Genomic DNA, 72,089 nt, shown 5'->3' with positions numbered 1-72,089 from the left:
CTGGGGGCCAACACACAAACACCTCAAGGGCTACAGCCTTTTATTTCATTTGCTAACAATAAATGGCTTCCATCTACTGCCTGAGAAGAACACTTAGCCAGTGTAAAGAGATAATGTCACCTATTTTGTGTTGCTAGGTAACTAGTTTTTGGCCTCCTGTATTTACTGTAAAAATTCAGATTGCAAGCTTTAATCAGCTTGCTTAGGAGAGTAATCAATTAAGAGCACAATGCCTATTTATTCAGAAGTTAATTTTCACCATGCACAATGGATTGCAATCCTCAGCATGTTTACTTGGGAGTAAGTCTCATCAAGCTAAATACAACTTATTTCTGAGTAAACTTGCACTAGAGCATAGCTATAGCCGGCCCATCTGTATGGGGCCAGCTGTATGGGTTATGATCACACTTGTTAATTTTTAAGCCATTTGGTTTGTCTTGTTTCTCTGAAACAGAAAATATAGAAGATAATGTGGGTTATTGCTTTGTTTGTTACTAGGTTATATGTTTTCATTTTTTTATATTGTAAACCACCCTGTGATCCTCAGATGAAGGGCAGTATAGAAATTAAATTAGATAAATACATAAATAATAGAAATAATAGAAATAGAAATAATAGAAATAAAAGAATAGCCTTGACATGAAACAATGAAACAGTTAAAAGGTGTTACAGTTAACATGTCTACTCAGAACTCAATCCCATTTTCAGTGAAGTTTTCTATATGTCAGTATAGAAATGCACCCTAAAATCAGTCAACTTCTTATTGTTATTCTGTTGGCAGTTTTTGCTTAACATCAGTTCAGCTTATCTCACTTTTTATACATTTGCCATATGATCCTTTTAAATAATTTTTGACAGTCCTATTCAAATTTATGTATATTTATAAATAAATAAATGCAGGTGCCTTGTAAAAACACCAATTATTCTTCCCCTACATTGACACCCTACTCATAATGAGCCTGTGCCAGCCATGGATAAGCACTTTTAAATTACATGGATTTCAGTGGAAGAGATGAAATCATCCATGAATATCTCCCCCACTGTACTCAGAACTGAACTCAAAAGTACTTAGCATTAGCTGGATCATGCCCAACATGCTTTATTATCATTTTGTGTGGGCCAAGCCAGCTGTTCTTATTAATCTTCATCCTCTTTCATATATGCTACCTGCTAGCACAATTACAGCTGCTGTTGCCTGCCCTGGAGAAAGAGGAAACCACCTTACGCATTTCATAAGGCACAGAAGGCACAGGAGGGCAATGCCTTGGTCACTCGGTCAAGGGCAAAAGGGAATTGCAATTATACTCCGCAGAGAGTAATAGCAAGAGACTGCTGAAGGGCAATGTGTAATCAGCAGAACGGCCAAAGGGATAAACTTATATAAACTCTCAGCAATTTGATTTTGCCCAGCGCTACATGCCACAATGAATCCTCCATAGTTCTTTTGCTTATCAAAAGGCACGCTGTGCATTTTGAAGCATCAAACAATATTTTGTCAGTTCCTACTGAATGACAGACAGATGGTGGGAATGAAGTCAGGGGAGCTTGAAGGGCGAGGTCCAGTTTAAATAGCTTCAGTCAATTTGGACCCTGGCCTTTTGTGCGTGGACTCAATTTACCTCATATTAAGGGTTCACGCTCCCCACCCTCACCTCTGTCAGCCTGCTAGCTAGTGCTGCCTCCTTTCCTTCCTGTAAACTTACCAGAGAGCAACAAGGTCACTGAATGCCTGCCTCCCTCACGACGCTCAAAACCACAAGAAGCTCTGGTAAATGCAGTTCTCTGACATCCCTGAGCTCATACTATGGAGCTGGCAGCCCTCGAGATCTCAGTTTTCAAATGCTGCTTACTCCCGGGGTTCTGCTTGAGCAAAGTTTTAAGTGCTTGGAAGAGGGAGGCAGAGGCTGTCACCCCATCAAAATGGCAGGTTATTTACAAAAAAGAAAAGAAAAAGGGAGTGGTGATGTGGGCAAGGGCAGTCATCATGGTAGGACAGTGCCACAGAGCCATTCTCTTGACAGTGGTGTGGCTACTTACCTGTAAGGTGTGTGGCTGGGGATGCACAGGCACAATAGCAGAGCCAATTGGGCACTCCTGCCAATGTGACCTCACAGTCCAATCTTGTTGCTGACTCAATCCACACCATCTAAGGAAGCTACAACAATGCAGCTCTTAGGAGAGTGGCTCCATGGCTCTACCCTACTACAGGCGCTACTCCTGACAGCAGGGTCTGGATTTTTATCTGGATAGGCAAAAACTGAGGCCAGTCACTTCATCCATTCTTTTCTTTTTTGCAAGCACACAAGGTTTTATTTTAAAGAATCACAACAATCACAAAAATGAGTGAAAACTGAGGGCAAGCTGGGTTCACATGCCATTAATATTTGGGGGCCAGGTTTCTGAAAGGAACCCATCTCTAAGTAAATCTGGCAACTCTGGGCCTCATGCATTTTAACTTGATGGATGTACAATATCTAAATGCAGGGTTTTATTTTCTTCTGGTTGGGATCTCTAAGAAAACATTCAACATAGTACTGCTTTGTTTGACAGGGACATGGTGTCTCATTCATCAATGAGATTCTTGTGTCGACCTTGTGTCCCAAAGTCAAATTCCACACAAACTTTGAAGGGAGGGGGATAAAGATATTTTAAGCTTTGATATATATTTCCCAGGGTTAAACCTGCCATTTCTGATGTCACAGGGCTGCTGCCCAATGTATGAACATGTCTAGTTTGCTGCCTCTTCTCCATAATGTCTACTGAAACATGTGACATGATGTCATTACACTCATGAGTTTCTTCATCATTGTCAATGACAGCCAATGATGTAGATTGGGGTGTTCACAGCATAACATCACAGCACTCATGGAGTTTCATTAGACATGATGGGGGAACTGAACAGAATTATACACGAGGACTTCATTTTTCAGATCATCTGTTATATCTTATTCCACTCTTGTGTCATAATTCTGTACATGTCTATGCATGAGTCCAATGGAACTTACTCCCAAGCATATGGTTACAGCCGTAGCATCTTCTGGAGGCAAGCATGATGCCAAATTCAGTACCTCATCTTGAAAACAATCTGGATATAAGCCAGGATACAGAGTGGCAATAAGGAATGCTAGCGCTTAGAGGCACCAGCTTCTCAGGATGATTGAGGGGGTCCGATACAACGTACTGACGTTGCACAACATCCTGACATTGCAAGTAGCCAGTAGGCAGAGCAGAATATCTTCTGAACATTGAGGGGGCCCAGGCCCCTAGAAAAAATAATCAAGGGTCAAAAGTGCTTTGGCCCTAAAGAGCCAGCACCTATGCTATTGCTGAAATTTAATCTCCTGTTATCAATGCATGGAGAATGAACATTCATGGAGATACCTTGCATTTCTCCTTAAATTCTCATTGTTGATTAGGATAAATGGACAAAATTAAAGGGAAATAATTTTAACCAGCAATAATCATTTGAGGGTCTTCTTCATGTGCCACTTCCATGGGATGTCTGGCAGCATGAAATGGGCCCTTTCAGTGATTGTGCACCACTTATGGAATGTTCTCTCCAGGGAGGCACACATGAAGGTGACGCATGGGCCTAATGAAAGTACAGTATATTGCCCAGCTGTGCATTTTAAAGGATCTCAGGGTTAATGTTTTCTCTCCCACACACTGTAATAAAAAAATAATAATCCCAGGTTTTTGTTTGACCTTCCTTTGCGATGTATAACATCAGTTCCTCTTTCACAACACACAGTGAAAGAACGTTCATATTGATCTAGACTCTTTCCCAGTTCAGTTAGACAGATCCTAGTGCCCTTCTTGGCTGGCATGCAAGGAATTCTCCTTAGGATAGTTGTTGGATATCTATGCTGATGTTGTCTAATGGGGCCAAATGCAAAGTATCACATTTACCCAGCTGAGGCAAAAAACAGCTGGTCCTCGTGCCAAAATGCAAACTGTTTTTCAAATAGCTTTCAGCTTTGAAACAACACTATATGTGCACTCAGGCTGCTTAACAAAAACAAGTGTAAAACAAGTCCCCCTAGAAGCTCGTTTCTAGATTCTGCCAAACTGAGAAAGATTTAACCCTCTGCAGCACATCAGCTGATAAGATGGGGTGTTAAATCCTGCTCCTTTGGCATCACCTAATGGGTATGGATATGGCTTGTGGAAAATGGCCTCAGAGGCCAACTTGGATCCCCTGGCCAGTGGATCCCCTGCCCAGGGGTTCTCCACACCCGAAACAGATAAATGAATGAAATGTCCACACAGTTTAAGACAGCCTACCCAATATTCTGTTGATAGGGACAAAAACATTGAATCTATTCTTAACAATCAAATACTATTGTACAGTGACATGGGTGTCTTGGATGCAATCTAAATGGAAGCTTCAGTTTTCAGAACAGGGGGAAGCCCAGGGCTCGTGGTTTTGAAAGAACAAAGCTATCAGAAGGGCTACAAGCACCGTACACTTCAGGAAGTGATTTGACACAACCGCAGCAAATTGAAGTACTGTTTGAAGGATATTACTCATACCACTCATGAGCTAGTTAAATCTGCAGTAACTCTACTGGCAATGAATTGTCTGATAGAAATCAATCTATACAAATCTCTAAGCTCTCGGGCATCAGATTCTTGCTTGACAGCAAAGAAGCCATTTTCTTGATTACACTAACCATTGTTCTGAAAGAAACCTGCTCTCATATGAGCCGTTTCTGTAGAGTTCAGGAGAAATAAATGCAAATGCTAATTGAGTGGCAATAAAATAACTTGGAACCACAGATTGCTGTAAGAGAATTAGCATAGTCAAAGATAATTTCTTTCAAGCATCTCTCATGGAGATGGACATCTCTGCGTCAGGCAAAGGCTCACACTTGTGGGGAGGAAAAGTTAAGGGATAGAAATCTGCAAAGCAAAGATAAGAATAACCCTGGAAACACTTAAATTAGGAGTATTTAGGAGCTAATTTTGAAGAGGGGATAAAACCCCTGACTTTATATTCCTCCCCATCTCTCTTATCACATAGATTGGAAATTTCAGTCTGTTATTTCCTTTAAAAATACTAGCCGAGCTGTGCAAAAGCTTCCTGACACCAGCCTTTCTGAATACTGCATGATTTAAATAAACCACAGCCGTACTAAAACAAATCAAGAAATGTTAAGAAGCACATTTGCAACTAAGATATCAGAATTGCAAATAGTTTAAGCATTACAGAAAATGCACTAATAGTGTGGAATTTCATAGAATCATTTCATAGAATCATAGAATTGAAGACTTGGACACCAATGGTCATCTAGTACAACTCTCTGCAATTCAGGAATCTCAACTAAAGCATCCATGACAAATGGCCGTCAAACCTCTGCTTAAAAACTTCCAAGGAAGGAGAATATACAACCTCCTAAGGGAGTCCATTCCACTGTTGAATAGCTCTTACCATCAGAAAATTATTCCTGATATTTAGTTGGAATCATCTTTCTTTCAACTTGAAACCATTGGTTCAGGTCCTACCCTCTGGAGCAGGAGAAAACAAGCTTCCTTCATCTTCCATGTGATAGCCCATTAGATATTTGAGGATGGCTATCATATCTCCTCTCAGCCTCCTCTTTTCCAGGCTAAACATACCCAACTCCTTCAACCATTCCTCATAAGGCTTGGTTTCTAGACCCTTGAATATCTTGGTTGTTCTCCTCTGCAAATGTACCAACTTGTCAATATCATCTAATGGTCCTGCAGGTCATTTTTCACTAGAGCCATGATTATAAGAATGAGACACGGCTACATGTAAGATCACTAGGACTGATTTCACGTAAATAAACGAAACTTACATTGGAATAAATAACTGATTTATTCCAGTTTCCTAATGGAATAACAAGGTTTCTTCAAATGCAATGTTTAATTGAGACAATCAATAGAGGGGAAACGCAGTTCAAAGCTATAAGAGAAAATTCTCATCTGAAATGGATGTAGACCTTTAAAAGACCATTCAGCAAACTGCAGAGCATCAGTAGAAAATAACACCATACTGACATAATCGGGTTTTACAATGTTGCAGTAAAATATTTTCACATGTCATAAACTTGAGTAATTAATTTATTTGGGGGTAGGATCCTTCCCCCCTACCATTAAAAAAATCATTCAGTAAGCACCTGGGTACAGTATGAAACATCTATAAATAGAAATGTGGGCTAGCATTGCTGAGGGGAAACGCAATGTGGGCTAGCATTGCTGAGGGGAAACGCAATGTCCTATTAAACCAAATGTAGCATTATGTAATTGAAATTGGATCAGGTATGAAAGGTTGTAATGTAATAAAAACTGGCCATCACCATATCACTTCCATGAAATTTAAAGATGCAGCAACCATGGGACCTTTAAGGAATAAGGCATCACAGTATATCAGCAGTTGTGATGGGGCAAAATATGAACAGACCCTTAGAGGCAGGTGCTAAGCAATGAGGACAGCAAAGTCCATACCGAAATATGTCTTAATAGCAGGTGAACTGCTGAGAAAGCAGGGAGTTCTATGGATTCTGTGCCAGTTACCAGATTCGGGAGAAGGTTCTACTGTAGATTCCTGCATTGAGCAGGTTGAGGTAACCTCAAAATTTTCTTCCAGCTAGCTCTAAAATTCTAAGATTCCAGATCCATTTCAGAGGACCCCAGGCATGTCACTCTAATGAATGTCCATTCTAAATGCTTGGTACAGATTTCCATCTCATGACCAAGTGGAATTCCAAGAAAAATATGAAGGGCTCGGCAGCTCTCCTGCGCAACACACAGCCAGCTAGTGCAGTTCTGGGTTCTGTTGCATATGAACCTCGTCATCTGTTCATCAGGGTGCATCCTGGGACCACACAATTGGGTTATATAGGCAAGACACACCCACAAATTTGATTACTGTGATTTAAACGAAAGTACATGAAATAAAGTTGGAATAAATCAAAACACAGAGCCTAGGGCTTGTTGATCAGAAGGTCGTCGGTTTGAATCCCTGTGACGGGATGAGCTTCCATTGCTCGGTTCCTGCTCCTGCCCACCTAGCAGTTCGAAAGCACATCAAAGTGCAAGTAAATAAATAGGTACCACTCCAGCGGGAAGGTAAACGGCGTTTCCATGCCCTGCTCTGGTTCACCAGAAGCAGCTTAGTCATGCTGGCCACATGACCCGGAAGCTGTCTGCGGACAAACGCCGGCTCCCTCGGCCAAGTTGGAATAAATCAAATCACTGACATCAATTTCCTGAAAATGCAGAATTTATCCCTGAACATTTTAAATCTCAAGTTTAATCTTAAAAAAGCACCAAATAAACTTGGAACCCAACATTCTATTACCCTCCAGGATCACACCAAGAATAGGATGCAGGAAAGGAAGGGAAGGACAATGCAGCTCAGAGTGACTTAGTTCACAATGAATCCTATTTAGTTCTATGGCACTAAATCAATAAATTTAGCCCAGAAAGACTAAAACTTGAGCTTTTCTTCAGTCACTAGAGTAAGAAGCAGAAGTAGTCCCACCCAGATATTCCACCCCCAGGTGCATCTCTTTGTCCATAGATGTGAATGGCTGCTGATGAAACACTGCTTTATTGAAGACAACATTACAGTGCTGTTCTGGCCACTGCAGCAAATGACACAGCAAATGGAAAAGCTGATCCAGAACTCGGGTCCCTACCTCCCCCATCAACTCTGCTGGCATATCTGCCAATCATCCGGCATTGAGTGAGACATCCCAGATTGACAAAAGCCACCCTGGCTTCTGATGTCAATCCTGGATGTCCCACTTCATCTGCTGCTGCTCCCACTGCCACTGTGAGGCCTCCACTGAGGCAAGCTGAGGCCCACTGTGGGCCCTGATGTACTTCAGGAAGCTGGGCTGCACTTCTGGAAATGCACTTCCGGAAGCATGGCACTGGCTTATGGAAGTATGGCAGAAGCCATGGTGGGCCTGGCAGAGGAGATGTTGGCTTCATGGTGACAGCAGCAATAAGCCAGCGAAGGTTAGGCAGAGGACAAGGGGAGGCACAGCAGGCTGAAGCGGCCTGGGTAGACAGGGCATGGTGGGGGTGTCTCCAATTTGGTATGTGATGGGTATGGCAAATCTTTAATGGATTTAAACCAACACATCTTTATAAGTAATATAAGCAATCAGCATTATTTCATGCAGCGCAGAATTTATTTTTTAATTACATCTGACTTGCAAGGTTAATGTAACAGCAGAATTTACCCAGTAATTAAATATGTTTCCATGGTCCCAGTTTTAAACTAAATCAAAGGTGTGCAATTGATGGTGCCTTTAAATAGGGGTTGGGAAACACCCACAACTTTTCTTCCTGGAAGATAAGTCACTTGTATCTAATTAACTGTATTTTAATACCACACAAAATGTCAAAGAGGTATTAGAGACAGCTGGAAAAAAGAGGCTAAAAATGCACACTGTCTAGCTATTCACCAAGTACATTTGAGCATTGGAAGCAAATGGTGTTTGCCCATGCGGGTCATGATTTGGTGCCAGATACTGCCCTGATCACAGACAACAATAATAAAGCACCCCTGGCGCTCCTCATGTGCATCAAAGCTATTGGCTCATGACCAGTGATGATAATACTGTTCTTGCCAGTATATGGTCTCTTGTCTCAATTATGACCGGCTTTCAGTCTTGCATGAAGACCCTCTTTATCCAGTACTCAAACCCTCGGGGAGTTAATCACAGCAAGCAAATTGCTATACAAAACCAGGATCTCATCTTCAGTATTTGGCCAGATCACTGCAGCATCCCCATCCTCCATTACTCAAATACTCACCATCACATGTGAGCTTGACAAACCAACAGGTTGCATAGGGAAAGGGTTTTGAAGGCTAAAAGGTGGCAATAGGCTGGAGAAAGGCAATATGTTGCATAGAGAAAAAATCTGAAGGCTCACAGTCTGGGGGCAATGCCCAGTGAATTTTAGTAGCTAAAGGGGTAGCTGAATAAGGGCTAGGCTAGACCTGATGTTGCTCACATGTTTAATGCTTATTAAATAAAAAATAAATAGCCAGTGTGGAATGGCAAGCTGGAATGGGATCATAGCTGGGAAGGAGAACTTTAATCCCTTAACCCTTCCATGGTCCTGATATGAATTGGGGCACTCCACATCTGCTATTTACAGTAGAAGAAATGCTTCCATTGGCATATTGCCAATGCTGTTATGCAGAACTACTTTCATAACTGTCTTTTTATTTATCATCGTAGGCCACTTTGGGAGCCTTTTGGGCTGGAGAGTGGAGTGAAAAATAAATAAATACCCATTTGGTTCCACTGATTTTTACCCCCAGCTGCCCAGCTGGAAAAGCAGCACAAAAGGAAACAGAGATTGCTTAAATAAATGATGCTGTAATGTGCTTTAGGTAAGCAGCCTTGAGCTTTGGAAAGGTGGGATTCAAGGGTTTTAAATAAATCCCTTTTCTAAATAAATCAGTCTGCATACATCAGTCAATAATTCCCCTCCATGGCTTCATATATATTTTTATTGAAAAAGTAAAGAAACGTTCAGTATTTACTGCTGCCAATAAACATTTACTTTTGAGCCATTTTTCAAAGAAGCCATTCATATTTTGTCTGAAAATATGTAAACTGCTACTACTGAACCTTAACAATACAGTCTGTTGCCTTGTATTCTAGAATAAAAATGATTTCCTTTCTCCTTGACCTTACCCAGCTATTGGGTTGGAGCCAGACCTGTACTCTGAAGCCTATATATGTTTTCTCTGTCCAGCTGTGTTCAATGGAGCCTATTCCCAGGAAACTGTGCACAGGATTAGCACCGAATTTAGCTGTGCTTAACAGTGCAGTCCTATACTTCTAACTCTTCTGAGTTTAAAAAGATGAAGTGTGTATTGGTTTGCAGCTTTAATCTCACTGAAATCAGCAGGAGAAGTTGGTCACAACTCACTTTAAGCGCATTGCTTCCAATTGGAACTTAAAGGATTACTAACCCAACCTGGATTCAACTCACAGACTTTGAATGAATATAAAGGATGCAATCCATGATGAACTCTCCTGCCCACCTCTCATGATAACATAGGTGCTTCTGAGCATCTCCCATAAATGTGAATGGGATTCCTGCTGGAATGTACCCAATGGCTCTGGAATGAATGAATCAGTGTTCCCTTAGTCAGAATGTCACAGTGCAAAGATCCCTTCAGAGCTGTAAGCTTTGATTTAAAATTGTAATGCTCAACCTTTTCTCACACTAACACATTCTGACTTGTAGGATCTCACATATATCACTTCCACACTGAAACTACCATAGGAAAAATAACCATTTACTTTTATAACACTGTTATTGCACAATGTAGGGAAATCCTCCACAGGGACAGGAATGATATGCACACACTGGAAAAAATATCTATCCCCATGCAATAACTGGTATGCCATTTGGGATTTTATAGAATATCAGGAAAATGCAATGCACATTCAATGGACATTCTGTTCCTGGTAGAATATAAGAAATTGTGGACAATAGCCTACTTGTGATAGAATAGATTTTCGAATTTAAGTCACTTATGTCCATGGATTTCAGTGGGTGTGCTATGAAACGTTGGATATCACCCTATGCTTCAGAATTAATTATAATAAGGGCTGTAACTCAGCTAAAGAAATGTTAACAGCACAATCCTTATCAGGTCTACTCAGAAGTGACCCCCATTGAATAAAATGGGACTCACCCCCTTATAAATGGGATTAGTATTGCAGCCATGGGCTGCATTCACACAGCAAATTATTGCACTTTCGTATTAATTTCTGCATCATATTTGAGCCTTCACAGAATGTAAAAGCCACTTCCAGAAATACAGTGGAATACAGTGCAAGTATTGTGCTCATTTCTATTTAATACAAGTTTAAGGCTGATTATTTGCAAGCGGGTTTTTTTCTGGAAGCAAATAACAAAGAAATGCATGCTAAACTTCTGCTGTATTCCCATACAGTTCCACAAGTGGCTTTTATGTCCTGTGAAAGCTCAAATTATAATGTGGAAATTATAACAGTCAGGGAAACATCGGGGGAAATAAAATAACCTGCCATGCGAATGCAGCCATAGTTTGTTAGTCATGATTAAGTCGATTAATTCATCAATCAAATCTGCATTACTTTGCCTAGAGAGAAAAAATCTAAAGAGGGGGAGACATATTTTCTTTCTCGTTTATATGATTGCAGGGGGCCAGAAGTGACACACTGCAAGATGGCAGGTGGGCGTGAGATAGAGTGATAGCAGCAGCAAAAATGCGCAGAGAGGAAGACAGGGAGGAAAGAGTGGCTGGCAAGCACACAGCAGCAAATGAGAGATAAGGAGCAGAGAGGGAGAGTAACCTTTGTCCCAGCAAAGACACGGAGCCGAATACTAATTGAAAGTGGGAGAAAAGGAAAACTGTGGAGAGAGAGGAGCAGAGTGAGACAGCTGTGAGGGGAACAGCTGTGAAAGAGTTACAAAAGTGATAGCCTGAAGTTGCAAGCTTAGTAGTGAGGCCAAACGTAGTCGTGAACCACTACAGGTCTATGCCACACAAGGAATCATAGAAATGTAGCATTGTAGAGTTGAAAGGGACCACAGGGGTCATCTAGTCCAATCCCCTGCGATGCAGGAATCTTTTGGCCCAATGTGGAATGCACAGGAGGTGGTTTGCGTGCTCACATTTGAGAAGCAAGGATGAAAAGCCTCATTTTATTGAAGTGAACAATCCCGTTCAAGAAAACTGTGTAGCTATTGGCTTATGCCATGCATCAGTGTGCAAATTCTCCCATCAATCCTTGCCCATTTCATCAGTGGTAAGCTAAACCCTGACTTTTTAATAATGAAAAGTTTCTGCTCACATGTATATCTTTTTAAAGTATAGTTTAATGCTTTGGGCAACTCTTAATTGTTTAGGCAGGGACGCGGGTGGCACTGTGGGTTAAACCACAGAGCCTAGGGCTTGCCGATCAGAAGGTCGGCGGTTCAAATCCCCGCAACTGAGTGAGTTCCCATTGCTTGGTCCCTGCTCCTGCCAACCTAACAGTTCGAAAGCACATCAAATAAATAGGTACCCCTCTGGTGGAAAGGTAAATGGCGTTTCCGTGTGTTGCTCTGGTTCGCCAGAAGTGGCTTACTCATGCTGGCCATATGACCCGGAAGCTGTCTGAGGACAAATGCTGGCCTATAGAGCGAGATGAGTGCTGCAACCCCCGAGTCATCCACGACTGGATTTAACAGTCAGGGGTCCCTTTACCTTTACCTAATTGTTTAGGCAGTCATAAAAGACCAACTCAATATAGTCAGTACTGCATAAATACCTCAATCACTTTGCATCAGGGGTGCCAACTTGAATAAAATATTATGGGAGCCCAGGTAAGCCCTGCCCTGCATAATTGATCATATGACGCAGTGCACATACACCACTTCAGTGGGAATGGCCATCAACTTTGTGGCGGCCTGGCTCCCTCAAATATTTTATTGTGGGGGCCAAAGCCCCCATGGCCCCTAGGAGTTTGCTCCTATGCTTTGCATGTTAACTACCAAACATAGTTAGGTAGCTGAGCTAACCAGAAATGGTATGTGCACATTTCATGAACCAGTTCTCCCCACTGCAAAACTTAGCTCTTCTGCGTGATTTCCCCCCATCGCTTTGTGAACAGATGCAAAATGTTCATAAAGGGCAGATATCAGGGCAAAGAGAACATGGAGAGCACAAGGTCTATGGCTTATTATTTACTGACCCCTACATACGTTGATTCTGATTATTGTTCTTACATTTTTCATGTCGTTTTAGGCCGATTCCTTAATCCCACTTTAAAGCACATTGCAAATACATAATCTCTCGACACATGCCTGAGCGTGTGTATTCCACGCATACCATGTACAGTAAGCAAACATTTTTGCCTACAGGTTTGTACTGTCACGTCCTAGCTCTCACTTGCTGATAGAGAAAAGACTGAGTAACTAAATTAGAGCTACCTTCCTATCACTAGGAGCACTCTGCCATCTGCTGGACGCCTCATTTGCCTGCAGTCTTGTGAATGTGCTCTTCCGATTGAAGCAGGTCCGAAGTCCATCTGAGCTAGATGGGTATTGTAGTCTGTATTGTTGTATGTATAGAACTGATGTCTCTAAAGTACACAGGTCCCTTGTAAAAAGGTAGCACTGTCTTAATATGAAGCCTTTGTCAAGTACATTATTTCTGTCCCTAAATAGGGTAATAACATTACCACTTTCATCTTAGATAATTTTAGAAAGTACGTTTCCAAGCACAATTCAAAGTGTTGGTGCTGACCTTTAAAGCCCTAAACGGCCTCGGCCTAGTATACCTGAAGGAGCATCTCCACCCCCTTTGTTCAGCCCTGAGGTCCAGTGCTGAGGCCCTTCTGACCGTAAAAAGTGAGGTTGCCTTCTCAGTAGTGGCGCCCAGGAAATAAACAACTATCTGACTTTTAGAAGACATCTGAAGGCAGCCCTGTTTAGGGAGGTTTTTAATGTCTGATGTTTTATTATATTTCTAATATTTTGTTGGAAGCCGCCCATAGTGGCTGAGGAAACCCAGCCAGATGGGCGGGGTATAAATAATAAATTACTATTATTATATTATTATTATCTTTGGGGGGCAAGTTTTAGTAATGGCACTTGTAATCATGGATGTTTCCATAGGACAGGGAGATAATTGGGAAGACATAAACATTAAATATGAACTCAAGCCAGCTTGTAGGTGTCACATACAGTGAAATGCCTAAGAATCACTGCATGTCGGTTACCAAACATTGTCAGGTACTAACTCTAAGCAGCCTCTCTAAGGCTTTCCAGCCACCCAAGTCCCATAATATCTTCATGGTGCCAAATCTACTTTCCTCAGAGTCTATCTTTTCATGAGATCTTTGACTTCTCCTTTTTAAACTTAGTTCTTAATCATAACCAAAATTCGGAAGCATTTTAAGTAGTTTTAACTACTTTTATATATTCTGTTTTGTTGACGGGCAACACACACACAGAATTTCCTGTAGGCTCTTTTATAAAAGCTAGCTGAGGCAACCACCTGCTAATAAAGCTCTGTCTTCAAACATGAGGAAAAGATTTCAAAGGATGAGAAAATGACCCGGAAAAGGCCCAAGATGCTATTGCAAGCCTTGTAGTCCAACCCTAAATGTGCTTATTGAAAAGTAAGTCCCACTTAGTTCAGTGGAACCTGCTTCCTAGTAAGCATGCTTAGAAGTGCAGTCTTAACTGAAGTCTGGCTTTGAAGAAATATCATTAGCACAACCTATTCATTCAAAGCTATCTTAGAATCCTTTTCACCAGAGACTCAAGGGTGGTTTCCATGTACATGTTTATGAGGACTGGGCCATCTAGTAATGACTTGCATGCGTACATGCCACCAGGTGTCATCGCAGATGCCTTGCTTTTCACTAGCATCAGTTCATATGATTAGAAGGGTGCATAATCAAGTCTAGAGTCATCAAGCGGCATACATTTGCGAACTAGACCTAAGAGAATGCCTTTTTAGGAGGGAGTCAGTTTTAGAAAAGCTTTGACTGCAATCTTAGACTGGTTCCTATTTACATATTTGTTTGTTTGTTACTGATAGTACTAACCAAGAAATAATCTGAAACCATTTTAAGTAAGGGCACTTAATTATCTACTATAGGCATGAGGAACACTTGACCCTCCAGATATTGCTGAACTGCAACTCCCATCATCCCTTGCCATTGGCCACACTTCCAGGGGCTGATGGGAATTGTAATTCAGTAACATTTGGAGAGTTCCCTGCACCTGATCTGCTGCAGCACATGGTTGGAATTCTATCCTCTGATCTGCTTTTACTCCAGTCAAAAAGTAACACTAGTCCTAAAGCGTCTGTTAGTCGTTGTTACCTGGAGGCCCCTCCTAGTCCTAGGGTGCTACTGTAAAAGCTCTGGTTAAGATATTGAGACAAATATCTGAGCCAATGATTTCACCTGTTTCTGGGAACCATACACCAGCATTTTATTGCTGATAGCATCTCTTTAACTATGTAATTCTACTTGAATTCTAGTTGAATTCAACGGGACTTGCTCCAAATCCCAAGTTAGCCAACTGGCTTTTAGAAAGACTGAAGGAAATCACTAACTCATGGACAAATACTTGATTACTCATTCCAACAAAATTTATAATGTGTGTGTTTGTAGCAGGGATAGCTAGTATCTGAGGGTTAACATGACAGGAAATAAAAGTTCCATAAATGGTGAACGGGTCTTCAGTCAGGTGTCACCACTAGACATACTAAATATGATATTAACATCAGGTTATTAATATTAAAATGTAATAAATTTCAACCCAAGTTTTCCTACTCTAAATATGACATGGCACTGGCAATTATATTATATTATATTATTGTATTGTATTGTATTGTATTATTTGATTTAGAATATTCAGATTAGTTATCAGTCAATTGCCACCAAAATGTTCCAGGAGCAGGTGAGGAAACCACTTGTAGGCCAAGGAGCAAATCAGGAACCTGCTGCTCTAGAACCAACCCAGGCTAGTGTACTTAGTTTGCAGATTGCAGGCCAAGCAGCATTAGGTTGGTGAACATATAAATACAAAAACAGTATTCTGAAAATGCAGAATCTAAACCAAGAATGCCAAGATGAAATATAACAGAGGAAGCTTTCCCATTAATAAATGATCTCACAATCTAATTAACAGTGCTGAGGGATTTTTTGAAATTCAATTTCTTGAAAAATATAGTGTACCGCATTGCAAGTCAGTGTACCTCTTTCCTTTTGTGTGTGAGGGTGGTTCCTCCATTGAAGTAAAGAAGGAATGTCTTGAAGGCTCTGTATTTGCATCATGACTGCTGCACCACATCTCAGATTCCGACACTGACTTCCAATCCCTTCCCAATGCCATCACAAATGCCTAACCTTTAAAGGGCTCCATAACCTTTTCCCAAACTGTCTCCCCATCCATCTTTCCCAATATATCTCTGCCTATGACCTCAAACATTACCACTGTTGGCCACTTATTCCCTTGCTGTCTCGTATCCCAGAATACCTAAATGGCTGCCAAACCTTTTTACTTCCTTCCTCGAAACCATCTTTCGTTTGAGGTTCTTTCCTAAACTGAACATCCAGTGGCAACTGCAATGAAGTCTTAAGTATTTGTAACTCCATTGACCACACTGATTTAATTATCAGTCTAACATTTCCCCACCTCCCTTTCCTCTTTGCCCTCTCTTTTCCTCGTTGTCAAACTTCAGATTGGGAGCCTATTGGGGAAGGGACCTGGCTAAAGCATCATGTACATTGATGGTGCTGCAAAAAAATAAATAAATAACAGATTACTGGATTAGGCCAATGGTTCGTTTTATAAAACATGCTTGACTATATTTACAAGTGCCTTTTCTCTAAACTGTCCACCAAATTCAGATTTTAAAACAAAGGTGGGGCTTCCAGGTGTTGTTGCTGGCAGCTGGGATAGCTCAGCTGGTAGAGCATGAGACTCTTAATCTCAAGGTCATGAGTTTGAGCCCCACGTTGGGCAAAAGATTCCTGCATTGCAGGAGGTTGGACTAGATAACCCTCATGGTACTTCCAACACTACAGTTCTATGATTCTACCCATGATCATTGTTGATGCTGGGTGGACCTGATGGGAGCTGGAGACCAACAACTTCTGGAGAATCACTGGCTCCCCACCCCTTTAAAAACACACACCATCATATGAAGTGACAGCTGTGCTTCCTCCCCATAACATATCCTTTCTCTGTTTTCGTAAATATTTCTTTTTTAAAAAAAGTGGTTTGCACTAGTTTTCTGTTTCCTAATATTGCAGACCAATGTCCCCTTATTATCTGAGTGACATGGATTATTCAGATCTCAATAGCAGCACTCTATTTCTAGGAAAAAAGACAGGAGTGGTAATTCCTTCCTAGAAATCCCTTCGTCTGCCTTGAAAGGCCTCATCCTTAACAAGAGAAGTATGGGGAGTGAGGAAAATGCACTCTACATGCATTCCAAAGTCTTCTCTCCTTTGAATCATGTCCACATACTCAAGCGTTATGCTTCAGAACACAGGTTCTGAAACCAGCCTTGGATGCTACAGTTAACAGCAGTTAGCAGAATCAATAGGATTCTCCCCAGATCAATTCGACATTTTAAACAGCCTTCCATGTAACCGTTGTTGTTCAGGCAAAATGAAGCAAAATGTCAGTTGCCAAACCTGTTCCCTGTTCCATCTGTGCAGCTGTCCTCTTGAAGTCTCTCTCTACACGATCAACCAAGAGCCCTTAAAAACTACCCATTTGACTCTTCTATAAGCTTTCCAAGGCAGCAGCCTGCTTCATCAGGTGAAAGTTAATGAATAGGGTAAAAAGGGATGTTGCTTGCAAAAGCTTATGCCACAACAGAATAGTTCATTTCTACAATGCCACAGGAGCAATGGTTGCCCCTGCTATAACACAGATCTCCTTTAGGAATGTTCATTTTCATTGCAGGAAGCTGCATTTGGCAATCAACTCCCTAAGCTTTTGAATGTGTGGGGTGTGCTTTGGGGTCATGTGGCCACATCCCTGTTCTTGTTCTCCCCCTTCTTCAAGTTCTTGGCTTTAAAACCCTTGGCATCGCCCTCTTAGAAAATGCCTGTATCAACTGGGGACAGAACGGAACACATTCTTTTAAAGACAGTATGGCAAATTGCAATTCTAATCATCTTAGCTGGCAGCGATTTTTCTGCTCAGGCTATCACTTAATTCAGTCTCCTCCTCCCCTGCTCAGCTTTCAATTTTTAAGATATTGTACCTTTATTCTTACAGTCGTGTGTTGCGAGGTATCTGTTTGTTCTTAATTCAATACGAGCGCAAACTGACAGAATTACATTTCTCTTGCAGTTACATTGCATTGCATGGGAGCAACGATTCAGACCTTAATGTTAACTAAGCCCCATTCAGTTACTGTTTTTACCTCCAGTATAGCAAAGGGGTAGCATCATAGAAGACTCTACTGAACTGAACAAAAATCTAATCAAGGAACCCTCCCATTACCTGGATGATTTAAACAAAAAATGAAATAATTTCATAGCTGTCATTTTGGTAGTGCCAGGGACAACTGTTCTTTGTTCCATCAAATATATCCCCTAAGGAGATGTACATTCCAGCTGAGGAACTTCATGAAAAACAGAGCATTTTCAGATTTGATTTTATCGTGGTATTATTTTTGCTACTTGACCCTTGCAATAGCTACATTGTGCCTATTACTGAAGCCTTCTAGAAAACCCTCTGAGCCTTACAAAAGAGAAATATCAAGATGATGCCAAGTGAGAGACGGAAGGATGGTCACATGTGCATACTGTATATACTAAAAATTCATCTGAATCTATGTCATAGGAGGCTGCTGTTCCAGAAAAGCAATGTTCCCTGTAGCAGGCTTATCACACAGGCAAGAGCCATTTCTACCCCCAAATACAGGACTCATTCTGTGCTCACTTTTCAGTTGCTTTCCTCCCCCCAAATCAAGGAAATGTTCCTGAGAGTGCTGTGATTTATTGAGAAAGGGATGGGGCAGAGTAATTCTAATATGGAGAATTGCAAAAAGGAAAATGGCTGATCGGTAGCTCTTGCAGCTATTGCTGTTCAGAATCAACAATCCACTTGCAGCTTTTTTGCTGCTTCCCCAATCATCCTCTTGCTATGCACCCTTTCCTAAACCAAGAGAGGCCTTGGGGGTTGAAACATCCCTCAAGAATCTATCTCTTTTTTTTTAAGCATAAGGCATATGCCAGAATGTGGACTTCTGAATTACTGAGGCAGCCTTTACAAGGCAGTGAACAGGCTTGGGATATATGGTCCCGTGCCATGTGCAACCATGCACAAGGATGCTATCTTGCCACCCCTCCCAATTTGCCCACTCCTTCTCCTCCTGCATATGTGTAGCAACTCTGCCCAGTGAGATAACAGGCTGCTTCTGGACACTGCTTTTAGAAGAGTAGGCAGGGGAACCTGGTGACAAATGTCTTTCCCCCTATTATGGAAAGATGGTGTGCTGAATATTCATCTTCCCAGTATACTCTGCTGTGGGAAGGTGAAAATATACACTATGTCTAGCAGTGGACAGGATTAAACAGCCGGTGCCCCTGAACCTGCAGGAAAAGGCAGGAAGAAAGCCCCAAATGCCGCTGTCCTGCAAGCTCTTGTCCCCACATTCTCTCCCTGCATCTCTAAAGCATTTCTTCAGGGAAGAAAGACCCGCCTTCACAAAGCAAATACCCATGCAGAAAGGGTTGACATGATATTCCGTCACAATGCATGCAGAGGTAAATAAGAGCACACCCCACATAGGCAGGGCCCATGGGGGCTTCCATTATGGAGCAGGGTGGGGTCCTGCCTACACCACAATCAGTCATGACTGCAGCCAACCTTATGTAATACATTGAAAGCACAAGAGAGAGATCCTTGGAAGTCTCTAGCCAAAATGCAAAGCAGATGGTACGATCTGGTCCGAAGGGGGTCAAGTGGCAGGACAGGAGTAGAGCAGGACTACCCTGAGCAGGCAATGGTGCACCATGTTCCAGAGGGAAATTTAGCTGGATGGATGGGTGCATTCTCCATAGTTTAATCGCCTCACGCCCTGCCCCACGAGCCCTCCCAGGCTCTCTGGGGCGGCTGAATGCCAAAGTCATGATTCCCACCCCACTCACACACACACTTGCTTAATGCACAAGAGCACCTGCTGCCCTAACTCCACCAACACAGGAGCAAAGGGTTTCTGGGGAGGGGAGGGGAGGATTTGAATGAACTGAACATTCATGACTCACAAGCGTTGGTGACAGCGAAGCTGTTGGCCACCTCCAGATTGTCGATGTGGGGCGACAGTCGGAACTCTGAAGTGGAAAATTGAACCATCCCTACCCGAAATGCACTGTATTCCTGATCAGCTCCCCTGGGGAAGAGCCCCCCTGTAGGATGACAAACACACATAAAGACAGAACAAGAGAGACACACAGAGAGGACATCAGTGCTGCAGGCTTGGCAGTAGCGCTGCCAGACTCACAAAGAGAAAGAGACCTTCGTTTATTTGCCATGGGACTTGCCTCAGATTGCCAGTTTCACTGACCTTAGGGATGATCTATATCCTAAAATCTCAGCCATCTCTCTCCCCTTCAGGGTCCGGATACCCAAACTGAGCTGGCAGGGGAAGGGGGGCAATATCTGGAAAGCACATGGTGTGCTGCCTTCCTCACATGAAGGGTGCAATCCAGATCCATTCAGAGCAATGAAAGGTAGGAGGTTTTGGCTTCCCCATCCTGATTTCAGTGGGATGTGGATTGCACCTTCCCAAATGTCACCAGTGAAGTGTTTAGTTTTAAGCCATGAACTGGCTTGGGGAAAGGAGTTGCTTCTAGTGGGATGGGATTCGAGAAGATGGGTAACCTTTGGATTTAAGAAGGGGGGGGGCACAGGAGTTGATCTAAAATGAAGGCACTTTCCCTTTTTTTGGCAAGCATCCACTCCAGCAAGAAAAGGCTGGATTTAAGGGTGCATGCCATGAATACGGCAATTGGACCTGAGTGGTGACCGTGTGCCAGAATCTCATCTAACTATATATATATGGGATCCTCTCTGACGGGGCCACTCACCTATTTGTATGCCGTTGGAGTAGACCCCCCAGATGAGTCCCCAAACCAAAGGAGCCAGGAAGAGAGCAATCTGCCGGATCTTTTGCATTGCCATGAAAAGTAGAGCATCCACAAAGCCACAGAATATTCCTTTGCTGCAGCCGCCGCTGCCTTCTCCTCCCTTGCCCGTTTGTCGCTCAGCAAATTAGATCCTCTGCATCTTGGGCGAGCAGATGAAGGACCCGAGCTGGAAATGAGCCCTCAGCGGGAGAAGAAGAAGAGGAGGAGGAAGAGGAAGAGGAAGAGGAGGAAGGGGGTGGATAGAGAAGCAGCCTTGGCCCGCTGCTGCAGTGCTCCCGAGGCCAGCCCGGGGAAGGAAAGAGGCGCTTGGGATGCCGTTTTCAACGCTGCTCTTGCGCTGCCGTCGCCTCGGTACATCCAGCTCCTTCGCCGGCGAGCACACGCATTCGCCCAGCTCTGCCTCTCTCGCCCTCACACACACGCACTCACACACTCACACGCGCGCACACACCGCACACTCGCGCACAGCCAGGCAAAGCGAGCGAAGGGAAGAGGCGGCGTGCGCGTGCGCCGCCGGAGAGAGAGCCTCCTTATACCCCCCCCTCTCCGTACGCCCCCTCCCCGCGTAGGCCTGGACGCGCGCGCGAGCTCGGCGCGCCTTGGCCAAGGCACCGCTGCTGCTGCTGTTGGGGGCGGCTGGGCTCGCCAAGAGGCTGGTTCTTTTCAGCACCACGGACAGCGCCGCGGAAGACAGCCGGGGACAGCCAGGCTTCGGTCCAAAGCAGCCCCTTCCGCGCCCCCTACGGCTGCAGCGAAGAGCTCTCTCTCTCGCCCCACCCCCCCGTCTCTCTCGTTCTCTCTCGTTTCACCGGACAATCGCGGTTTCTGTCACCCCCGCCCTCCCCACCTATTGCGAGCGATCAGGCTTCCGATCCAGAGAAGCAGAATGGTGTGGGTTGTGCCAAAGCGTAACTTAGAAACGGCCTGCTTTCCAGAGCTGCTTGCTTTCCCCTCCCCCGCTTCCCCAAATCGGACGGTTCAAGGAGCATCTTGGTCGGAGGAGGAGCTGCTCGCTCGCTTTCTGCATGCTAATCGCTTTAAAAAAAAAATCAGACGCGTTGGCGGGCAGGAGAATGCCGTCTTAAAAAGAAGCGAAAGGAGATCAGCGCCCACCAGCTAGAGCTGGTCTGCCTGAATTTTTCACTCTTCCACTGAGGCCAAGTTCTTGCTCTGAAAGGTGGGGAAACCGAGTCAAAAAGTAGGAACGGGGTTCAGCTACATTCCCTTTCCCAGAAACAGCTGTCTGGAGTTCCATGAGCTTCAAAGGAAAGCCAGTGCAAATATTGATCTCTTCAGCACACATTCTTATACATTTGATTACATGTGTCCATTGCATACACGCCCACGTTTAGCTGTGACATTTTGTACATTCAGGAAAGGTGCCACAATGGTCATATGAATACAGACCCACAGGTGGATGCCACTATTTGTTCATCTTGCTGTGGGGCACCAGACTAGTAGTAGATTAATATACATTAGGTTTAACCTGCAGGCAATTGGAAAGAGGCCCCCATCTGTCTATAATGGAAGTATTTTTGTCTGTTTTATTATTTGGTTACTGTAGTTTAATATCATATAGTGTACTGGGAAATCGTAATAGTGATATATCACCTTTAAGTATAAATGAATAAATATTGTGAGCTTGTAGCTTCAGATTGAGGTGAGAGACATCCATAGCCAAACACATAACTTAAAATTAGTATCAGAACATAATTACTGAGCTTCTGCCTACTTGTGAAAAACTTTACTGAAGAGAAAGAAGGTGCAAAATTGGAAACTGGGTTCCAGAGTATATTACAACCCACTATCAGTCTCCTAAAGTGTTGTCATGTTGTTCAGGGCTGCAGTGAAATTGCATACACTGGATGCCTCATTCCATTCATTTTAAAGCACAAATTCTCTCTTGCCTTGCTAAAGCTTACCAGAGGCTTTGCCTTCTTCTCAGATGAAAAAAATATTGGCCAGGTGTGGGGTTGTCTACTGAATCAGGCACCTGGCAAAGGCCAGTGAAGGGATCCTCCCTCCTACTGGTGAGAGATACCCACTAGGGAAAAATAAAGCAGCAAGTGTCACTGTATTTTCTTCCCAGAAAATCAGGTAGGGAACTGTGGCCAGAGAAGTGTAAGGGGAACCACAGTTATAATATTGTCCACTGGCTTGCCCCTAAGTCTGTGTCCTTCCCAATGGAAGGATGCATCTCATAAAGCAAAAACAACAAAACCCACTTCTACTTTAGTGTGATGGAGGAACGGTACAGCTCTTATCTTGCTGGAGCACACAACCCACCACCTGTGTTGTTGTTGTTGTTTAGTCGTTTAGTCGTGTCTGACTCTTCGTGACCCCATGGACTAGAGCATGCCAGGCACTCCTGTCTTTCACTGCCTCCCGCAGTTTGGTCAGACTCATGTTTGTAGCTTTGAGAACAGTGTCCAACCATCTCGTCCTCTGTTGTCCCCTTCTCCTTGTGCCCTCAATCTTTCCCAACATCAGGGTCTTTTCCAGGGAGTCTTCTCTTCTCATGAGGGGGCCAAAGTATTGGAGCCTCAGCTTCACGATCTGTCCATCCAGTGAGCACTCGGGGCTGATTTCCTTAAGAATGGATACGTTTGATCTTCTTGCAGTCCATGGGACTCTCAAGAGTCTCCTCCAGCACCATAATTCAAAAGCATCAATTCTTCTGCAATCAACCTTCTTTATGGTCCAGCTCTCACTTCCATACATCACTACTGGGAAAACCATGGCTTTAACTATACGGACCTTTGTTGGCAAGGTGATGTCTCTGCTTTTTAAGATGTTGTATAGGTTTGCCATCGCCTTTCTCCCAAGGAGCAGGCGTCTTTTAATTTTGTGACTGCTGTCACCATCTGCAGTGATCATGGAGCCCAAGAAAGTAAAATCTCTCACTGCCTCCATTTCTTCCCCTTCTATTTGCCAGGAGGTGATGGGCCCAGTGGCCATGATCTTCGTTTTTTTGATGTTGAGCTTCAGACCATATTTTGTGCTCTCCTCTTTCACCCTCATTAAAAGGTTCTTTAATTCCTCCTCACTTTCTGCCATCAAGGTTGTGTCATCTGCATATCTGAGGTTGTTGATATTTCTTCCAGCGATCTTAATTCCGGCTTGGGATTCATCCAGTCCAGCCTTTCGCATGATGAATTCTGCATATAAGTTAAATAAGCAGGGAGACAATATACAGCCTTGCCATACTCCTTTCCCAATTTTGAACCAATCAGTTGTTCCATATCCAGTTCTAACTGTAGCTTCTTGTCCCACATAGAGATTTCTCAGGAGACCTGTGTTACAGATGGGCAAATTGTGGCCTAAGCTGGTGAAGCCCTTGCCCTAATTTCATGTGCCAAGGAGGGGGAAATGGGCAGAGGAGAGAGAAGTGGCAGCAGTAGAGGAGGGGAAAAAGGGAATGTCAGAAAGAGAAAGCAATAAGTGGTGATATAAAGAGGGTGGCCTCATCCATCTTTGGCTTCAGCCCCACCCACATTTGGCCCTACCCAGGGCTTTTTTCAGCTGGAACTCAGTTTTTTTTAATTAAAGATTTTCTTGTTTTACAAAAGTGTTTGCAATGTCTCTCTTGTATTTTCCCCCCCATGTAACATTTTTACAAATCAGTTTCATTTGTTGAGACATTGGGAAGAAAAGGAGGAAAGAGGTGTGGGGGGGAAGATGGGTGGGGTCGGGCGACGATGTTATTATTTTACTTACTATATGTAGGGTTTGGTGTCAGCGTTGTTTGTGTAGGTTCTTTGTTGTTCACTTGTGTCCCTTTGGTGGTGAGAGAGGTCTAGGGTGTGGTTGTTCATTTGTGGTTGGCAGTGGTGATCTTGGTTTTCATGTGTGAGTGGGGTGGGTGGCTGTTTTGGATCAGGTTAGCCATATTGATTTGTATGTTGTTGGTGGGTTTTTGTCGTTGTCTTGTTGGGCTGTGTATGTGATAAAGGGGAGCCATACCGGGGTGAAGGTGTCTTCTTCTATTTGTCTCTGTGTCAGTTTCAGTTTATTGGTTAATTTTTCTAGTAAGGCTGTTTCCCATACTATTTGGTACCATTGGTCCATGCTTACTCCTGACAGGTTTCTCCAGTGTCTGGCTATGATGCTTCTGGCTGCTGAAAGTAGGTGGGTTCTGAGTTCTTTGTGGTGTAAGTGGGCATTATTGTCTTGGAAGATGTTTAGTAAGGTCAATTCTGGGGTGATTTCTAATACTTGGTTGGTTATTTTGTTTATTTCTTGCATGGTTGTTGCCCAGAATAGTTGGATTTTGGCACTGGAACTCAGTTCTGGCACCTCTCAGGTCAGCACCATTGCCAAAAAAGAGAGGTGTTTAAAGCAACAGCTCATTCTGAGTTCCAGCACCTCTTTCCCTAGAAAAATAAAACTGGGCCTACCAACATTGCCAGTATGTGGCCCCTGACAGATTATCTCTGAGAAAATGTAGTCTTTAGGAGAATGTAGACTTGGAGAGAAATAAGATTTGCCCATTCCTAAGCTAAAATATGCCCATAGATTTGCAGAGCAAACATTGGTGGAGCTGAGTTTACTTCCAGGGTAAGCATGCAAGGAAAAAGGTTGATCCTACAGGAGAAGCTCCTCCATTATTGGCTGAACCACTGAGCCCCCCCCCCCCCCATGACAACAATAACATGCAATTGAAGAGATTTATTTTAACAAACAAAGGTATTTTTCCCACCATTGCTGGACCATCTCTCTTTGAAAGAGGTAGGAGATTTAAAGTGTACCATCATCCCACTAACCAATCATGCTATCCTTCTCATAGCTGTCCTCTTAGGGACAAGGGAAGCTTAGAGATCCCCGAGAAAATCACATAACAAGATGTCTTGCTTCCTTATATTCTCATATTCTGTCTTTGGAATCAGGGCTGGGTTGAGAGACAAGAGTCTGTGGTGGTGGAATCAGGGCAACAATGCAGAGGAAGGGAAGATCCATCACCACCCCTCAACTGCTCATCCTTTTGTTCTGGAAACCCATCCTCAACCCCCCACTTTATACAGAAATGGAGACGGCACATGAACTGCAACCATTGCTGCTCCTGCCATTTCTAGTGGGGCCCTGAATTAAGAGAATAGATGGAATAGTTGTACCACTTCATGACAGCCCTTGACTAATTAGTGCAGACAAGCTTTGCAAGAGCAGATATATTATGGAAATTTGATAAATTTTCAGGAGAGCATGCCAGCTGACAGCAACAACTTGCCTTTTATAAAACCCTGATGTGCCATATTTCAGCCAGCATGATTCCTAAGCCTTCTGTTATGGGAAAAAAGAACAATACATTCCAAAGATAAAACTTGTGATTTCCACTTTCTGTTAAGCTTAGGCTGCATAAACACCATTCATATAAAACCCATTATTCCCCACCCCACAAAGAATCCTGGGAACTCTAGTTCGTTAAAGTTGCTGGGAATTGTGAAGAGTAGACTACAGTTCCCAGGCTTCTTTCGGGTGTGTGTGTGCTTTAAATGGATGAGCCTGGAGTCAATGTTCTCTGACTGCCAGTGCAAAGGCTGTTGTGAAGCGTAAGGGCAAAAATAAAGGCTATGCAATATGAAAAGCAGCACAGCAGTTCTGCTGGTGGAAGCTTGTTGCACAACCATTTGTGCAACAAGAAGTATCAGCAATCTGAAGGGCAACTAGCCATGAGAACAATGCTGGCTTCCTGTGCTTTCTCATGAACAAGGCATTCCGCCAGGACAATGAATACACTACTACATGAGTGTGAAATTAAATTCCTCCTATGTTGTTTTAAATGTGCTACAAATGTATGGTGTGTGCACAGATATATCAGGTCCTTTGAGAGATTTCAAGCACATGTTTAGCTTCTTACACTTCTCGTTTCCCCTGGAGATGTTATTAAGAAATGTGGTCCAGGATCAACCCATCACTTGTGCTACACCATTTTATTCCTGGGTTGTCTTCTCAGTAAGCATTTTTGAATTGCAGCTTTACTATTCAGGATTTTTTCAGTCTTCTCTAATATAGTATAATTTGCTTTCTTATGCTGTCTGTTCATTGTCAATTCAAATCAAAGATAGGGTAAATATTTTATGAGATACAGAGAAAGGCCCACCTCCAATGGATGAGTTTGGCATGAAATTAAATGATTTTCACATTCTTTCTACTCTTACCATTTTCTGTGGTTTTCTTAATATAGTTTTGAATATTGACAAGAGTGTTGTTGTGATTGTTTCTTTTAAAAGTATATAGCCTTTTCCTCCATCCAAAATAGTTTAGCCCAATTTGTCAATTCTCATCAGATTCTCAGCGGGAAGCTTCCTTGCATAAATTGATTCTATTCCGGCTATTTTTAGTTTATTGTGTAGAGAAGCGATCGTATTTTTCTACCATCTATTTTGCATCTTGAAAAATCCCCCCCCCCGACAACCTTGTTGTGAAAAATCTTTTAATTAAACTGTATTGTTCATCATCTGCCCCCTTTTTGTATTACTCTTTAAAATAAACTGGAGAGTGTAGATCAGTGTTTTACATAGATTTAATGCTGGAGAAGGTATGATGTGGTATGATATGATTCAATGAACAAAGCAATACAATGGGACCACAAGAAAAATGATGTAATATATAGCTTCTGGCTGAGATGAGCACTTTGTGTTCCACTTGATAATCTCATTGGATTGCATTATAGTATTGCACAGAACAGTATAGGATTAGATTGCTTATTAGGATTATACTACAGTAATGGTGCAGAAAGCGACGTCGATCCCATTGTAAACGGCAGTGTTTGAGAGTGCCAATACAGATTGCCATCATTTGTTTATAATAAAGTCTCTCCCAAGGCTTTTTCGGGGGCACAACCATGACATTGCAAAGGCAATGGGCCAATTCCAACAAAGACATGTTGGTTTCTTGATTGCCTGCATCCAAACTAATGGACAAAAAATGTACATGGGTATAAAATAGGAATGGCATACTGAAGGGAATGGGGCAATGGTGGGTGTCACAACCAGAGCCACAAAGGAGCTAACAGCAATAGAAGGAGCTTGCAAATGGCAGCATGTTAGCAGATGGGTTACAAATAAAGCTGTAGAAGTGCAGCAATAGGGATTCCAGTGAGGTCTTTATGGCTGCTTTAGCAGATTCCCATCCAGGCCTAGATTATTTTTTGTGTGAGGGAGGGGTCTGAACTGGGCTGACACAGCTGAAGATAATCTATGCCCCCCTTACTCCTTGTATCTCATTTCTTCAGTGCAAGGAAACATACTATTGGGAGATACCTTGTAGATGTCTTGAATGGTCACTGAAGCTATGAATGAATGTCGGAATGAAAGCACTTTAAAATATTATGGGTATATATAATGCAATGTTTAAACCTCATGTGTTATTCATGTGTAATTGTCGTAGCAAATATCCACAGGGTTGATATGCATGGAAAGGATGGCAGCATTTATGCCTAGAATCAGTCAGAACAGGGCTTTAGGCAGCTGATCATGCAGGGACTGAAAGACCTAGGATGACAACCAGTATTAGATGGGGTACTGGGCCAGTATGGTAAATCTGCAGGAAGTCAGGGGCAACCCAGAGCCTACCTAGAAGGATGCTAGAACAAGGATAGGCTGGCTACTTACATATCACCATAAAAAAGAAAATGCATCATCCTGCTTCAGGCACTGAAACTACTCTGGTTGGTGACATTTGTCAAGAGAGAGATAAGTTCAACCTTTCTCAAAGTCCTTGATCTCTTAGTGACTTTTGCTACTATTTGGCATGCTATCGTTCTGGACCAGCTCCAGGAGGTGATGATTGGGCCACTATATTACAGTGGCTCTGTTCCTGCTTTCAAGGTTGTTTTCAGAAAGCAGTTATGGGGGGGCTATTGCATCTTGTCTCTCATGCTATTGAACATCTATTTGAAGCCGCTGGAAGCTATTGCCAAGAGATGTGGAGTGAGGTGTTATCCATCTGCAGGTGTCCCGTTTTCTCTCTCCATTCTACCTCAATCAGGAGAGGCAGCTCAGATGCTAGAATGGTTCTTGGAAGCAGTGATTGACTGGATCCTGAGAAGACAGAAATGTTATGTGTTCTCCAGTCCCGGAGGTGGGAAGATGGCCTGTTCTGAACAGACTTGCACTCCCCTGGAAGATCTGTAGCCTGTGGTACTCCTGGATTCAACATTGCCACTGGAAGATCAGGTGGCCTCAGTGGCTAGGAGTGCCCATTCCCAGCTATACAGTTGCTTTACCAACTACATATAGCCCCTTATGGACAGATGTGATTTTGCCTCCATGCTCTGATACCTTTCAGATCGGATTGTTGTAACATGTTCTGTGTGAAGCTGCCCTGGAAGATGTCTCAGAAACTTCTTCAACTGGTCTAAAATGCATTTCTCGAATAGGACAGAGTGGGGTGTTTGGAAAGGAGTTTTGCGCTGCTTTTGCCTGTCTTCTGTTTTATGGCTGAATTGGAGGCCTGTGGGCAGAAAAGCAGGCAGAAATGGAATACTTTTATAAATAAATCACACGAGCCAATTGTATTTGGTCTCATTCTGTTGACCTAGGGATGGAAGGACATGAAACAGGCAAGGTTTTAGCCAACTGCTGAAAAAAGTGTGTGCTAGGTTATCTGAAATTCTGAAGACACCTGTGTGTCAAAACATCTATTTTGAGCAATCTAAACCCATCACTTAACCACGGGAATCAGGAGATATGAAATGTCTTGGTGCCACTCTTGGTGGCTTGCAGTTGAAGAAGTGTAAGAATAAGAAGCAGTCTGACAAATCATGGTACTGATTTAAAAGATCCTTTTGAATTTCTTCTTCTCTCCTCACTGAAGTGAGAGGGAAATGGTTGCAGTGGGATACAGTTCATGACCTTGCAAAACAAAACATGATTGTCCTCCTCATGTACTCTGCTTCCCAGCCCTTGCCAGTAATGCCACTTCAGACCTGTATTACCAAGCATATCACAGCACACAGTTCTCATGTATCCTCTTGTGTGAGTTTAGTAGAAAAAATAATTATTACATTATTGATTAAATGCTTTGTGATAAACACAACGGCCATCAAGAAGGCACAAGAGCAAAGAGTAACAGAAATTAATTTGGAAAGTAAATCCATATGGAAAGACGGTAAAGTTAAAATGTAGGCAATAATTACAGAAAAGTCATTTTGCTAATAAGGAGAATATACTTCAAAGGGGTTTGCAGCACAAGGTAATTATTTTCCCTCTAGAATCTGGAGAAGCAGTGAGTTGAAGGGAGATGAATCTATGTGTGTGTATCCTGTCATGTGTGTGGCATGCACTAACTGCTCAAATCTGGCCATGCAATCCGACATGATTCAGTTCGTAAGAAAGTGTTCTGCGTGAACAGTGAAAGGGAATGCACATCCAAAGAGAACCATCCCATGTAATTCCAATTCAACTGCAGGATGGAGACGTAAAAGCCCTATCTCACTCATACCCTGAAGTGTAAATGGGGATTGCATATAATGCCTCACTGATTAAGCTGGATGTGCATAATTCTTCCATGTATGAACTCAGTTCTTAAAATCCAGCAAGAACACCATACACTGTTTCAACCTGTGAATGTCCCCTGATAGATCAGGACCAAGAATTACTTCTCCAGTTCTTTCCACTTTAAACAGTAATGGCTTCCCCCAAAGACTCCTCGTATCAGCAGCTTGCTACGTGAACTCATTTCCATGTGGCAACATTATAAGCTGCTGTTGCTGTCTGCATGTATGAAATGAGCTAAACACTGTATCTCTGTAATAAAAAAACAACTTTGAAATGTCCCATATGTAAAATAATTCATGTTTAATTATTAGAGTACTTCTATCTCATCCTCTTAGTGCAAACCACTTAGAGGTCTAACTATAATCAAGCGGTATATAACTTTTGTTAAACAAACAAACTCCTCAAGCACATTTTCCCTCCCCCCACATGGCGTCGTCCCCCCCATGGCATTTGGGGCCTGATGAATCTTCAATAATTGCAAACAAACAAAGTCAAATTCTCATTCTGTTTGCCCAAGTATACTGCCAATAGGAAATACATGGTTCTGTTTGTGAAATAAACAACTCAAATGCAATTCCATGCTAAGCAAGACTGAATCAGTGTCAGCTGACAAAGCTTTGTAACTTGATTCTCCTCCAGGGGCCTCAAACATCTGTAATCTTAATTAAGACACTGTACCCTGAATGTTCAGATACACAAACCCCATTTCTTTGCTCTTCACTATGGCAGTCTCGGCTGGATAAATTTCATCTCCATTGTGTGATAGCTATTTCTTTATTTGGTTGGCTGAAATTACAGACCTCAAGAAGACAGTGCAAGTCAAAGCTTTCTTCCAAGCAGTGTCTCACTTGCTCTTGTTACCAAACTTAGGTGTGGAGATTTGATGTGAGGTAAACAATGTGGACTGTTTGCTTTATGGTGATTTTAATTGCTAGGATCTTACCGCAGAAAGATATTTTTGTGGATTTGGGGGAAAGATAGGGCTCTTGCATTCCAGATTATATGGTTGGAAGCAACACTAAATAGGGACATTAAAACTGTATGCTAAACTTTGAGATTATAGGTTGTAATCCATGACAGATGGCTAGGGCCGAGCACTGGATTTGGCTGAACCCCAAAGCCTAAACTGAACTGGGTGATGAGAAGGGATCTGGGCTTTTCCTGAGTCGTGGACAGCCCTGGATTGCTCTAGGGTGCGCTGGGTGTCCCAATCGATCCAGGACTGTCAGTGGGAAGCAAAGGAAGAAAGTCCAACCCGTTGCAGACCAGGGACACAGGGTTTTTCCTGTGATCAACTTCAAGGAAGGGGAGCAAATTAGAAAATGCCCACCCACCCACATCACCACAACAGAACACTGGGTGTGGCCCATATAACCCTCCTGTGGGTCTCGAGCCTTTGTCCCAGGAAGACTGCAAGTGCTATCTGCAGGTATCCTTCTCAGGTGTGGCTGCTGTGTTGTGCATCTTCTACTTGCAAGTGTTGTGCTTAGGCTGCAAGGAGCCTAAGGGGATTCAAGCCCTTACCTGAAAGATGCCTGTCAGCTGCAGGGCAGCATGTTTCCATCTTCCTTATTGTGTGTATGGTGACAGAGGGTTTTGTGCTGGGGGGGGGGGCGTATCTCTATCACTGTGAGTTCCCTGGCTACCTCTGGGTGTAAATAACCTGTAGGTGTCATCTCTGACACAGTATGTGATTGGTGGGTGCTGGCAGCATTTCCACAGATGCTGTATCTGAATTTTTTATACTATTTTTGTACGTTCTGGTTCCGTACTTGATCCTTCCCTTCCCAGGCTGAGCATCTAATAGAAACAGCAGCATTCTACTAGTGTAGTAGCTGCAAGTCTCCATCCCCGGTGTAATGAGTATGTAGGACTGTACATGAACTTTAAATTTACAGTAGAACTGTAAATGAACTTATAGATAGGACAGAACTCTTTAGCCCTGGGCTTCTTCAAAGTCCGTTGCACTGGGCCAGTCTCCATCCACAATGTTTGGCAGCACACTTGGCTCATGCTGAAACACATGGTGCAATTTTAAATAAATGATCTGATTTTGCAAAACTAGTAATTCTCTGATCTTTATTTTTCCACATAGACAAGATCAGCTTAAGATATACTTGGCCCACTTACAAAGTCTACATGATTTGAATTACAACATCAGCTTGTTCTTCCACAGTGCCATTTAACTTTATACAAGAACAAGATGGGTCTTGGCTTTGAGAGTCATAAGGAGAACTTTTAAATACTACATATACTAGAATATTGATCTTACTGGTAATCAGCGTGCACATCGGTTTCATTATCAGAAACACTTTGACTCTTGGTTATGTTCATAGGGAGTGTTGTCCAGCTTCAATAATGTAGTATGCGTTGTCCTTCGTATATTCCTAAAGCAGGATGTACGCTGTACATTTATATACAACAGTTGGTTCAAGCACAGACATTGCGGTGTCATGCTTTCATTCAAAACCAGGATGCCCCTTTCTCTCCCCACCCCCCAATTACAGTCACATAGGGCATCTAATATGCAATATATTGCTTTGCAAATGCAAAATAATTGTTGCAGACCGGCCTTCATGATGGAATGGAATGGCATATATTGCACACACTTCTTTATTCCTCCAAAAATAAAAAGGTCTATCATAAATATACGGACCAATATATGACGTTGAAGAAAAGGAAGCAAAATGGAAACAGCGCCCTTGCATACAGATCGATCCGCTTGGCGGCTGATGGGATGACAGGCTTGGGGGGAGGGGGCTTCTTGTTGTTCTTTGCCTGAGACTTCCCAAGCCCACTGTTCACTTCGATGGGCTTCCCGTAACAGTCATAGTTTGACAGTTCAAAATCCCTTGGCAAGCTTCCAACAATACTGAAATCATTGGATCTCAGGTCAGATTTCGAAGTACAAACTTTTTTGCATCGGGTCTCCCCAACCTAGGGAAACAAACAAACAGCATTTCGGAAGCCATGAATTACTCTAGTGTTTCAATAGCAAGCACACAACCACATTAGCTAACCTATTCTATATGGGTTGAGCTGCAACTTGAGACTCATGACTAAGGCTGCAGTGCTAACCCCACTTACCTGGGAGTAAACCCCACTGAATTCTTCTGAGTAGATGTGGGTAGGGGTGCACTGTAATTTTAGATGGGCCCCTAAATCGACTGGACTCTGCAGCTATTCCAGTTGTTCCTTTGCTCTGTTAATTACATGCAAGTAAGATATACCAAACTGCCAGGTTTTCATGCTGCTGTTCCAATTGTGTTATTTGTGTATTGATTTTAATTGTTTTACTGTATATCTTGCTTAATCTGCAATTGGATTTTTAAACCACTCTGGGATAAATATGAAGACAGCTGGAATATATATATATATATATATATATATATATATATATATATATGCCTTAAAAACGCAAATAAACATCTGCCTGGCTCAATTCAGATTCCATCCATCAAAGTTTTCATGCTGAACACATTTTGTCATTATCAAAGAGTCAGAGTTCTGGAACCATAATGGTAATTTATTTAAAATCTATGTTAATAAAGTCCTAAACAATCTGCTCAAAAGCAAATTATGTTTATCCATCTGAACAGAAGTTGGGTGGGGGTGTCCTTTTTAAAAAATAAATGCATTGTGAGGAATTTCAGAAAATATTCATGATGACAAACTGCACAAATGAAGAAAGAAAGAAAACATGGGGAATTTTTTTTGTGATTGGATAATACTATGAAGGGACATATGAATGGACAATGCTAGCCAAAACTGTGACTCTGTGCTGATTTGTATCAGAAGCAAGAGACAGGAGATTTCTCGTTAGAGGTTTTAAAAGATACACAAGCAATATACCTATTTCTCTTTTAGGATTGATTGCCTACATTTTCATCACCTTCAGAAATATATTCATCACATGCATGATGCCAAAGTCATTATTTTAAGCCAATGCATATTTATTAGATGGGGGCGCAGTATCTTTAAACGGGCAGGATGAAAATGTGATATTTCAAAACTTGAGGGACTGGGGAACCCAAAGCAAGAATCAACTTCCCTACAAGGAAAGACTGGAATATTTGGGCCTTAAAAAAGCACACCCTCTCACATTAATTTTTCACGTTATCTTCAGAAATAGTGAGAGAAAAATGAATGTATGCCTTTAAAGGAAGTGTAAAAAGGGACCTTCTTTGAAACAACCATAGAATCAGGTAATTCATAGAACTGGAAGGGACCACGAGGATCATCTAGTTCAAGTCCCTGCACTGCAGGAATCTTTCACCCAACATGGGGCTTGAACCCACAACTCTGAGTCTTATGCTCTACTGACAGAGCTAGCACTGTCATGCGTATGTTCAAAAGCACAAACTGAAAATGGATAGAGCTGTGGGATCAACTGGAAGAGACCACAGTGGCAACATATGAATGGACAGCTTATAGACACAGACTTTCTTTGGATAAGTACAATGGTATTTTGAATGGGTTTACACAGAATATATTAGGTTATTGAAAAGTATATGTATATTAGGATAATGAGAATATGCATTTCTGTATATTAATGAATGGTAAGTATTGTTTCTTTTTTTCAATCTCATCCACTTTTCTTGCTTTCTTTTTTCTCATTCTATCTTCTTATAAAGGAAACGTTATTGATAAAATATTATTATTTTTTTAAAAAAAACCACTGGAAGAGACCACAACAATTTCATACAATTTTAACTAAGGGACTCCTTTCACTGATTGGCACAGGAGCACGGTATGTGTGAATTCTCAAATTGAACTGAACTATTAAGCGCCCACCCCCGCTGCTTCACTAAGAAACATAGCCTACTACGTATGTGCAATAAGAATTTGTTACAAATGATGATGATGCCGCAAAGAGTCACTAGAGGGTGCAAGATGGTAATTTGTTTCTTGGTAGGCAGGTTCTGGCATCAGGGAACAAACTCTGATGTTTTCCTACTGTTCAGAGGGGAAGCTAAACTGTACATTTCCCCATGACTGTCAGCTGGAATTAAGCAATAGCAATGCATCTATGCATCTTCTGCATAATTGATCTAGTTTTGCGCAATCATCCTGATGCTCAACTGTAGCCATGAAAATACCGTCTGAGTTAATTGATGAGACAATAAATGCATTCTGTTATGCAGCTCCATCACTGGCCCTGGAGGTCCATTTAACCTGGAGGGACGGAGGCAGGAGCACACACACACACACACATATACAACTAGCCTTACTTAATATAGGCACACAGACCTCTCACACACTGTCCTGACACCGTCACACATTTTTTGCTCTCTCTAATGTGGCGCACCCTGTGTGTGTGTCTCACACACCAAAGGTAAGGGTTAGGATGGGGAAAGAGTAAAGCTGGAGGGTGTGAGAGAGAGCATTTCTATGCTCCACGGTGAGAAAGGATGCACTCCTTTGCTTCCTCTGTTATGAGACTGTAGCACTTTAGCCTGATCTTTTATTTCCCTTCTCTTCCCTCCCCCTCCCCTTTTATGAAGATCACCCACTCTGAGACTCCACAGCTAATTCTCCCCTGGCCTCCTTGCTGGCCAAGTAGGACCAGCTAGCCCTGGGGATTATCTAATTGATTTTTGATTTTTATTCATGGTTTTTATACTGTATTTTATGCTGCTTTTATAATTAAGTGTTTTAAAGTGTTTTAAATTTGTTGTTAGCAGCCTTGAGTCCGGTTTTTGAACTGGGAAGGGCGGGGTATAAATAAAAAATGTATTATTATTATTATTATTATTATTATTATTATTATTATTATTATTAGTGCTTCTTGGTGAGAAAGGCAAGTGCAGCTGTAATTACCCTCCCCATTCCCAAGGAATTGCAATTTCTTTCCTTTTTTAAAAGGGTTAATCAATTATGTCCATGGAACAGGATCACAGCATTTAACACAAGGCATGACATTTTGTCTTATGATGGACAGCAATAGAAAATTTCCTGAGGTCAAAGACTTGATTCATTTAAAGAGCTAAAAGACTAATCCAACTTATGGCTAAAGCATCTTCCTAGTACAAGGATACCTAATACTACATTATACTGCCACGGCAATGTTGTGCAGCCTCTAAGAAAACAGGGCTGTTCTGAATGGCACCCCTTAGGATTTGATGCAAAGGACCACGGTTGCACATCTCTTGTTCTCAGGGCCCTCCCATGACATTTTGGAACAGCCAATGATGCCTCTCCCCACAAGCCATGGCACATATTACCCTAAGGCTAGTCAAGAAAATCCCACAAGTGCCTTTCCCCCTCCCTTGCAGTAAAAATAAAACAATAAATCGGATACCTAACCATTTGCTGCCATGACACCCCAAATCAGCTCCCTGAGGCAGGTAACTCCCTCTGGCTAAAGGCAGGGACAAGTCTGGGTTTTTTTTACCCTTCTTTGTGTGCCTACTTCAGCAGCTCTTTCAGCAAGCATCTTAAACTTTCAAAAATGCTTCCCCGCAGCATCACAATCAAATACAATGAACTGCTTAGGCAAAAACCCTCCAATCGAGCATCTACACAGCATTGCCCCCTATGCTTAAAAAAACAAACAACCGAAAATTGAGCAAGTTTGCAAAAGTAAAGACACAATAAGGGCACTTACCTGTAAAGTGCTGATGTGCACAGGGGTGCCTGTGCCATTCACAGTATTCTTCTTAGCGGCATTTCCGCTTTTCCCTTCTGCTTGCTCTGCTTTGGCCATTTTGGCTTTTTCAACTTCGATTCGCTTTGGGTTGTTCAGCATAACCTGAACCACGGCATACTCAACCAGCGAAGCAAACCCAAAGAGAAGGCAGGCAATTAGCCACACATCTAAGGCCTTCACATAAGACACTTTGGGGAGTTCGGCAGCAAGCGTGGTACATTCTGAGGCCAAGCTGAGCACTGAAAAGATACCTAAAGTGGAGTGGGAAAGATCCAAGAATGTAATAGAAGCTTTCCTGCGCTGCTAGCCCTTTCCCCTCTTTGCTGCCTCTTCCCATGTTTATGCTGCCGGTTCCTAAAGGATGACATTTCCTAAAAAGGAACAGGACTTGCTGATGCACCACATATGCTTTGCAGGAGATGAAAATGAATGTACAAGGTGAATTATGGATTCCGGTGCATGCACTGATCACATAATAATTCTGAACACATATATAAGCAATGATGGCTACAAACGGTTTTTATTGTTGCTAACTGCTCTATTTATCTTGGCACAACTATGTCTTTCCCCCTTATCAGTGCTAGTTCCTACCACCAATCAAATGGTGTTTTAGATGTCACAAAATGATGGAGTAATATTGAAACCGAGTGCCTTGACTGGTGGCTGTCTCTGCTCCTGAGTTTCCCTGCAGGGAATGTAGCAATCAAAGTGGTTGTCTATATGGGTACTAATTTTATACATCTCAAAACAGTCTGAAGCGTCCATCCTGTTGTTATGTTGCTACTTCGAAAAATGTGTGTTGAATTTAACAATTCTCTACCTTTGACAGCAAAGAGCCAAGGATATTCATCTTTGTAGAGCTACATTCTATAGTCCTTCAAATACCTTGTACTTCACAGCCATTTAAAGTTTGAAAACTAACCTCAGTCAATGGATTTCAGATTTTAGAAAAAGAGTTCAGCTTGTCCTTTCATTGCATTGTTCAACAGGGCAGCGGAGGTCACTGTGGCCTGCTGCTACTTTCCATTTGCCTTGAATCTGAGGGTGAAAAGTTCAGCCTCAGAGAGATGGAAAAGAATAAGATCTTACTCTATTTCAAAGGAAATGTGTAATCTGGCTGAAGGGGGTGGAAGAAAGATTTCTATCAAGTAGCCACTTTGCTCTGAAACCAACAGTATTATGGCTTCAGAAAATGTCAGAGAAGGGCTTCTAAACATGCTGGAATTTGAAGGCCCTGGGGCCTAGCCAACAGGAGGACAACAGGTTGTGTAGACCATAGGCTGGGTGAGAGACCACAGACCAGGTGGGAAAATACGCCCCACCAGACCTCTCTATCTAGCGCTTGCAACTCCCCCCCCCCTTGGCCACACCCCTTGCCAGCCCTCCTTCATGCCACAATTCAGAGTTTTTGCTTGCTTGGAATGCTTCACCCTCTTTTGCCTCTGGCATGTGGTCTAAAAAGGATTCCCTACTGCGGGAGGCAGTGGAAGACAGGAGTGCCCGACGTGCTCTGGTCCATGGCATCACAAAGAGCCGGACACAACTAAACGACTAAACAACAACAACTTTTGATTCAGAGGAGCCTGTCCTTGTTCTTATGCAGAGAGAACTAAAGACACGCCATCTTCCCTCCTGCTAAAGTGACTTAGGACCACCCCACAAACTGAATAAATGTGGGGGCCTCTTTCAGTGAGGACTGTACCTGTGCAGCCTTTTCCCTTTGGCTGGTGACAGCTTGTCTTGTCTCCCTTTTCTATTTGCAAAGTTCATAGTTAAGTCTGAAACTTATTTGTGCGATACCATCAGCACTACCATCTTCAAGTTTCCTTGAAGGGGGCAACAGCATCACATGGTATCTTTGGAAAACTGCTAGGGCCTCAGGGCCCACCAACACAGATGCATGCTCAGGGCAGCTTAAGCTTACTTTTTTGGGGAAAGGGTAGTCTGGGAACTGGTGTTCAAAGGACTGCTGGGTCCAGACTATTTCCAACTCCTCCAGTGCCCTGGATGTAGCATCACTCTTGAAACAATTGAACATCAAGGTCATTTTAGGAAATGAACATGGCAGCTGCTAGGATGCTTAAAGAGCCGCTGTTGCTGTCTACCTCATGGCTATTTTGGTACTTGGCACTTGTGGTACAACATCTGACAGCTGCTTAGAGCCGCCATTACTCACTTTCCACCATTAGGTAAGCTTGAGGGGCACTGCGGGTGCATACTAGAATTCACTAGGGCCCATTGAGAAACCAGCTTACACTAAAGCCAGGCTAGTGCTTGGATGGGTCCTAAGTTGGTTTGCTGGGGGGGGGGGTGCCCTCAAACCTATTGGTGATGAAACAAAAATAGGAATCCAAGTTCTCTGGGCTGTTGCTGAAATGCTCACTTGAGAGTGGGACTCACTCTCAGCCGAAATCCACAGATGAAATTGGGTATCATAGCATTTCATCATCCCACCCTCCATATGTTCAACAAATGTTGGTGAAGCCCCATATACTCCCCCTGGCTAAGGTTTAAAGATCCAGGATCTGTTATTCTACCCCTGCACCCCAAAGCTGATAATGCTTCTGAAGTTCTACTCACAGTTGCACTCATACAGGCCACAGTGGTGATTTAGTGAGCAGAGACAGGAGCAATCTGTTTATAGGCTACAGATCTTGTCTTTTAAAAAGTGGAGACATGTATGGGACTGAAAAAGAGAAGATTGGGATGAGAGTGAAGAGCATGCCATGAGAGTTGAGTTGCCTTCAGTAATCCAATGAAATCTGCTACTGAAGCAACCACAGAACAGACATTGGGTGACACTGGGTGGTTCTGACAGCAGATGAAACTCAGGTTACCCAGAGGCACTCTTGCAGCACTTGCATCAGGATTGATCCAAAATGAGAGCCACGACAGGACGACAATGAGCAGCGTGGGAGCATAAACGCCCATCATGTAAAAGCCAACTTGTCTTCTTAAAGTGAAGATCACTTCTACACAGGTGTAGTAACCTTTGGAGAAAGAATAGACACGTTTAGGTATTCATGTTTCTAGAAGCCCCTGGTCTCAGATATGGATGCTTTAAAATCACCCAGCCCCCTGCTCCACATTTTGTGGGTTCTTCATATGATTTCAAAGGAAGCTGTCCTGAACTTTGAGCTTGCCCTAATTCAGGTTTAAATACTTTGTGGGTGGGGGGAGATTGAACAAAGAGAATATCTGCTTTCAGCAGCACTGTGTCAGTTGACAGGAGAAAAATAAAAGCAAGAAGGTGGCTTGGTGAATGTAAGAGGTTTCTCACACTCACATATGTGCACATATACATACAGTATCCTCCTCTGCCTGTAGTGACAAAAAGGGCAGGTCTGTTTCCATAAGAGGATTACATCTTCTTGTATATAAAACATAAGCAGATATTATGCCATAGCCAATATGGCAGTATTCCACTTCCTATTTTTTGTGGGAAATGAAACCTATGTAATGAAATTTCATTGTGTGACAGTGCAAATCTCCTCTTGTAAAATACAAAAATAATGTTTGGATGAATTTTCTCAATAATTTTGAGTGACACATGAGTGCAGAGCTTCAGACACAGGACTGACCACTCTCTAGCCAACCTCTTTACACAACAAATCTAAGTACAAACATTCATAATAAAACATAAAGTTCGCTGCTAATCATTTAAAAAGTCCAGGACAAAATACAACTAAATAAAACATGAAGAGCAAAATTGTCTAATTAATGTATTGAACATGAACTGGTTATTTGATCCTCTCCTCTTTTATGATCTTCAGCTAGTGGAATGCTTTCTATGCCATTTATAAACGGATTCCACAGATTGTCAAATTCTTATTTCATTTTCCATACTATATATGACTTTTATGTGTTCAGCTGTTTGTGTTAGGTCAGAAATTCACTCCTGCTCTGACTAAAAGCCCTTATATTATATTTCAATAGAAAGCATAACATTCCTAGTCACCGAGATGAACAATGTAAATTTCACATTAAGGGAGGTCAGCTGGCAGTTTCATTATAATAATAATTCAATAGTCAAAATTGAACACAAGAGATATCTTGAAACTTCCTCTTGCTTGTGCTGTTTCTATCCATGTTTGCTCCCACACACTAAGAGTGCAATCCTAACTCCTATCCCCTGTTGAGGGTGGTGTTTATGAAGCAGTGACACCACAGTGGTCACAGAAGGTGGAGGAGGGCCAGGGCGATCAGGGCCAATCCCAGCACCAAGTCTAGGCTGGTGCAACAATTGGGTTTGGATGAGGCCACAGCAGGTGATGGCTACAAGACTGGCTCAGAATCCCTTTGTCTCAGCCCTGCCCTTGTAACAGCAGAGCCAAGCAAAGTGACTGCAACAACTCAATCCAACTCTCCTCCCTGCCTGGCATAGAAACTTGCTGGATTGCTCTTTAGCATACGTTTAGTAGTGTTAAGTGCTATCAGGATTCCAATTCCTCTAAAAGTAAGCACATAACTGGGAGAACAATTAATCCCCATGCTGTAGCTGCCAATACACACATTGCATCTCATTTTTGCAGAATTACAATCTGATTCAAAATCCAGTCAAAGAATATGCAGCTGTACAAACCAGCCTGGGGCAACAACGAGAGTTAGTTTGGTAGCTGGACTTTGGCAATCACTGCTTAATAGAGAAATGAAATGAAATAGGGAAGAAACAGTGATATAACTAAATAAAATATATGATGCCATTTGTTTCTGAATGCAATTACCTTGTAATTGTATTATGTTCTCCTACAATCTTCAGGATATGATGAGATACTGCCCCATAAAATGGCGGCAGTCTAAGAATTTCTTCTTCTTGCTACTACAGTTAGACCCACACACAAAAATCTAGCATTTGTACTGAAGCCATTAACTGATTTTGAATCTATGAAATTAATTAATTAATGGACTGATGTCAGGCAAAAATAAAGCTCTAATGCAAATGAGTCAGCAATCCACCCCCTCCACTGATCACTTTGATGAGGGTCTGATTATTTCCCCCTCTTACATACCTCATCATAATGCTCCCATGCTGATTATAATGTCAACTAGCATGACTCACTAGGCTAATCATCTAGTAATTACCAAGGCCAGTTAGTACAATCATAGTTAACAAGAAATATCTGCAGCTACCTAGCGGCAATCTGCATAAACCAGGTATCACAGATCAGGTTTCAGGAACTAAGGTTTAATGCAGTAGCTTCAGTGGTGAAACCAGTCCTTTTTTCAGGGGGTACTCTATGGTACGCAATATCAGCACCTCTCTTTGTTGTTGTCAAAAAGTGTGGCACAACTTCATAATGAGTACTAATCTGTTCACCTGTTCATGTAATAAGCTTGGCTTGTTAACCACTTAACAGACCTAGTATTTGGTTGAACATCAAACCATCAGAAGTATTAGAATAGAAGAGCCAGTATCCGAAAATACATGTCATTAAGTACAAAGGATACCTAGACAGCTTACAAAAGTCATGGCATTTCCAACACTACCCATCTCATGAGCAACTGCTGGGTCACTTGACAGATGGAAGCCTTGCCAAAATTGCTTCCAGGAACCAACAATTACATCATAAGGTACATGGATGAAACAAGTTGTAACTGTTGGTTTCAGACATCTAACCTGACTGACTTTGTTGTAATTTACTCCCTTTCTGACCTCTCCAAAATAGGATAATGGAGACCATTAATTCCATCACAAGGTATATGGCACCACCAGGGTAGAAATTATTATTTTTTGCATCATAAAATATCCATTCTGACTCTTCTTTCTATATGGGGCCAATCCCAAATCAGACCATTTAATATAGTCCAGGCCATTAAGCCCAAGGTCTAAAATTATCTGGCTACATCACCAAGAGCTCTACTTGGAATGCATCGCTTGAACAAACCCTATTTTAGTGCACTTGCTGAATTTCAGATCAGGCGACCCCCTCAGGCAAATGTTACAGGTCTGTTGCTGCTTAGGCTCTAGCTCCATGTTTTAGGACAGTCAGTGAAAAACCTATTCTTCTGACAGACCCAGTCCCCCTCTCCTTGGAGTTCTTGCCTATATGGTTAATTTTCTTCAGTGTAACAAGGAACGGAGCAATCCCAACCCCAGATCTGCTGACTGGAGGAGGCTAGGACTGAGTAGAGGTGCCTCTCCACTGGTGGAAAAAGGACTGCTGGCAGGAAGGGTCATGTCCTCTGGGGAGGTTCTCCAACCTCAAACCTGCAAAAAGTTCCACTGGCATAGAGCTGATTCCACCAGTTGTTGGTGGTGTCAGGTTTCATATGTGTGGTAGAAGCAGTCTTGGATCTGCTACAGCCAAAGCCCCTCTGTTTCCCCACGACTGGGCCCCTTACTTGTACCAGCCTGAAGATCGCCTGAGTAATTTGCCCACCTTTGGTTTCAGTGAGAAGGGGGAGGAAGAATGCTGGGGGAGAAAATTGAAAATGCACCACTTTTCACTCTGGTTGGGCTCTGGAAGTGGTGAATCATCAACTGCTTCACTCACATCCAGAGTAATTGACATATTATATTTCTGTTTACGGTTTCTGGCACCATTCAGAAATATAGGTGCATTTTCTCATACATGTTCTATCTCACAAATAAGCATACCATTCATAGGGTTGAGTGCTATCTATATCCTGCATCAGGGTAGACAATGTGGTGCTCTCAAGATGTTGTTGGATTCCAGCTTCCATCTGCCCCAGCCAACACAGCAAATAGTCAAGGGTGATAGGAACTGTAGACCAGCAACATCTAAAGGGTACGATATTGGCTGCTGCTGTTCTCCCTGGATAGCCCATTAGAAATATCAAGATATTTTGAATGATAAGACAGATATTGGGACTGCATAAACTGCTGCAAAACAAAACATGACTTCCCCTCCATTCTGATATCTTATTTTAGCGAGAGCATTTCCCCCAATCACTTTGTGGTTAATATGCCAATGATCTTCTAAACATTAATCCAAACAATTTTATTTTATTTTGAAAGTCAGAATTTGACGGATTATCGCCAACCAATGTCCATTTCAGGGGCCTAATCCAGCCCGCTGGTCCCTGTGGCACTTTATTTCCTGGGGTGCAATCCTAAAAAAGCTCAACAACTTTGGTCTTTGGTTGGCCCTTCACTTCATCAAATCTGGCCCTCTTTGAAAAGTTTGGACACCACTGCTATAGGTGATCAGAGTCTGACCATGCCATGAAATTCATCAATGTTCAATAGTACATACCAGTTCCTTTGTAGTATTTGGTGCAGTTCCCATATTCAATATCTTCTTTCCTAATGTCAAATTGTGGCAAAGCAATTTTCTCCAGTTGAACAGGATCACCAGATTGCCAGATAAATCGTAAATCATCGGTAGTGTAACCAACTAGGTGTTTGGGGAAAAAGGATTAAGAGACAAAAATAACAGATGCAATAGCCAATTATATTCCTTCATAGCAGGGGGTTGGGCTAGATGTCCCTTGTTGTCCCTTCCACCTCTACAATTCTCAGTCATACTGTGCCCTAGATTATTTGGCAGCCTCATTACTTCATGGGTATTCTTTATGCTGGTCTTATTTCACTGCTGCTGAAACATCTTCCCTGATTTCCGGTTTGTTTTCAGACACAATTCAGCATGCCATTATTTGACTCGAGAAGCCCTATATGGGTCTGGTTTCAGGCTATCTGAAGGACCACCTTTTCTTTGAAGAACCTTTCATTTGGTTAAGACTGTCCTCTGAAACTATGCTGCAGGTGCCTCCTTCAAAGTTGAGTTATGTCTCTACTGAGGATTGGGCTTTCTCCCTTTTGATATCCAACCTGTGAATCTTTTCCCCATGCAACCCCATTGCTACCCCACCCCACCTGAATCCAGGCAAGGAGCAGGGAGGTAGGTCCACAGGTCTTTCCTCCCTATCACATACATTACTTTGGCATGGTTCCACCCACCCACATCACCCTTCTTGTGATACAGAATCCCTGAAGTTGATAAGCATCCCTGCTAAAACTACGCCATGATCCTAACAGCATTTGACAGATATAAATTTCAGTGAAAACCAGTTGGGCTTCCAAGCAAATTATTTTAAGATCAGGCCTATGGAGCACAATTATATGTACTTTAACTCAGACATAACTCCTACTGAGTTCAGTGGGACTTACTCCCAGGTACTTTGATGCATAGGATCAAAGTACCACAGCTATGGGTTGAATTATAAAAGACAGAGACCAATGAACATGATTTTTTGAAACCATTGTACAAGTCCACATTCAAACAGTATTGTGCACTGTGTATCCTTTCTTCAGTTTATATAGGCACAACAGGAAGCGGTAGCTATTTTTATGCACAATCTGATTTACATACAGCTCTCCAACTGCATCTTGCAACGCTGTGTATCCATAGGAAACAAGGCCAAGTCCAACGGGCAGGAAAGCGTAACGGATAATCTGGAAATATAAACCGAAAGCTTGTGAGCAATTCAAAGCAACCTTCAAGTTAAAAGGGGAGGTGGTGGCTGTTGTTTGTTTTCATGTTCACAAATGTAGCAGATCAGTATGCAATGTATTCATATAAAGATGCACTTATTTTTCTACTCTAGGGGAGTTTCATTGCAACATTTTCAGCACGTAGAAAACACATGCTTCATTACAGCATACAGCACAGAGACATGATCAGGCTCTCGTGGATTTATCTGTATAGTGTCCATGTGGAGTTGTGAATGTGAGAAATTGTCAGTGGAAGAGAATGATCCCTGTGCTTGTCTTATTCTTATGTTACACTGAATACAGGTATAAGCTGTCTCTACATTGTATGAAGGATTTGATGTTTTCTACAGTTCAGCTATTGTGTATGCAAGTATACAGACTACACTCATTCAACGTTATAAAACTGCATGAATGCATAGCTCAATTATTTGCACACACAGGTACTCATTGTACACTTGTTGAATGTAACATGTGAACACCCTTCTAACTTCCAAAATCCAGTGGTTTATGTCCCCAGAAAGATTGCAGATAGCCATACCATTTAAGATCAACAGCCATTCTAACTCACAATTTTCAAGCAAGCATTCAGGCTCACTGACCATATAGTAGCTCCACTTTATTTCTCAAAAGTATCGTGTACTTCTTAATTTTATTTATTTATTTTTTAAAATCCCAAATCTGTGCATCAGTTAATCAAGCAGTGACTTTCATTTGCTCAAAGTCTATAATAAAACTTTGCAGTTGAAAAGAAAAAGTACCTCATGCTGACCAGTACGTCTCCATTACGGAATATAAAGAGAAGAATGTTTTCTTGTGTGACGTCATGGAAGTTGGCATTTTTTTCATTTGCAAAGAACAGATCTGGCTTCCACAGACATTTAAACATGGTGGGATCTACAGTTAAAGAGTCAGACCCCTTCCAGTCAGTGGGCAGTTTAAGTCGAGGGTCATTCCATTTTTGTCTTAGGAAGATATTCACTCTGTAGTCCTATTGGAAATGTATTATAGAATGCATCAGACAGGCAAGAAAATGGCAACATACGAAGCCTAAATCTAGAATCATGTCTACACACTCTATTTTGGTTTCATGGAAAGTAGACTATAAATTATGTTAATAAACCCACAAGCAGATATCCAAGAAACAGCAGCCTTACCATAGTTGTCTCTTGTATTGATCCAAAACTGTTAATGAAAATGTTGACTGCTACATCAACTGGAATTCCTAAAAGAGAGAGAGAGAGAGAGAATAAGTCTCATAGTTTTCAAAAATAAAAATAAAAATAAACACTCTCTTCCCCACATTTAAAAAACCTTTATAACAAAAAGAATTGGGATAGTTCTGTTTCAAGACTCATGCAGTGGGTAGGGAGGCTGAGGAACTGGGAGAGAAAAAAAGATAGAGATATATTAATAGGGCTGCCAAAGTTGTTGAGCAATGTAGTGCTACTCAGAACAGAACCACTGAAATTAATGGACATCACTCACTTAGGCCTATAAATTTGAATTGGCCAACTTGAAATATAACTTAGTTGGATACAACCCCAGATGTACATGTAACAGCAAGGCAATAATCCCAGGTAAAGTAGCACATTTCAAATTTCACAACAGCATTAGGGAAATAAAAAAAAAACATTTTTCAAATAGTGAAGCCAAAAAAAATGGGTCACTTGATGTCACTGTGACATCATGTGATTGACAGGTGGGTATCACCACCCCCATGTCACAATCTGGCTCGGTAAGAGGAGAAATAAGGATCTGGTTCACTGCATCTACTTAACCACCTCTGCTCTACAATCCCCCTGATGCAGATGGGCAGAAATGAACCACCTTCCAAGGAGAAGGTTGCCTGTTGCCTCTCTGCCTGAGTCACGCATCTGGGCCTGGCCTCCTTCCAAACCAAGGACACAAGGGCAGCCTTCGGAGGCAGGTGAGATGAATAAGGCACAACCCCCCACAGGAGTTTTTAATAATGGAATTAATTTGGTTTTGAGTCTCTATTCTGGTTCCATTTTGCCCATCACTTTACCTGATACTTACTAGCCATTGCCCCGAGTTCTACTCAGGAGTATTCTCAGTAAGCATGCACAGGATTGTAGCCTAAGTGATTACCGTATTTTTTGCTCTATAAGACTCACTTTTTCCCTCCTAAAAAGTAAGGGGAAATGTGTGTGCGTCTCATGGAGCGAATGCAGGCTGCACAGCTGTCACAGAAGCCAGAACAGCAAGAGGGATTGCTGCTTTCGCTGCGCAGCGATCCCTCTTGCTGTTCTGGCTTCTGAGATTCAGAATATTATTTTTTCTTGTTTTCCTCCTCCAAAACCTAGGTGCGTCTTGTGGTCTGGTGCGTCTTATAGAGCAAAAAATACGGTAATTGATTTTCTCTTTTAACTTCACAAGCCAGGCTAAGATTAAAGGGCTCAGTTACCTCTCTGTTTACTGTGGACTGGAATCTCATCAGTCCGTTCCATAGGATTAAGGGAATAAAATGTAATTGGTTGTTGGTACACACACACACACACACAATTTTTAAGTAGCTTCAACAGCTAAACTGAGGTTATTGTACATTAACCAACCTTTGAAATTTGGTCTTATCCTGGGATCGTAAGTAACCAGAAGTCTATTTAAGATGTTGCTGGTAGAATTTGCAGGCACCCTTGCAAGATCTTCAGCTGACTGCTGTCTGTTAAAAATAATGTACACTGTTTATTTGTGTTAGAATTAGACAGTTGATCTTAGTATATTTGATTCAAGCTCCAAAAATTAAACAAAAACAGTGCAGAAGATAAACTTGTAATGTATTTGAACGAAAGAGCCACACTTTTTCTGAAAAACCTGGATCTATTTTTTGTTTATTTTTTGTTTTGGACCCCTGGACAGTTAAGTCCAGTCAAAGGTGACTATGGGGTTGCAGCGCTCATCTCGCTTTCAGGCCGAGGGAGACGGTGTTTGTCTAATACAGTGGTACCCCGGGTTAAGAACTTGATTCGTTCTGCAGGTCTGTTCTTAACCTGAAACTGTTCTTAACCTGAAGCCCCACATTAGCTAATGGGGCCTCCTGCTGCCGCCGCCGCACGATTTCTGTTCTCATCCTGAAGCAAAGTTCTTAACCTGAGGTACTATTTCTGGGTTAGCGGAGTCTGTAACCTGAAGTGTCTGTAAGCTGAAGCATCCATAACCCGAGGTACCACTGTATGCACATTGAAAGCTAAAAATGTAAAAATAAATAAATAATAAAATCCACCCCCCACCCCCCATTAACAGAAAAGCAGATGTGCCGATACAAAGTTCACACAAACCAGTCTTCCTTTCCTTTGATTTTGAATCAGGCTCAGCCAGACTATACAGAGTTGCCGTGATTCTCTGCATTCATAACAGGCGTTTTAAAATGGTATCTGTCTTCTTCCATTTCTGTCTTCAAAATCAAAGTGATTAGAAACAAAAGTAGATGTAAATGTCTCTGTGAATGTCAAGTGCGTATGTCACTGTGAGCAAAATGTCATCTGTCTTCATTATCCAGCAAAAGTTGGCAACCCCCTGGAAAAGCTGTAACAGCATGGTGCATGATCTCGCCCTGGGGTCCCCAATGTGGCACTCATGGTGTCCCTGGCATTCTCAGATATCCCTTTGGTGTCCGCCAAAGGTCTCTGCCCCTCCTTGTTTTTTATTTTTTAAAAGCAAACAAACTCAGCTGTTAGGGGGAGGGCTGTTGGGTTAGGGGGGACATTCTGAACATTGCCATTTTTTGAGGTTTTTCAAATGAGCCCCATGACCCCAAATTATTGGGAGGGCTCTTACTTATCCATTATGCATATTGGTCAGGACATGCCCTATGAGATAAGGAGCATAGCCATGATGAGCGCAGGGCATCACATAGTGTGTGGTTGAGATGTAAGGAGTTGCACATACAACTGGAGGTGGTAGGTCTCCAAACCATATTGTGGTGGCTTTGGGTAACTCTGGGAATGGGGTTGGGTTCATCAACATACACTGGCCCTCTGAACAATGTATACCTGCTTGACCCATTTATGGAAGTGCATTGAATGCAGGGTCTGAGTGTCTGGAGAGCTCTTGCTATTAATATGTTGGCATTGCTGTTTTCTGAAAACCTAGTTACAATTCCTAAGCTGTCCTTAGGTCATGGTGATCTTAAGATTTCATCCTTTCACAATGGCAAAGTGCAGCAAAAACTCCAATATGAAATGCACGCTTAAATAACATGCCTCAGTAAACTGAGTCATGTTTTGTGCTCATAATCAGTTAAAGAGTTCGTTCATAAAATGCCAGGAAGTCAGGCATCGGAGGATGCTGGTGATGAAAAGGGTACTCAGCCAACCAGCAAGCTAGCACCCGTGCAACCATTGTTGAAGCAGCAGCACGAGCACTTTGAAGGCACCCCAAATGCCAGTCAAATGCCCTCAAATGAAAATGACAGGCATTCCCAATATTGTGAAGAAGCCTTAAGTTCAATACATACTGATGGGATATGTTGGGTTCAGTCAGTAGCAAAAAAAGGGGGGGGGCTTTAGCTTGGAGATCTTTTATAAGTTGACCAAATTATAACTGAAATGGCATACAGTAGATGTTCTAATAGGGGTTTTATGGCAAGGCTTAAATAACCATAACCTTCTACATAATAGTAAACTGTGAGGTTGGAATGCTGCCATGTGGCCAGAAGGCCTTAACACTGCAGCTCTGGAGTGGAAGCTTTCTCTGCTTGGGCCTCTCTGCTTATGCCAGGCTTACTCAACTAATGCCATGATGAAGCATCTGCTGTCAGCTCAGATGGCAATAAGAAAAAGCTAAGAAAACCAGAAGTGGCAGGAACAGCTATCAGTGTGGCTGAGCCCACAGAGAAAGCTGATGCCCACAATTAGAGCCTCCTACGCATAAACAATACTGTATTGGAAACTCCTAGCCTGCCTCGTGAGAACCAAAAACGTTACAGATATATCAACAGAGCATCTCTAACCTTAGTGCATCTCATAAAATGACATATGCCACCTTTAGGCATTAAACATGTGAAGGAGAGCTGTGGGAATGAATGCACTACCTTTTCTCCATTCCACATCACTGTTCCAGTTTCCCTCCAACTTGCAAATGGCACCTGTTTGCAATGGGGAACCTTCTGTATTTGTGCTGGGTTCCCAACACATTTTGGAACCCTGGAAAAATCAGGGTTCTAGAAGCCCTAGAAAATTAGGGTTCCAAAAACTGTAGAGAGCCTCCATGAGTACAGGAGGGCCACTTCTTTTCACATCTGCCGTCCAACTGCCATCCCAAGTCTGGGAAATAGTGAGAAATGTAATGGAAAGGAGGGGACATGAGCTAGTGCACTTGCGTCATGGACTGGTTGGACAAAGAGGAATGGTGGGAGGAACCGGCTGGGGAACCACCAGGGGCTCAGAGCCTGAGGAGTGGTGGGACAACAGTGAGTGGTCTGAAGGACAACAAGTATAAGTCTGGGAAGAGGCGGTGTTGGAAGCTGAAGAGGTCACAGGGCCTAGTGAACTGGGAGAGTGTGGGGCAGAGAGAAGTCCACAATCAGATGCAGAAGTTGAAGCAGGAGAGTGGGAAGAGGGAGGCCAAAAGGTAGAGATGAGTCAGGCTAGTGAAGAGTCACGAGTCTCCCCCCCCCTCCTGCTGCAAAAAGCTCCCCTTCCCCCATTCTCCCAGAACCAGAAGAGGCATGAAAAGAGCAGAGATGCTGGCTGCACAAAGCCACAGTCTCTGATTGCTTAGAGAAAGCCTGGAAAGAAGGAGATGGGGAATTTCTGTCTTGACAACGGATTTTTATGGAGTAAGACCACTGGGAATGAGCTACTCTGATCATTAGGCCAGGAACTCAACCAAATCTGTAAAGATTGTAGTTTTGCTAATAAAGAGTTACCTCCTACTTTGAACTATGTGATTACTGACTGGCATGTTCCTGTGACAACTTGTCTCTTTAGGACACTTCTCACACATTCACTTAAAAACTAACCTGAATGCCTCATAAGGGCTGCAGGTATGATCATAAAGTCTGAAGACACAAGGCCATTAGAAAATAGAGGTGGGTAAGCTTGCTCCCCCTTTGCTACGATTAATGATTTCCCCCAGAATGGTTCATTTTCTCACCTAATCCAAGGTTTATAAGTTACTCATCCACTCACCCAACTCCCCTAGATGCCACCCATTCACCCTGACCCCTACAATCCTCTTCCTTCTCTTCCAGCACAAATTACCTATTGGAGGCAATGGCATTTCACAAATGGTATAAGAATAACAAAGGCTGCCCTGGATAACTAAGTTGTGCTGAAAGAGAATAGGGAGGGGGCTGTGGGAATGGGGACAGGTAGGAGTGGGTGGTTATGGGGTGGGAGTGGTCTTCTCTCCCTTGAATTTTAATCTTGTATGGCCTCCAGCAAAACACCTTTTCCTGCTTCCTGGTAGTTCAGTTTGGAGTACATTGTTTTAAAACCAGTACAAAGTGAAACTTTGCATAGCTATTTGAAAAATGCATTACACATAGTAGCCATCCATGTAGAGGTTGTAGTTCCCATAAGGTCCAAAGCCCTGACTGACAGAGAAGGTGCTTGTCCATCACCAGCAAAAGAATTGCTATGGATTGCCTGTGGCAGTGACTCTGTCCCCTCCGCTCATTCAGGCAGATTCAAGCAAGAAGCTAGCGATGACACAAGGCTAGCAGATAGGAAATCACATGGTAGCGAACATATTCACAGAACAGGATAATGTATGGCAGTGATTAGGCAGCAAGTCATTGCTGGATACAGGCAAACAAAGCAACAAATATCTTCTCTGCCTTTCACTTTTCTCCTGAGAAGCAGGATCACAGCACTCCTTGATGCAGTGCTGCCTAATAGCAGCCACATGAATTCAAACAAATACTGTCATGGTAGATTGGATTCTTGTAGAAAAGCCTGCTCCAGCAGAGCCAATCTATGAATTCTATAGCTTGCTAGTTTTGCAAGCTAGACATGAGCAACAACAATTCAGAGCTCTAAGCACTACAAATCCCATGCTGCTATGTAACACTGATGAAACACACCTGTGTGATCATAAATCTATTTAATTATATAATATATATATATATATAAATGCCAGGAGAAATCTGTTCCCTTGTTTGTGAGCTGTAGAATTACCCCTGTGGTACTTTCTATGGCTTATGCTACCATGGGGATCTTTCCCCCCTATGCTTCTCCAGTGCAGAAAACTCCTCAAACCCTTAGGCAAGCTGCTACTGCAGATTAAGGGCCCTTACTCCCAGTGTTAGCATGTCCCTGCCTACATCCAATGGAATCACTTGTTTCTGTTCAAAAAGTGAAATTTTATTAGGGTAGGCTAAGCTCCGCTTCCCTCCAGCCCACATGCACAAAGACCAGGTACAAAGGAAGATTAAGTTGACACTAGGATAACACATTTTGCCCTACTTCAATTCAAATTCCACTGATAGCCAGAGACACAGCACAGGACAACACCTGCAGGAAGGGAGGGAAATCATTCTCCCCATCTTTCTCGTTCTTCTCCTGGCCTATCTATCTGTTCTGTTTAGTGCTAACCCAGCTGGGCTATACGTCCAGATTCTAACAGGAGGCATGAAAGGGCCTACAAGTAGCAGACAGCAGAAATTTGTGTTCCAGTCACTGTAGTGAAAGACGCTGGATCAGCATTTCTGATTAATGAGCTCATGCTTTTAATCTGTTACCAAACCATTAATCGACTAAACATCCTGATTAATTCAGTAATGCCTTCAGGTTCAGTAAAGAGGATTTTGTCTTTGGCTACATAGCCTGGAATTTAAAATAAAATGACTCTCTAATATTTACATTTTTTTTTTAATCTCCTATAGATTATTAAAATGACTACTACTGCCTTTGCAATGCATACAGGCTTCCCCTTCTCCCCTCTCAGTCTAGATTTGAATGCATGAGGCCATGAGCCCAAATTGCTGTTCTGCAGACAGTAAGTCAAGTGTGTACAGAGGTATTTTGCTGTAGTGGTTAACATGTTGGACTATGACAGCAAAAATCAGTTACAAACTGGGATCTTACTTTTATGGACTGTTGTATATTATATGGTAATGCACATATTTCTGGTTTGTTCATCCCACAACAAAAAGACAAACATCTCTCCATACTATAGAACAGATACACCAGCCTCTTTTTCCAAATGTATCAGAAGAAACATGGAAACAGGAAATGTGGTCCATTCATGTTTCCCGTTTCTGTGGTTGTTAGGAACATACAGAAGCTCTCTTGCCAAGCTACCCTGTTTCACAGGGTTGAAAGTTAAACTACAGTCAAGGAAAATCACAAAAGAGAATGCTTGCATCCATTACTGAAACACTGCAGCCTTTCACACTTCCTATTCTGGACAACACATTGAGTCTTAAGGCACTGAATCTTAACCCATCAGTGGGTACAGGGCAAGGCCAGACAGCAAAGTGGGTGGGAGCAAATCAATACATACAAACACTCACCTTAACACATTTGCACAGATGCACACAGTTGCAGGCACAAACACAAAGCTATTTCCCATGGAAGCAGAGTCATAGTTATTCTTAGTAACTCCAGTCGAGTGTCACCTTCCATTTTCCCAACACCCTTTATCTGTCCTGAATGTTCAAAAGGCAAACTCAGAACTTCCAGCATAAGAATGGAAATAATATCAATTCACAATGCAATATCTGCCTTACAGCTATTCAAGTCCACAAACTTCAAAACAGCATCCTGAAGATTGCAGGGATGCTCTGCATGATTGCAAGGAATAGGAATCATAGAATTGTAGAGTTGGAAGGGACCATGAGACTCATCTAGTCCAACCTCATCAATGCAGGAATCTTTTGCTCGACATGGGGCTCAAACCTATGACCCTGAGATTAAGAGCCTCAAGCTCTACCAACTGAGCTATCCCAGCACTACAAAGAGCCTACCTATTTGCTAGGATACTTTCTCCTCTGCTTTGATCTTCTTGCAAAAGATATTCCTTGTAGAAGTAGCTGCACTTGCATCATCAACATGAAAGTCCTTTTCAGTCTTAGCCCCTAGCCACAGGAACAGCTGATATGTGAGGTGGGGCATGAAAGGGCTAGAATGCAAAACAGTTCTGGGGTGAATCTGCTTCATGGGCAGGAGGTTGCCCATCCCTGTCTTACATTATCAGACACTGGGCCTAACCTGAAGCATGGCATACCAGATTTCACCCAAAACTTGTATTAACTGCATATATCAGAAATATACACCCACTTTCTTGTAATAAGCAACAGGAACCATGGTACTCACTTAAGTCCTTGTGTAAACAGTATCCTAAGAGTTGTGGTGCTGGCAAATTAATACTTACAATGGGATTCCCCAATTACTGAACCAACACTATGTTATAATTTATGCTGTCTTCCAGCAGTGTACATAGAAATAATGGCAGGCACAGAGCACTGATAAAAGTTTTGCATCCATTGTGGTTCAACCTAAGTCAATGGGACCCACTCTAATCTTTCTATTAAACAAAAGCAACATATACCAAAAGTGAATTTTGCATCAACCTATCTTACACAAGGAGTGGTTAAGCAAGCTTATACTTAAGCAGATAATACATGAAAGACATTCCTTAAAAGGCAGAACCCCACAAAAAGATGAACTATACAATATCAATTTGATGACTCCTTTATGGTTATGCTATATAAAGTGCAACTGTTGAAACAAGCTGGCTGAGATCTAAACAGAGAGAAGAAAAGCCTCTCAAACCAGTCAATAATTACATAACTAGAGCTAAACAGAAGCATGAGTAATCATGGCAAGAATTCTCCTATTTGGAAAATGGAAGAGCATTTCTAGTAAATATTTGCCTGCAATATAATAATTAACTTCTTTTCCCATGCAGATTCTCATCCCTGCAGTCCCATCTGTTGACTTCATATTGCTACTAGCCAACTTAACACTAGAATATGGCACCTGGCTAACAGCCTGCCCTGGGGGAACAACACTGATACATTTTGTAAAATACTGAATTTTACCTACACAGCACCCAGAACCCTACCAGCCCAAGAACACTTAATTATAAGCACTTGCCCAGAGATGTATTGCATTGCCAAATTGCCCACTGTAACACTCTGTCCTTAAGCAGACACATTATAAACCTGGACTGTACATAAATCTCTTGCAGTACACTAGCTAAATTATTGTAGCTACCTATAAAGTGTTTGTGTCATGAAAATGTTCTCTGCACAGTACTTTCCAGAAATAGAAAACACCAACATCCTCCTTATAATTCATCTTCAGATCACTGAGCAATTGAGTGTTGTTTTATTTTTATTAGACAAGCTACTATTTTAAGTGTGGGGAAAACTTTCAAGCTACTTGAAAGAAAGGTGGAACATAAACATAACATTAAAAAAAATAAGTTATGCAGAATGTTTCTTCAAGCCTATGTATTCATGACAAAATATAGGCAAAGATAGAGGTGGTTAATACTTAGTGTACTTTCTATTAAGCCGTGGTTGGTAGAGAGAAGCACTTACCAAGTGATAATTTACCAAAGTGTGCATTTCTTAAGCAAGTTGTCTATATTCAAGTAGTGAGGAGAATCTTATTGCTGTCCGGCTGCCTCACATTTTGATTACTTCTCACTTCTTGGTTAGACCATGTAGAATCTGCATTGTAGTTCAGGGGTTAGAAAATGGCAGGCTGTGGACCAGGTCATCCTATTGGATCCAGGAGGTCATTTTGGGCAAGCCATACCCATCTGCCCAGGTAAGGGTGCGGTCAATAATGGGTTTTGTGGGCTAAGTACTTTGAACAACACTTCCCAAAAGCCTGATAATCAGTTGGTTGTCAGGCATCTGGGAAGCACACAGGGCTAACAAGCTCTTTGAACTATGGGGCAGATCAAGTTCTGGCTCACTTCCCCATCTCTGTTGCATACCAATGGCTTACCAAGTTATTATATAGACTCAATAGTAGACAGCCACTTAATAAACAGTTGCCTCCTCCCTTCATGCTAACAACCGAACAAGCCAAGATTCAGGACCTAACCATTGTTTCCTGTTACGTATGAACCCAGAAGCAATAGTTAAATAGCTTCAAAACTACCCAGGATACTGAGCCATATATTGTCTTGCTTTGAAGTCACTAACCATAGTTTTGAGGTTTTGGGACAAGCTTGTTCAACTGCTCACACAATGGGCAGAGGAAAGCATCTGAAAAGGAGGTCTGGGAATATCATGGGTTTTTGGTTTAGAATTGCCTGTGAAAATATTCAGCATGTAAATTAACTGGAAACCAGGCACTCATTATCAAAGCTTTAATTGATCAATTCAAATCAACAAGGGCGTTGCTGATGTTCCACCCCCTCTTTGGATCTCACATCATCCTTGGTCTTTGGAGCACCTGTTTCCAAAAACCCATTTACCTATCCATGAGGTTTCCCCTGGTTCTGTTTACCCCTTTAACCTTCTTTTCCTCCACATTTTTCTATTTGTCCCATCTTCAAGCATTCAAATCCCAGCTTCTCAGCCCATTGCCTTCAGCAATCTTTCCTTTCGGCCACTAGCCCTGTAAACATCAGCTGTACTGATCCCCTTCCCCTTTCCCACTTTCCAAGCCCACATTTCCTTGTCACTCCTTCTTGCCAACTTTTTATGGCTTCTTTATCCACAGGTCATGTGCTGAAGTTTCTTCCACGCAACCTGACCCTTTGCTTCTCTCAAAAATGTTGAACCATCCATCAGTTTTCTATTACTGACATCCCCTTACATTGAGCACATAACATATCTATATACATACATGATTGATGGTTAAACCTTGTTGAGAAGCTGCTGGCAGTTTCAACTAACAAAACACCTGACTAGCTAATATTGGTCATGAATAAACATAGCTCCCACAATTCCAATAATCTGATAATAAATAAATAAAATGAATACATTATTGTGCATTATAGTGTGAGTGGGCATCCACTCAATGGGGCTTCTTCATCCTCTCCTCCGCCTGCAATCCCTTTCGACACACACTTCCGAAAGCTGCTATGGAGGATTAGGGGGTCACAGATTGTGGGGGTGCACAGGGAGATGGTCTGGGGGGAGGAGAAAAACTAGAGGTCCTGTGGCACAAGTGGATTTCCTTTGCACAAGTGGGTGGACATCACTGGATGTCACCCTTAGTGCATTAATATTGTTTATTTGAATGCTATCATTTCATAAGAAAACTATAAACGTGCACTTTATCACACTGTCATTATACACAATTAAAAATATATATGTAAGGGACATACGAAGGGCAGAGATACTGCTTCTTTTTCCCTTTTCCTTTCTTTGAAGATTTCTCTTTGGAGTAGACTTCTTCAATGCATAAGAAGAAGAAAACAAACCCAAGAATCGCCAGGGAAAACTTCATTGTGGGGACTTTTAAGTCCAGAACAAAAGTTGACCTGTGATAAACAAGAGGGAAAAAAGTCATATATTAATGAAGTTGAATGTGAAAAATAGGAAAAACTTCCTACCAAGGAAGTAAATCATTGTAAACACTAAATCATTCCAATGACAAGCTACTGGACAAAGGCTGCAACGGTATTACTGCTTACTTTGGAGTAAGTCCCATTGAACTCAGGGCTTTTATTTCCGAATACCTAAGTATAGGATTGCCCTGATGATTTATGTGGATTTCTCATTAATTAGAAATGCTTGTGTGAATAATTTATTGGCTACAATCTAGAATAGTGTTGGGCATGCTTAAACCCAGTAAACTCACTCTGTCTTGGATCATGACCTTTGTGTTCTAATAGAACATGCATTCATTATGAAAATTATTTGAGGGGGAAAGGCAAGTAAGAGTAGGGAGAAATGACAAAGCTATGCGAATTGTGCATAGTGTGGAGAAAATAGGTAGGGATATCTTTTTCTCCCTCTTGTATATTACTAGAACCAATGAAGCTGAATGTTGAAAGATCTAGGACAGACAAAAGGATGTACTTCTTCACAGCATGCCTATTTGAACTGTGGAATTTGTTGCCGTAACATGTAGTGATGACAGTCAACTTGGATTCAGACAAATTCATGGAGGATAAAGCTGTCAATGTCAATAAGGCTACTAATGATGGCTACTACCTCCAGCATCACAGGAAGTAGCTGGGGATCTTGATGGCCAGAGTGCTGTTTCACTCATGTCCTACTTCTGGGGGTCCATAGAGATATCATTGGCCTCTATGTGAACAAAATGCTGAACTAGATAGGCCTTTGGCCTGACTGAGCAGGATTATTCTTAGGTTCCTAAATGAGCAGCTGCCTAATAGTTGGTAATTTATACCTACAGACCTGGTGTTGATATGTTTGCAGAACAAACTTACATCTTCCAGAGGAAGCTACCTAAATGGAAATCCACCTAGATGAGCGTCCCAAGAACTAAAACTTACAATATGTATGTTGGCATACACATATTTATAACATTTCAACAAAAAAATACTTGCAATTATTGAGCAAATACAAGACATACAGATCCAGGCCTTGTCTATCCAACCCTTATTTTCACTACTAGTTCCATTAATATCAGTGGGAAGTTTTAGTAATGAGTGCTAATTAAGACATCCCACTGAATCATGTGTCTTTGCTAACAATGAATCACCTCTCTTATCATTAGTCTTGCATTTACTGCCCCATTCACAAAGTGAAGCAAATCGCATGTGTTGCTTGCATCACTGAGAACATTTACTATCACACTATATTTGCACAGCATCTTTCTTATTGAATATTTCTTATCGACATAAAGAATAACAAACACATTTCCAACAGGGCTAAGTGTTCATGTTCAGTACCAAATACTGCTTGCCTGCTCCTAGCTGCACTGACTGAAGGAGGGAAAAAAATCTCTGCATTTTATGATCTCCGCACTATATGGCGTGGGGGCGGGGGGGAGGGAATTGTCCAGGCTTCACTCTCTAGAGCAAGTGCCTGAATCTTATAACGGTGGCTGCATTTTTCTACATCTCCATTCATCTTTTTCTAGATGCAGCCACATTGTTCTCCCCCTTAAAAGCAGAAAGATATTTATATCCCTTCAGTCACAGCAACAGAAGACATTCTTGTCTTCCTTCCAAGAGCAACAGAAGAAGCATCTCCTTATGCCCAGAGCAACAGCAGCCGGGGCTCCCAGCCAAATTGCAAGACATGGGACTTTCCATTCCCACAGCCAAGGTATGATCACAATGGCGGTTCTTCCCTGCCGCAGCACTGGGGGAAGTGGTGGTGGTGGTGGTGCTTCCCCTGTCCCTCCAGTACCACAGTACCAGGTCTCCCAGCAACCCTTCCCCACCCTCCCTACCAGGGGACTTTTGTGACCTCTTCCCCCACTGTATTCTAAAGGTCAGCAGAAAGCACTGGAGCACTAAGAATTGCAAGCGGCTAAAGTCCAACGAAGAGGGAAAAGGCACAAAGCACATTTTTCACCAGAAGATGAGTCTTGAAAGCCAATTTGAAACCAGTTGGTGTTTTTCTTTGTCGTCTTCTAACAGTTGCCTATGCAACCTTGGCAACAGGTGTTCACACAAACCTCCAGCCTTGCAGGACCTTGCTTGCCCTCCCCACTCCCACATTTGAGCGACAAGGCCTCTGTGCACCATGGATCTCTGGCCAAAGCCAAAGCTACTTTCTTGCCTGCTTCACACACAAATCAAGATAGCGGTGCCTGGAGCCCTCCCTAGATTTTACCCACTTCCATTGTCTCCAATTTCCAGGCAAAAGCAAAATATTCCCTCTTGGACCTACTGGAGTTTCCCGCCTCTACAGTCGAGAGCAGGCTCCCTGGCTGGCTCCTTCCTCAACCAGCACAGCGCCAAGGAGGCCCCCAGATACCTCCCCAACCTCGGGAAGGGCCGGCCATGCAGAATGAGCCACTAAGCGCAACAACAACACCCCGCCAGGAGCTGCAAAGGTGCTGGCCGAGGTACTGAAAGAAGGAAGCAAGGCAGGAGCTGCTGCAGAGGGAGAGGGCGGCTTGGAGATGGCCACCTCTGCAGGGGGACGCAGCCAGGCAGGGCTCGACGCGCAGGGAGCGCACAGAGCGCCCGTTGCCTTGGCACGGCCAATCGCCCGGCCTCTCCCCGCGGCCACCCGAAGCCTTGCCATTCCTCCAAGCGGGCGCGGATGGAGAATCCCCTCCGAAGCCCAGCGACGCGGCCCTTTCCGCCAACGTCCAGGACTTACCACAAGCCAGGGAAGAGAGAGAGAAAGAGAAAGAGAGAGAGACGGCCGGAATGCCACCGGCGCCCCGTCCACCCGCTGGATTACAGCCGGAGATGGCTGAGCAGCCTGCAGCGCGCCATCGCCCAGCCGAGGTCCTGCAGCCGGCTCGAGGGGGAAGCGATTGCTCGGCGGCCGCCTCGGCGCTACCAAAATGAACCCTGCATCAGAAAAGCGTCCATCTTGCTACTGAGCATGTGCACACTGCCCGAGGAGAGGCGGCCAAGGAGCATGTGCGGCCCCTTTGCACATGGGCAGTGGGGACGTGAAGCCTCGTAGAAGCTGCTGCCCTTGCTCGGCTCTGCCCTCACCCTCAGTCACCGCCTCGTTGGCTTGCAGTGCGCGGGAATGCGAGGGCTGTGGCAACGGGAAAGGGCTCTGCAAGCGCGCGTTCGCCCAGCCTTCTCGCCCCCTTTCTCCTGGAGCATCGGGGCTGCGGTGTAGGAATAATGGCAACAGAAGGGTTCTACAGGGAGAATTTAATCTCAATCTAATCGTAGTCATCTGGCGTTGGAACACAGGCACCCTTTGCTGACCTACACGATGGTGGCAGTCTGGCAGAGGGCATGTTCCAAAAGCAAACAGAGCCCGACCTGCCTGTCCCTTGGAATGGCGCTCTTCTTTTAATTGACAAGGCTGCTTTTTGTTTGTTTTTTACTGTAGCAACACGTGGGGACAAAATATGATCCTGCAGTATGGTGGCTTTCCCCCATCCAAACAAGCAATGCCAAGCCGGTAGCTTTACTGGTGTGCAGCAGAGGATTAAATAAAATGGCCATATGAACCTTCCCAACCCTATGATTCTGTGGGAAATCATAATAAAATGTTTCAGGACAGACTCAGCTTTCCAATGCAAGGAGAACTTGGGAAGAATGAACTGGATCTCACCACGCTTGCCAGTCAAGACTTTAAAAAATAAGAGCTAATGAACATGATATTTTAGGAGAGGTTCAAAATTAGAAAGAAATAACAAAATAGGATGAGTGATGCTGCTTCCAGATAACTTGTTTACTGAGGATTTGTTCTGATTTGTTTGTGATTTATTCGTGATTGGATGGCATTGGCTATTTATTGACTTTCTTTCAATGGCAACTAAGCCCAGGTAAGCACTGGAAATTCCTGGAAATTCTCATTGCTTAGAAAAGTGGAGTGATGGTAACAATATTCCCTAACTTTCCAGCTGGTGCAGTCAGCATTTGCTTTCAGGTTATTCTCTCATCCTGGGTTTTGTTGTATGGGTGTCAGCTTATTATTACTGGAAAGCAAATGATCCTCCTGAAAATCAGGTGTACATGGGGTCTCTTGCATTTTTGGCAAGGAGCTGTATCAGCGCTCCCCCCCCCCCAGGGGGGATCACTTTACTGCATGCTTTTGTGACATGGACAGGAAGTTTCTTCTGCATTTGATAATGCCGCAACATCTGCGTCATGTTGCCACACACATATACGTCATGCACTCCATAGTCTAATGGGTAATTTGTGCCCCTCACTAGGTCTGCATCCCCTGGCAGGAGTTGGTTTTGCCAGCCCCTAGGTAATCTCTGTACCCATGAGCCAAAGAAAAGTCATGACCGTCACCCAGAAGAAGGCATACACTGAATTCTTCCTTTGCATTTTTCCTTGGTATAAGAGCCCCTGCCCATAACACGAGCATGCAACTGAAGCTCCTCAGTTTCACATATTGGACTGAAATCTTTGGCTGCCAGCCTCTAGTATCATCAGGGATTACTAGTTGTTGGGGGTCATGACCACTAGGGTGCTATTGTGCCCATGTCCTCCTTGTGGGCTTCCCATGGACATCTACTTGGCCACTGGAAAAAGAGAATGCTGAGCCAGAAAGGCCTTTGGTCTGATGCATCAGGGCTCTTCTTGTGCTTTTAAGTTTGCATGATCAGTTGCCATAAATGGGTTGTAAGTTATCCCCCAGTGTATGCAAACACCATTTTGTTTCACCCACCCACCCACTGTACTGGTGGGCACGCATTCTGCTTCAGAGGAAAGTGGGCATGTGCTCAGCATATGATATCCAGAGATGCCAATTGCCACATAAAATGCATTATTTGGGCACATTTTTTGTTTGCTTTCAGCAGTAACCACACAACTCTCACTGACTCATGAAGAAATTATAGGGCTGCATATGTGGGCAAAAAGAAGGCCCAATGAAGTGGAAGCTGAGAGTTTCCACTTGCTGACCACAATGCATGCCTACTCTCTCATTAGATGGGTGATGTTTTTGACTGAGCTTTGTCCTTAACTGCTTCTTGATTTAGACATGGTCCACATCTTCGTCAACTACCTGCTAGGCATCAGCTGCCCAAGGTCAACAGAGTGACACCACTTAAAATCTCAGGACAGTCAGCTTTCTTCGTTTGAAGGCATCAATGTTTTAAAGAAATAATTGCTTTTGGTTTGTGCAGGCAAACAACACAAACAGTATTAATAACTGCAAAGGGGAAAGGGCTGGGTTGAGAATGTTGCGGATGAATGCCATGCAGATCAGCTCTGTTGTTGTTGTTGTTTTAAAAAGGCACCCCTGATTTGGGGAACAAAGGATTTCCAAACACAGAATTATAGAATTGTAGAATTGGAAGGGACTCTGAGGATTGTCTAGTCCAACACCCTGCAATCCAGGAATATGCAGCGGCCCTATACGAGGATCGAACCTGCAACCTTGGCAACATCAGCACCACAATCTAACCAACTAAGCTATGTGTGATGTCTTACAGACATTTTGATAAATATATCATGAAAGCAGTAAAGACTGATCCACCAACCTTAGTCTGACCTCAGCCCTCAACCTGCCTTCTTACAACTGGTCCAGAGAGTGGCACTGCCTGCAAGACTCTTTCTCCTTAGTCTCAGTGTTGCCCTTCTGGAACTCAGTGCGGAGGGGGAGGGCATGTCGACAGAGAAATCCACCACTGCAAGAACCCAGTGTGCCCTGTTGGAGGGGGGTGGGATGAGCAGTGACTGGTGTATGCCCCAAGACTGGGCATTTGGAGAGTGGCAAGGGGGGTGGGTAAACTTTTGCTAGCCATGGATCCAGCTAAGCCAGTCCAGCTACATACTGCATCAGACCTGATCTGAATTTTTCTGTTGTGCCAGCCTGGAGCTGGCGCAGCAAAAAAAATAAAATCCTGAATTTCCCCCTCCTGCCCCTCTCCTCCCTTCTGCCTTGTCCAGCACAAGTGGGGTTGGGAATGAGGGGGCTTCAGCTATAGTGATGGTGCTGGCTCCACCTCTCGGTTAAGTCCTGCTGTTGCCTGCCAGGTTTTGGGTTGCTTTGTTCCTACATTACACATAAAGTGAAATTCAAATTCTGAGTCATGTGATAAGCACAATAATAAACCACAACTATTTATTTTATTCTATTTTAAAGGAGGAAAACTTGATCTTCCTAGCATCTTTAAAATTAGCGTGCCATTTATGAATGTGAGTTTTTATAGACTACAGTTCACTTTGTCAGACGCTGACATTGGCTGAATGATAGCAAGCATGTAAGAGCAGTTGCCGAGCAGACCCCATTCCCCCCCCAACCCCAACCAGCTGCCCTTATACTGTATACTTGCTGTTGTTCGATCTATGTTAGCATCTCATTAAATGGACTCTATAAAGTTCATGATTTTAAAATGAAATAGGTTAATCTTTACAATGCCAACAAGCATAACGTAAGGGCTGGTTTTCATCCTCATATGGCAACATCACACTCCTTCCAAACAAAACTAAGTTACATGTGAATTAAACCTAACAAAGGCATTTAAACCAAAACACATATTGCTCACAAAGATACCTCATTTTCATTTTCAGCATCACCACTTCAAGGGAACTCTTTAGGTCCACTTGGTATCAATGATTCATATGCTATATATGTATTGTATTGTATTGTATTGTATTGTATTGTATTGTATTGTATTGTATTGTATTGTGTGTGTGGATTGATATACTGTAGATGTATACATAGTCGCTTTGAGTTCTTGTTTTGTAAAAAAAAGTGACTAAGTCCAAGAAACAGGATGATGATGATGATATACAGGAGCTGTCAAATATTGTACCACTCAATATGTGTTAGCACAATGTGTAGGATCATAATAAAGGACAGCCGCACTAAAACCACCATTGGTCTAAAACAGGCTACAATGGTCTAAAGCAGCAGCAGGGAATGGGGAAAGAGGGTTAATAGTGCAGGAATAAGTGAGGTGTGGGGAAGAGGGAATATATTCAGATCAGGGGCAGGGGGGGCACTACAGTAAAGTATATTTGTATGCGGGAGATGCATATGAGCATGTGCACATAGCCTCAACTATGCACAGGTAGTTAGGAATATGCAAATATTAATAAATGCATTAAACTAATATATTTTCTACCTCGCAGCTGGTACTGCAGTTCTTACCCTATCTTTGTAGTGCTCTTTATTACCAGAGTAATAACAAGGTCAGTCACTGCAAGTTAATTCATTGAAGCAGAATATTAAGAGCAAAACTTACTCCTGTTCAAACAATGTATATTCTCTTCTCCAATTCAGTTGGTCAGAAAAGTCAGAAACTACCAGAAGTAAATTTGCATTGCTTCCCTTTGTTAATGTGAAAGGCATGGCAACAATACCAGTTGAGTTTGGTTGTTTGCCAGTCATTATCTTGGCCTGAAATATTAGTTTAGGAATGAATGTCTCTACCGGTTGCTAAGCTACGCAGAAGTATTCTGAGAAGAATTTTGCACACTGGTTGAAGGAAAACGCCTCCTTCTGGGGTCCTTGATCGCAATGTGACTACATATTTCATGTTAATTTTGCAGAAGGGAAGTAATGGACTTGATCAGAGCGAGCAAAGGGGGACCCAAAAGATGTTCATCGGTTAAAATGGTAAAATTATTGTCTTCTGCTATGAAAAAGCCATCCGAGAACTGTAGAGTTGCAATTTTATACATGCTCATTTGGGAGTAAGTCGTACTCAACTCATTGAATTTTACTTCTAACTAAATATTACATAGGTGCAGGCTGCAAAGCAGCGAATATTAGAGTGTCCCATGGGAGTACCTATACCCAGATGTAAAACTGGATACTAATTACACTTGCTATAATTTATCATACTTGTTGTAAGACAAACCTTGGCACATAAGTGCTGGATTTACATACACCTGTGCTCTTTTTGAGAGTAGCTTTCAACAGCGGCACTCTGGAGGGGAGTTGCTCTACTAGCTATGTACCTCAATGTGTGGCACAGAAAGCCTCAAGTAAATGATCAAAACTGAATGAATTGCAGTGTTCTCAGAGGAGGTACAGAAGGGGGGGGGTTGAAATAAAAACTCAAATGATTATGTGTGGGAATCTATCACTCACGAGCAACTGCACGTCGTATTCGGAAGCAGGGCAGGGGGAAGGGAGATTTAAACCTTTGACTCACTCCGTTTCTGCTCCAGATCAGTTTTTCCATGCATCTGATTCTGCAGCAGGAGAGGAGGTTGTCTTGATCCAGATCACATCCTTGCACTCACACAATTTAAAATGTAAGGAACAAAAGTCCCATTAAAATGAATGGGATCTCGATCTCTCTCTCTCTCTCTCTCTCTCTCTCTCTCTCTCTCTCTCTGTGTGTGTGTGTGTGTGTGTGTGTGTTTGTGCATGCAATGCAAAGTGTTGGAGTTGAGTCCCCAATCTAGACTGGGGCCACAAAAGAGAGAAAATGGTTAAAGCCGTGTTTGCCAAAGCAATCTTCTAAGAATTCAGTCCCATTAAGGAACATCAGCTGACTATATGATAGATTTCTAGCATTCCTTTATTTATTTTTTAAAAAGCAACATATACTAATTTTCTTTATAAAATAAAGCAGCTTATACACACACACACACACACACACACACACAAATGTAAAATGCATAAAATATAGCAAACCACTCCAAATTACTAAAATCGGTTGTATATAATAAAACCAAGAACATGATAAAATAATTCTGCATTGAAACAGGGATGCTGAACTTTAATCCATACTAAAAAAGCTCAGCAAAATGAAAAGTTCTTTGCAGTCTGTCTGAAGCTTAAGATAGAATGAACCAGCCAGGCTTTCCTAGGGAGAGTCCTACAACTTGAGTATCATAACAGAAAAAAATCTGTGTTGTGTCCAATGCATTATGCTTCTGTAGTGTTGTACAGGAGAAACAGCTCCTTCACATATCCTACTGAAATATTAAGGGCTTTGCAGTTATGAACCAACATTTTGAATAACTCCTGGAAATGAGCTGGGCGTCAGTGCAAATAACATGGGAAGGCAACAGAAACAAAATAAAAAAGTCTCAGAAAATGGAAACTTTTTTGAGAAAAAATATAGCAAATAGCAATGAGGTTCCCAAGGAAGACCTAATTGTTCAACCCATATTCTGTTCATTTAGGGGGGCAGGGAGTCATGTGGAGAGAAAAAATCCCTGAATACAGCTTGGGGCTCCATTAGATTAGGACAGGAGGGAGGTTTGGGTAAATAATAATAATAATAATAATAATAATAATAATAATAATAATAATATATTTATACCTTACCCATTTGGCTGGGTTTCCCCAGCCACTCTGGGCGGTTCCCAATAAAATATTAAAAGCACAATAAAACATCAAACATTAAAAACTTCCCTAAACAGGGCTGCCTTCAGATGTCTTCTAAAAGTCAGATAGTTGTTTATTTCATTGACATCTGATGGGAGGGCGTTCCAAGGGGTAGGCGCCACTACCGAGAAGGCCCTCTGCCTGGTTCCCTGTAACTTCACTTCTCACAGTGAGTGAACCGCCAGAAGGCCCTCAGCACTGGACCTTAGTGTCTGGGCTGAATGATGGGGGTGGAGATGCTCCTTCAGGTATGCTGGGCCGAGGCCATTTAGAGCTTTAAATGTCAGCACCAACACTTTGAATTGTGCTCAGAAATGTACTGGGAGCCTATGTAGGTCTTTCAGGACTGGTGTTATATGGTCTCGGTATTTGCCATCTCAGGAGTTTCCCCAGCCCAACCAGCCAGTAGTTTTCAGCAGGAAACATTTGCATCCACCCAGATTTGTCCTTTGAAGTTAAGCCTCCATGCAGCTTATATTTCCTAGGCAAAATAGCACCTTTTGGAAAAGGAACTACAACTCCCCACCCCCCACTCCAATGCAAGGGTACGATGGGTCTCTTAAGATAGATGTACGGATGAAGGCTACAGCTACAGGGTCTGCTATCATGCTTTAGTGTTGAGTATGATCAAATCCACCTCCTTACATTGTTTGGTAGTAAGCTGAAGCAATAGTAGTGGCTGGGGGAACCCAGCCAGATGGGCGGGGTATAAATAATACACAAATCCAGCATAGAGCAGCATGGGTCTATAACTAGAGGACATTCTATTTACCCAGGACTAGTGTGGAAGGAATTTGCCATCTGCTTCAGGGTCCATCCCTGAAATTTCACAGCTCCTCCCAAATGTTACCCACTCCAGAGTTTGAAAATCACTTAACTCCAGCAACAGAATTGCTGTTTCTATATGATTGATTCCCACCCTGTTTTGGTGATATAGGATATAGGTTGGATGACATCAGAGGGGCATTTTACTTAGATAATTCCATACGTCATACATTCTATAGATTATGCTTTTCTCTCTTTGTATTATATGATTACCTCCCTTTTCTGTGGTATAATGGATTTCCACATTTATTTCTTTAAACTTGGAGACATCACCTTGCCGACAAAGGTCCATATAGTTAAAGCTATGGTTTTCCCAGTAGTGATGTATGGAAGTGAGAGCTGGACCATAAAGAAGGCTGATCGCCGAAGAATTGATGCTTTTGAATTATGGTACTGGAGGAGACTCTTGCGAGTCCCACGGACTGCAAGAAGATCAAACCTATCCATTCTGAAGGAAATCAGCCCTGAGTGCTCACTGGAAGGACAGATCCTGAAGCTGAGGCTCCAATACTGTGGCCACCTCATGAGAAGAGAAGATTCCCTGGAAAAGACCCTGATGTTGGGAAAAATGGAGGGCACAAGGAGAAGGGGACGACAGAGGATGAGCTGATTGGACAGTGTTCTCGAAGCCACAAACATGGGTCTGACTAAACTGCGGGAGGCAGTGGTAGACAGGAGTGCCTGGCGTGCTCTGGTCCATGGGGTCGCGAAGAGTCGGAGACGACTAAATGACTAAATAACAACAACAACCTTTGGGTGACGAGTGACTAATAAGTTAAATAAAAAAAAACTTACAATAACTACCTCTGCCACCCATGAGAGCATCAGCAGTGACAAGTGAAGTAAACAGTGAATGAACTAACTTTTTTGACCCTATGGGATCACAATATGAAATCTGATACATCCAGAGACAAATACTTTATGCACAGAACCTGGAAAATGAATTTTGCAGACACAAAGATTATCTGCTTCTTTGTGTCACAGATGATTTAAACATTATTCATGGGAATTCTTTTTATTTATTGTCTGCAGATACAACATGATTTATTGACGCAAAGCGGATTATCATTTTGTTTTGCTTTTGCAGGACACATAGGATTTCCTTGCTTGTTAAAACTGATGAGAGAAAGACCACAAGATTCCATGAAACTGAATTTTAAAGAGCTGCTGAGAAACAGCACTTTACAGAGTTTGCCAAGAGCATCCCATGGATCAAAGCCATTAGATTAAGATACGTTTGTCCGTCGGTTGTCACTATAATGAAAAGATGTATCATCAGCCAACAAATGGGGAGTTTAAAGTTGCTTGTGCAACAGGAGTCTTCTAACTTCAGGTTTGAGTATCAGTCTACAGAAAATAGTTCTTGACTGGAGATCGCTCATCCAAGAAGAAAAGCTTAACATTGTCTAGGCTGAGTTCCCAGATGATGAGATTTCCAGATCTTGAGATCTCTTTATCAATGGCAGCATTGATTCCAATGACATTTCAATTATGAATGGTGTTTTTATTTTATTTTTGCTATAATAATTTATTTGTTCCCATTTTTGTTCTATTATTCTTAGAATGATTTTAAAGAAAGAAATCATCTGGGTGATAAATTTAGCTAGTTAGGAAGTATGCATCTAATAATATACTTTTTTCCACAACACATGCAGCAGACTGGTAATTCTTGTCCAAAATTGTCACCTGTTTCTCAGACAGGGCCAAACTGTACATTAGGTTAAATGCACGATGAATATTTTAATACTTTACCAGGATACGATTGCGTTCCCAAACTAGTCTAGCTTTTTAGGCAGTAAGTGAGCAATAACTCTGAACTCTAAGGATATGGGGTATGTTGATTTGGAAAACATTAAGCAAAAAAAACAAGATTGTGTGAACTTTTATGGCTCTTCTACAGCAAAGAAAATAAGAAGTCTGCTTTCCTTTTTTTATCTTTATAATTCTGATAAATTTGCAAATACTGGTTTAGTAAATATTGTCCAATGGATTCAGATATGTCTCATATGCTAGGTGACTCCTGTAGGTCTGGCTGAGTTGGACATGCATGTGTGACCTGGCGCCCTACAACATTTTATTTTATTTTTAAATAAACTGTCCTATCAAAAGGGGGGAAAAAACCATCAAGTTGGCATGCAACAAAATATGCAATGCAATAAAACACCAAGTACCATGAAAACAACACAAAATAATCATAAAAAGACTGGCTGATCTTGAAAATGTATAAAACAACAACAACCCCACAATAGGCCTATCAGTATAAAAAAAGTATTCAAGAGACATCTGAAAATAAGTAGCAAGGACACCTGCTAGAAGAGTACTCTACAACGTGGAAACAACAAGACTAAATGAACAACTTCTGGTTGGAGACAGATGGGCTTCTAAAACACAGAGGACATCTATTAGCACTCCTCTGGATGATCTCAGTGGTTGAGCTGAGATATAAGGACTTAGGTCCTGAAGGTATCATTGATACAAGGTGTTCAGGGCTTTGTGTGTTAGTGCAAGAGCCTTGAACCTAGCCTGGTAGGACATAAGCAGGCTTATCTTAGCAGAAGTGTCACATGCTGTTGGCCATCTGCCTTCATCAGTGGTCTAGTCACTGCATTCTGCACTAGCTGGAGCTTCTGGACCAGGCCAAAGGGCAACTCCATACAGAGTGCACTGCAGAAACCTAGTCTTGAGATTAACAATGCAGGGATTACTCTGGCTGGGCTATCGCAGTTCAGGAACATCCATAGCTGGCATAACACTCCTAAGCACTCCTAGTCACAAAGGTCCCCTGGGCTCTTCTCTGCCAGAACCTCTGCATTTAGGATTGTGACACTGCTTTTCTGGAACTCCCTCTTGACTGAGTTCAGACAGCGCCCCCCCCCCCCCGTTGAACTTCAGCCACTTGACACAGACCTTTTGATTCCAATGGGCATTTTAATGAGTTTTCTTTTTGACTTTATCTACTATATGTTTTTTCTTATGCTCAGAAACTTTGGTGATTATTAGTTGGCATCCATCTGTCTCAGGAGATAATGGAAGAGTGTGCCTTTGGGAGTGAAGTCAAACCATTGGAGAGTTACAGCATCTGCTGTGGCTGTAGAGACTGATACAAGAGAAACATGTTGCAGCTGGGGTGGATGAAGGCACTGGGTTATGGTGATGCAGGTGTACCTTGGTGTTTCCTCTTTTTGTGCTCCTCCCAGTGGTCGTTCCTCCTCTGGTCACTGCTGTGGATACATGAACTGATTGTCTCCGGGCGCTGTGCTCATCTGCAATGGATTCCCACGCAGTGGGGTTGACGTTGTCAGCCTTCATGACACATTTGCAGACATCTTTGTAACAAAGAGTTGATCTGCCAGTGGGCCAGACACCAATACAATACCAGAAATATTCCAGCAAAAAGTGGGAGGGGTGAGTGGTGCCCTCACCTGCATTCTCAAAGTTAGGCTCTCCAAGGAGAGACATACTTTGACATAGTCCTTTCAGAGACAACCCAATGGGGTTAGCCAGCCAGTGGTGGCCCACTGGGTCACAGTATCTCTGTTTTTATGATGATACCTATTGATATTGCAAGGACGCGGGTGGCGCTGTGGGTTAAACCGCAGAGCCTAGGACTTGCCAATCAGAAGGTCGGCGGTTCGAATCCCCACGGCGGGGTGAGCTCCCGTTGCTCGGTCCCTGCTCCTGCCAACATAGCAGTTTGAAAGCACGTCAAAGTGCAAGTAGATAAATAGGTACCGCTCCGGTGGGAAGGTAAACGGCGTTTCCATGCGCTGCTCTGGTTCGCCAGAAGTGGCTTAGTCATGCTGGCCATATGACCCAGAAGCTGTACGCCGGCTCCCTTGGTTAATAAAGCGAGATGAGTGCCGCAACCCCAGAGTCGGTCACGACTGGACCTAATGGTCAGGGGCCCCTTTACCTTTACCTTTTATTGATATTGCATTTAAACAAACAAACCAAAACTCTTGTACCAATTCTTGGCCCTTTGCAAAGAACAGTATTAATGCGATTAGAGTTTTAGATAGGTTCAGGCCCTCATTCCCTTCCATCTCTATGATGACTATGGCTACAGAGCAAGCCTTGACCAGCGCTGACCAGCACACGATAACCCATTTTGTGTGTGTATGTTTTGTTCTGTTTTAAAGTAACACTTCAGAAGACAGAAGCTGCTTTGTTGCCTTTTGACCTAAAATGTCTC

At 42.6% G+C, this 72,089-nt stretch overlaps 2 protein-coding genes across 10 annotated transcripts in view; both read right to left on the bottom strand.

Annotated features, from left to right (window-relative positions):
* GRIA2 (glutamate ionotropic receptor AMPA type subunit 2) overlaps positions 1-21,510 on the bottom strand; it is a 71,870-nt gene extending 50,360 nt beyond the window's left edge. For 3 of the 6 annotated variants that reach the window (XR_014529898.1, XM_083519943.1, XM_083519947.1), the window contains exons 1-2: positions 20,610-21,441; positions 19,788-19,928 (exon numbers count right to left, since the gene is read on the bottom strand). Coding sequence is in view for 5 of the 6 variants with exons in the window: in XM_083519943.1 (XP_083376069.1) it covers positions 19,788-19,928; positions 20,610-20,703 (235 nt within the window). In the remaining variant the exon portion in view is untranslated. Of the gene's footprint in view, positions 1-19,787; positions 19,929-20,609 lie in introns of all 6 variants that reach the window. The other 3 variants (XM_083519946.1, XM_083519945.1, XM_083519944.1) reach the window with 1 other exon arrangement.
* A 10,721-nt stretch (positions 21,511-32,231) lies between these two features.
* GLRB (glycine receptor beta) lies at positions 32,232-60,801 on the bottom strand. 4 transcript variants are annotated; one of them, XR_014529913.1, is made up of 13 exons: positions 60,452-60,801; positions 57,529-57,684; positions 47,844-47,950; positions 46,425-46,492; positions 46,029-46,258; positions 45,149-45,231; positions 44,033-44,173; positions 39,653-39,805; positions 39,396-39,501; positions 38,740-38,835; positions 37,738-37,853; positions 36,774-37,066; positions 32,232-33,103 (listed from the first exon to the last, which is right to left on the bottom strand). XR_014529913.1 is itself a non-coding variant. In XM_083520065.1 (10 exons), the coding sequence occupies exons 2-10, from the start codon at positions 57,648-57,650 to the stop codon at positions 32,807-32,809; spliced, it is 1,494 nt and encodes a 497-aa protein (XP_083376191.1). In that variant the 5' UTR covers positions 57,651-57,684; positions 60,452-60,801; the 3' UTR covers positions 32,232-32,806. The 4 variants fall into 4 exon arrangements, 1 of the variants encoding a protein (XP_083376191.1); XR_014529914.1 differs by lacking the exons at positions 37,738-37,853; positions 38,740-38,835; XR_014529915.1 differs by lacking the exons at positions 32,232-33,103; positions 38,740-38,835 and having other exon boundaries at positions 36,934-37,066.
* Positions 60,802-72,089: the final 11,288 nt, after the last annotated feature.

The sequence above is a fragment of the Podarcis liolepis genome (assembly GCF_965112155.1).
Source record: "Podarcis liolepis genome assembly, chromosome: 9".
In the NCBI taxonomy this organism is placed as follows: Eukaryota; Metazoa; Chordata; class Lepidosauria; order Squamata; family Lacertidae; genus Podarcis; species Podarcis liolepis.
This window is presented reverse-complemented; position numbering and strand designations above follow the sequence as displayed.

What these genes read in the sequence shown, in the direction of transcription:
- GLRB (XM_083520065.1), bottom strand. Translation starts at nt 57,650, where the DNA reads ATGAAGTTTTCCCTGGCGATTCTTGGGTTTGTTTTCTTCTTCTTATGC. An exon ending in CAAGATGCAGTTGGAGAGCT is followed by an intron (nt 44,174 to 45,148) that starts GTATGTAAATCA and finishes CCAAACACCTAG; the next exon opens with TTGGTTACACTACCGATGAT. An exon ending in CAAATACTACAAAGGAACTG is followed by an intron (nt 39,806 to 44,032) that starts GTATGTACTATT and finishes CTTTCTCCAAAG; the next exon opens with GTTACTACACCTGTGTAGAA.